At 40.9% G+C, this 69839-nt stretch overlaps 1 protein-coding gene across 1 annotated transcript; it reads left to right on the plus strand.

The window, feature by feature from the left end:
* Nucleotides 1-8777: 8777 nt before the first annotated feature.
* Nucleotides 8778-56044, plus strand: RGS5 (regulator of G protein signaling 5). The gene is made up of 5 exons (XM_025420896.3): nucleotides 8778-9090; nucleotides 34228-34338; nucleotides 40866-40927; nucleotides 48211-48377; nucleotides 50875-56044. The coding sequence occupies exons 1-5, from the start codon at nucleotides 9047-9049 to the stop codon at nucleotides 51034-51036; spliced, it is 546 nt and encodes a 181-aa protein (XP_025276681.1). The 5' UTR covers nucleotides 8778-9046; the 3' UTR covers nucleotides 51037-56044.
* Nucleotides 56045-69839: the final 13795 nt, after the last annotated feature.

Below are 69839 nucleotides of genomic sequence, written 5' to 3' on the forward strand. Positions count from 1 at the left end.
ATTCTGAACAAGAGCCCATGACCAAGAAAGGAGGCTGGGGGTGAAACTCAGCCAGAGCCACACTAAAGAAGCCATGTAGGTAGGTGTTTCTGCCACCTGGACTGGCCTCTCTTTCCTAATCCTCATGAAGGTGCCAGCCCCAGGCAATGCTACAATATTTGAAGGTATTGCCATTTATTTAATTAACTCATTTTTTATTTTCAATCATAGATATTTACTGACACAAGCAGTCCATCCTACGTGCTTTGGGGAAGCCAAAGACAAGACATGTTCATTATTTAGCCCCAAGGCGCTGACCTACTGCTATGGAACTAAGGCACAAATGGCTGTAGACTCCAGATTCAGAGCCCCAGAATGCTAGGAATGGAAGAGAGCTTAGAGGTCATCCACTGAAATCCCTTATTCAGATGCGGGAGCAGAAACTAAAACAAAACAACACTTGCAAGGAAGATGGAGATGAAAGACTGGAAGACTTATCCTTCATCCAAAAGATCCTTCTTGTTTCATGGAAAGGGAATTAAGTCCAAGATATTTTGGCTCAGAACGTTCAAGAAAGCCCTTTGTTTTTTAAAATGTCCTCCAGTGCTAAGTTGGATAATATTTGTAGTGAGAACATGGACTTACAGAATGTTCTTCCAACAGAAATTATTTGTCAGGGGAGGATGCTGTTCTCCAGGGAAAGGACAGCCGTTTTAACAGCCACTACTGACCTTGAGGATAAATACTGCATTAGGGTAATTATACCAGAAAAGCAGCTCCCACAGAATTATGTTGGCTGTCTGTGCCCTTTAAAGACAGAGCAGGACTCCTTGTTTTTAGTATCTTCTAGAGACAAAAAAGCATGGAGTCTGGATCCAACAAAGATTCATCCTTCTTCTGATTTAACATATGTAATGAGACACTTCTGGAATTTCCATGGGAATCATCTTGTTCGGCAGTTGAGTGGTGTTCAGATACAGTGAGGCCATTCCTAACGGAGAATTCCATCCATCAAAATATGTAATAATTTGGCAAAACATGGGGTTTCCAGTTGCAATTCTTCCATGAACCAAATGGAAACAGTGAATGAGTCTTTTCAAAATGTCTATGCCTTCACCTCCTTAACTGAGGAGATTAGGGCGACCAAAGACACCTGCTCATCTTCTGTTTTTTATCACCAGACATTTTCCTAGAATTATCATTCTCTCATTTTCCTTCCATTCTGTCTCAGACCTACCTCCTTTCCAAACCTCAGCCTATCTACCTTATTCCCCCTGTAGACAGGCTCATATTTCATTCATCCTTTTAAAGATAATTCTTACCCTTAGCACTGCTCAAGTTATATATCATTTCTCTTCTTCCAATCACCTCCAAACCTCTCAAAAGAATAGGCTTCACTCCTTGCTTTAACTTCTTTAACTCCCATTCATGAGCAAATTTCTTAAAATGGAGCGCTGCATGCACAACTTCTCCAGAAATTGTGATCTTCAAGGTAGTCTCTCAGGAATTAACTCGGTTAAAGCCTGAAACAAAGTATACCCTACTTACTCCTACTTCCTTCCAGCCCAGGCCAAGAATCCTAGTGTGAGTTTTCCAATATGCATGACCTAGTTTTAAACTCTTCATTCCCCATCCCATCATCCATGTTCCACCAACACAAGACAAGATCTGGTTCCAAACCAATGCATCCAGCATAGCCTCATAGACAGTAAAAACCTGTCCAACCTATAGCCTTTGAAACCATGACACTCCGTTAAAAATTCCCGCAGGAAGTAATTCCACAAAAGAATTAAATTCTACAACCAGCTCCCTTTTTTTTTTTTTTAAATAAACACAAAAATTTGTGAAGTATGCTCCCACTCTTGCTGAAAAAAACTACTAAACCAAGAAGGAAAATGTACTGACAAAGAGTGGGAGACAATAAGCCAAAAAGCAACACAGGTTAAGAAAATCAGTTTAACATGAGGATAAACTTCTAGTAATTGTAAGGAACTAGAGAAAAATAAAACCAATAACTTACTATTTCATGTTTTTTTTTCTTTATCTAGAAAATAATATAATTACAGGAGAGAAGGAGTTATACTCAAGCTAAATGGGTTTTTTTTTTTTTAAGATTTTTTATTTATTCATTTGAGAGAGCAAGGTAGCACAAGCAGGGGGAATGGCAGGCAGCAGAGGAAGAGGGAGAAGCAGGCTTCCCACTGAGCAGGGAGTCCAATATGGGGCTTGACCCTGGGACCCTAGGATCATGACCTGAGCAGAAGGCAGACGCTTAACCCACTGAGCTACCCAGGCATCCTACAAGGTAGGGTTTTCATTTGGTGAGAGCAGAGAGATACTTCATAATGTTTAGACTGTTAAAATTAATTTACTATATATATATTAAAAATCTATGGATGGCCATTAAAATAATAGAACATGTAACTACCAAATGAGCAAAGCATAATAGAAAGGAATAAATAAACTCTGTCTCAAACATAAGGTTGGAAAAAAGGAAAGTGTTAACACAAAATAGGGTTATAAAAACACATCCAAATATATTATTGATTACAGCAAATGGAAAAAAAAACTATATTCACAAATTATTAAGGGGCATAGGTTATCAGGTTTGAAACATATAGAGCTATGCTATTTAATGTTTTAAAAAGTAATAAAGACTCAGAAATGGTGAACATAGGCAAGTACTAACCAAAAAACGGTGAGGTGGAAATGTTAATATCAAACAATATAGATTTTAGAGCAAAATTAAATGAAAGAGACGATGACAGATATTATAAACAGATTTTTTTTAAATAAAAAGGTATAGTGATCAGAACTTGTCGACATTTAACAATACAGTTTCATAATATACAAAGCAAATACTGTCTTGGTTACTAAAGAAATGGAAAAATCCACATTAAATTTAGAAGTATTAAAAGATCTCCATCAGGAAGTGATAAACAAACATAATGAGTAAGCATAGAGAAGTTTTGAATAAAATGAATAATTACAATAGATGAAGATGTGTAGAACCTTGTATATACCCAACAAAAAGAACACAACATACAGTTTTCCAAGTGTGTGAAGAATATTTACCAAAAATTGGCTAACAGACAACAAATTTCAACAGAAACCCCAGGCCAAAATAGTTCTTCAAGTTTTATTTACTACATTTCTACAGAACAGATGTGGACTTCTGCTTATATTTATTTTTTGCCCCTTTTCTTGTTCTAAGAGTCGCTGACGATTTGGGTATTTCTAACAAATGGAAGAATGGCTGCTGTGTTATTTAGCATAAAATATTTCAGAATATTAGTATTTCCATTGTGAATTATGGCTTTTAAGCCTTAAAAAATATTTTCCTTTTTCATATTTAACACTTTTGGGCTTGAATTTCTTGTGTTAGATCAGAATTACTTCTTGGACTTTCTTGTTTTTGTATGTCCCTTATGCCCTGGTCCGTTTCTTTGTGTTTAATTTTTCTAAATAACTTTATTTTAGAAAGTCTTTATCTACAGAACATAGTTGGGTGTTACCTTGTACGTCTGATAACTTTCCTTTTTTTTTTTTTTAAATTTTTATTTATTTATGATAGTCACAGAGAGAGAGAGAGAGAGAGAGGCAGAGGGAGAAGCAGGCTCAATGCACCAGGAGCCCGACGTGGGATTCGATCCCGGGTCTCCAGGATCGTGCCCTGGGCCAAAGGCAGGCGCTAAACCGCTGCGCCACCCAGGGATCTCGATAACTTTCCTTTTAATAGGAGATTTACACCCACTCCCATTCACAGATACAACTTACATCATTGGTCTTAACTCTGTCATAATATTGTACAGTGACGTGTGTTTTGTAACATTTTCTAGTTTTTGTTCTCTGTGAAATGTGTATTCTCTGCTCTTTCATCTATCATTTTTAAAAAATTTTGGTACTTAGGTATTTTTGTACTAATGGTTACCTTTGTACATATACTGTTGGTGGTGCTTTCATTTCCCTGTTTCTTTATTTAACCTGTTCCTCTTTGGTTTCCCAGATTTCTTTTTTAATTTTTTAAAATTTCTTTTTATTGGAGTTCAGTTTGCCAACATATAGCATAACACCCAGTGCTCATTCCATCTAATCCTTTATCAATAGAGGGCAATCTTCATTCAGGGTGACTTCTTCTTCTTTTTATATACATATATATATATAAATTTATTTGTTATTGGTGTTCAATTTGCCAACATACAGAATAACACCCAGTGCTCATCCCGTCAAGTGCCCCCCTCAGTGCCCGTCACCCATTCACCCCCACCCCCCGCCCTCCTCCCCTTTCACCACCCCTAGTTCGTTTCCCAGAGTTAGGAGTCTTCCATGTTCTGTCTCCCTTTCTGATATTTCCTACCCATTTCTTCTCCCTTCCCCTCTATTCCCTTTCACTATTATTTATATTCCCCAAATGAACGAGACCATATAATGTTTGTCCTTCTCTGATTGACTTATTTCCCAGATTTTATGAGGATCCTTGAACACCAACCCAATGCCTATCCAACAACCAATGACCTAATTCTACTCTTCTCTTTCTTTTCCCTTCTCCCATTTTCAGTTCCATTATTTATACAAAGAATTCTTGCCTATCAATATTGAAAAGCCAATCAGCAAAGGAGTAAGTTGTTTTAAAAATGAGAATAGACAACTACAGGAGAAAAACAACTGCTATGTGGCCCAACACAAAAACTACAGAAGCTCAAATCCACTTGTCATCAGAAAGGTATATGTTAAAATGGCATGATTCTTTTGCCTGGCAGTGGCAAAACATTAAAGCCTTGCATATGTTGTATATTGAAGGAAATGAGAGGGAAATGATGCTTCTATACATTTCTGTTGGGAGTCTATATTGGTCTGACCACTTTTTAATCTTGTAGTCTTATATTCACAAATTCTACTTTGTAGGATACATTTGTGGAGCAACTCCTCCAGGAGACACACATAGGGATATTATTTGAAGTCCTTTTGCCAGAAGCAAAAAATTGGAAATGATCTAAGTCTTCAATAGTAAGTCTACAGAGAAATGCAATTATATATGCTCATGATAAATTCTCACCATCAATTAAAAGGTATAAACTGGAGGTAGAGTATAAGCTGTATACTTGCTGTGTTAGTATTAATGCTTTTTAAGCCTCAACAACTTCATCTTCACTTAAAAAGATCACAGTGTTCCTTTCTTTAAAAAATGACATTAGGGGCACCTGGGTAGTTCAGTTGGTTAAGGGTCTAACTCTTGTTTCAACTCAGGTCATGATCTCAGGGTTGTGAGATGGAGCTCCGAGTCAGCCTCCTGGCAGAGTCTGTTTGAGATTCTCTCTCCCTCTCCCTCTGCCCCCCCCCCCCCATGCTCTCTGAATAAATGAATGAACGAATGAATAAATAAATAAAATCTTTTTAAAAATGACATTAATTAGAGCACTTATCTCATGGTTTCATTGTGAGAAATAAATATGGAAATGTGTGGAAAGTGATTTTAAAATCCCTGGCACATGGAAAATGTTCTGCGCTGGTGTAATCTAGAAACAAAAAATTTGTAATTCTGAATAAAAAAGCAAGGTAGGGATTATATTACTATATATATATGTATATATATATATATATATATAAATGAAACATATATAGATTATAGTATTTATGAATCCAGTGTAAGTGAACAGATTTTTAAAAGAAAAATTTAAAAGAAGAAAACTACATACCATAATCTGAATAGGGATTGTGTATACTGAGGATGGGAGGAGAATGGAAATAGGAATGTGCATGTAAAAGGATTTTAAGTTCTATCTAAAGCCTCTTAATTTAAAGGAAAAAAGTGTGGAAGCGGATATAACAACTTGCTGGCAGTGTATACTCCGGGAGGCAGAATATAAATTGAACTAATACATAATTTTTTAAAAAAATCAGAAAGAAAGAAATCCAGCACCATGTAAGGTGAATACTTTACCTTATTTATCCTGTGCACTCTTGGCTGGCCTTAGGGAGGAACTTGGCAGCATTAAGAGAGATTAAGCAGTGAGTGGATGGATGCCTATTCACCACTGACCACATGGTCCTAGGTGTCCCCAGATCAGAGGTTCACCCCACAATGTGCCATCATTGTTTATGAAAGGCATCTCAACAAATGTGTTGTTAATGATAGTTAAATAGACACATGATTTAGTTAAGAAAATGAATTAGAGGGCTGCCTGGGTGGCTCAGTTTAAGACATTAAGCCACTGCCTCTGGCTCAGGTCATGATCCCGGAGTCCTGGAATAGATCTCCATTCTGGGCTCTCTGCTCAGTGGGGAGTCTGCTTCTCCCTTGCCCTCTGCTGCTCCCTCCTCCTGCTCATGCTCTTTCCCCCTCCTCCTCCCTCTTCCTCTTTTTCTCTCTCTCTGTCTCTTGCTCTCACTCTGCACTGTCTCTCAAATAAACATATAACATATCTTAAAAAATAAGAAAATGAATTAGTAATAAATCACAGCAATTCTGTGGGGTAGGCAGGAGACCTTTCCATCAGACAAAAAGCTCAATTATCCCCACTATTGTCGGCTCCATTGCTAATTCCTGCCTCTGTAGTATCTAGCACTTGGAGCCTGCAGCCCTGTGGCATCCTGCAAAAGGGATGGATACCTCTTTGGCTTGTTTTCTGAATTCTATTCACTGCTTTTTTAGTGACCGCTCCTAACCACCCCTTTCTATCTTTTGTAGAGATTGAAACCACTCAGAATTGATGGCCTACTTCCCTTCCTCTATGTTATAGCTTTCTACATTTTTCATACATTTTCTATCATTTTGAGGGATGTTTGGGAAGGCAAGGAAAAAAGATTAGTTCAATTTATTTTAAAAAAACTTCAAATTTATTTTATGTGAGTGTATTGGTTAATTTTATGTGTCAACTTGACAGACCACAGGGTGCCCAGGTATTTGGCGAAACATGATTCTGGGTGTGTCTGTGAGGGTGGTTTTGGATGAGATTAACATTTGAACCAGTAGACAGAGTCAACCCCTTGGCCTCCCCAAAGTGGGTGGGTCTCATCCAATCCTCTTAAGGCCCGAATAGGACAAAAAGCTACTGAAGGGAGAATTCATTCTCTTTTTGCTTATCTTCACTGGGCCATGGGTCTTCTCCTGCCTTCAGACTTGGACTCAGCTTGGAACTTACACTGTAGGTTCTGCTACTCCAAACTTATGAAGGTTTTGAAAACAAATAGATGCCAGATTCATTTTTATTTCTATTGCATCTTACATCCTTTGCCTGTTGGGCTCTAGTCTGCCTTTTAGTATGATTGAGATAGTTTTCATTCTTGAGTAGTCCACCCATTTGTCATACAAACTCTTCTGAATCAGTCAGAAACCCGCTTTGATGCTTTGACCTTCAGCCCTGGACAAGACATCACCCTGCTTTGCTCTACATTATTATTATTATTATTATTATTATTATTATTATTTTACTTTATTCTATACTTGATCCTTAAATATCAAACTGTAATTTAGGCTCTTGCCCCATGGAGTCTCCTCTGCTAGTTTTATATCTCCAGTCTAAGACTCAGTGGTCAACAATAGTGTTCATATCTCTATGAACATTAAGTGTTGCATCACTCAGATTAGTTGATCAGCTGGCGTTTATGCAGTCGGCAATCAGCAGAACTTGGACAGTTGCATTTAGCTCAAGCATTATTTGTAAATGTCAATGTGCTAATGTTGTGTTAAGTGCTGGGGTTGCAGAGGTGATTATGACGGGTTTCTTTGTTAATAAAATATATGGTAGAGAGCTGTGGTCTTCGAACTTTTTTGATTATAAATTATAGTAAGAAATATAGTTAATATAGTTAATTTAATGATGTTGTTCACAGACCCATATGGATAATTAAAGCAAAAATCTCAGAAAAGTATTTAGATTTCTACATGCAATGTGCTTACGTGTCTATTATAACCTATTCATTTAATTTAAAACATTAGATCATAATAAAGTACACAGACTTTACAAGCCAGTAACGAGCCCTAACCAACAGTGTAAAACAAATAATTTTAGACAATGGGGAACATTATGAGAACCATCTTTAATTCTATATTTAGAGCTTTTCTTACAGATGATGTAATTGCTGTTTATTTTTAGCTTAGACTCATGCCTACCCTTCAGGCATCTGTATTTACATATTAATTTATCAAGCTCTTGGGTCCTGATAGGATGAAACACAAATAAGGTAGCTTTTGGATGGGAATAATCCTGGAGTGATTGGAGACAGGCAAAGGTCAGGCAAAGGCCAGGAAAGACTGACCAAGGGAGGTGGGGGCAGGGTCCAAGGAATTACCTGATGTTGTTATCAAAGTAAAGAATAATCAGAAGGACAATTATAGAATTAGGGGAACTTGGGGGCAATATCTAGTAGATAGAATGGTGTAGCATATTTTGTCTCTTATATCACTAAGTTCAGGGCTTATTTCCTCCCCCCAGATCTTCCCTGGTGGCCCTTGAAAGCTCACACATCTTGGGCCTGCCTCCATTGCTCACTTACATTGTATTGATAGGATGTTCTGGGGTCTTGAGAGCAGGCAGTGCCTTTCTTTGAATTCCTAGCACCCAGCTAACTGCCTGGCAGCCTGGCACAAGTAGATACTCAGTCCACATCTCAGCTTTTCCAAATCTCCCCTCCTCCACTGTGGCACAGTTAGGCTAACTGATCCCTGGGGCTCTTGCAGTCCTAACAGGCTAGGATTGTGACGGATCTGGGGTAGCCCAGGGCTGCTCTGTGGCTGGCTCACACTTATCCATTAAAACATGAATGGCCTGTGCTGGGTTTGAGGGCTCTGCCCTGCCCCAGCAGAATAGTGTCCTCACTGGAGCAGTGGGAAGCCTAGAGCAGCAGAGACAGGATCCCAGCCTCCAGCTCCTACAGTTGCTGCTGCTCCCCAGCCAGCGATTTCCTCTAAGGCCTGGATTGGTCCAGGAGCGACAGAGGGCTGGCAGAGAGCCTCTATATATTCCTCAGAGGGAGAGGCAGACTCAGACAGTTGTGAAGTTTTCAAAGTCTCGCTCTGCCGTTCAGAATTTGTGCTCAAAACTGAGGAGCTAAGCCACTTGCCAAAATGTGCAAAGGACTTGCAGCTTTGCCCCATTCATGCCTGGAAAGGTGAGAACCAAATTATTTGGGTTTAAGAGATGGAGATACGCAAAATCTCTGCTCAGGGGGGAGGATATCCAGGGGCAACAGAAAGCCATTGTTGTTTGTGCTGCAACAGGTGTAGGATTGTAGACTGGGGCTTGCCTCCTCTCTGCCAACGGTACAGAGGCTTGTGTGGCCTGAGCTGTAGGACACAGATCCACCATGGGGTAGTTTATGCACCATTTCATATCCAGAGCTTCATTTCCTCCAAGGAGATGCCTATTGCGTAGGTGCTTGCTCAGAGTCAAAAGTGCATGGTTAGGAGAATGGATTCCAACATCACACTGCCTGCCTTTGAACTGTGACTCCTACTGACTCTTTTGTGGGCTTGGGCAATTTACTCTTTCTGTATTTTGATTTCCTTCTCTGTGAAACGGAGATGCCAAGAGCATCTACCTCACGGACTGGTTATTAGGACTGAATGAGCTACTGTATTTTAAACACTCAGCACACTGTCTGGCACATATTAAAACTGTCTAAATGTTAACCTTTGTTAATTGATGTGTGTGGACTGAGAGAGGGGAGCAGGTTTGTGAGGAGGAGGGGATTTCTCATTGTTCTTTGTATCTTGATCCCATTAGATGGAAGTATCTGGATTGCTTGAGGAAGAAAGACATTGGGACACAGAAGTTATTTATTAGCTAGGATTCTTTTTTTAGGTAAATAGGAAAACACCATTGAGATTCTCTGGTAATCCTTAAACTGGCCTGAATTCTGGAGGGAATCCTAAGCATCTAGGCTGACAACCCAACAACCCTACTTGACACGGGAAGCAGTAAAGATGTTTATCCTCCTCTTATTTCTTAAGAATAGATTTGATTACATTTGGGTCGAGTTTTCAGTATTTAAAAGTAATGAAGATGAATTTCTTGCAACCCAACTCTATCCATAAAGGCACCAGCAGTGTTTGCCTAAGACGATTTTGTTCAATGGGTTATTTATGATTTATCTCATCTCTTACAAGCTCAGGTCTGACTCCTATTACTACTTTATATCTGACATGTGAACATGAATATTAATATTGAATCACTTTTTGTGTCGTTGAGTGCACAGTAAAATCTTATGCTCCATGATATAACTAATGTTCATGTGGGATATTTTAGGGTGGCCAAGGAGCAAGCATTTTTTCCTAGATTGCCTAAACCTTTTAATTTACTGGCATGTGGTAGACTCTTGCAATTTCTGTTTCCTATTCATTTTTTTCACATTCTATTTCCATTGCAAATAGAATCCTATTTCCAATGACAATCCTGCCTGACAGGGGTGTTTTGGAGAAATGGAATTGTGGAACTGTCGAACTGTTAGCACACATGCATGGAAAAATCTGAGAGTATCCTGAAGCATAGGATGAATTTGGATGAATGAATGCATCCAAAACCACCATCCCTGCTCTTCTGTTTGTTTCATTTCCCTCGTCCTCAGAAGCTCCCCCTTTCCACTTCTCTCCATGCTGCAAGAGGAACGTGGATGGGCCTCAATGCTTAGATAAGATGTTTGAAGACTCCTATAAAATAAATCAGGACAACATAGATGCTTACAAAATGAATCTGGTTATAATGGAAAGCCCTACTGAAGAGTTACATTGCACCTCTGGTTGCATAGGAATAAAATTCAGTTTACAGAAACCAGATTAACATGTGATTGATCACAAGGGAAAGAGGACTTGCAAAAGAGTGAAAAGCTCACAAAACTCAGTTTTGTCATTATCTAAATTTGCACCCATGAGCAAGTTCTTTCACTCCCCCAGGATTCTATATTCTCATTTAACCAGTGAGAGTTGGAGTTACTGTCCTCTAACATCTTTTTCCATGCTGACATAGTTTAAATATTTTTAAACCACAATTTATGTCTGTGGCCAACCAGAGATGCAATTAAAGGGAAATTTATCCTAATTAATTTCTCTCTAAAAGTTTGGGAGCAGAAAAGAGTCAATTAATGAAAAATCATCCAGAACCTAACGCTGTGCTGAAATCATGGCAGCGGCAGAAGCACCTACTCAGAGATTCTAATTCTGATTTACAAGAAAGTAAGATTTACTCCATGTTCCAGGAGATTTAATCCTAGAAAATATTCCTTGTTTAATGTGTAGGGAAGCGTTATGCCAGAGTCATCTATGATATATTCGTAGAAACTATTTTTCTTTCTTTAGATCTTTAAGACTATTGCTTATTAAAACCCAAAGTTGACCTCACATATTTTTATATATTTAGAGAGACCAGTAATCCAAATATATGGGCAACAAATGGCCACCACCCCAAACTTCTGCCTTGTGGCATATTGAAACCAGTGCCGTGTGGGTAGCAATATGACAGTTGGTGGAAAAATGAAAAAGTTGAGTCAATTTAAAAAAAAAAAAAAAAGTTGAGTCAGTTCAAGTTCTTATTTTTTCACCCATGATTTTCAACTTGGGTTTTAGGCTTCTTTTGAAAATCCATTTTATTTCTAGAGTCTCTTGAATTTCTCTGAAAGAGTTTAAGTTTTAAAGTAAACACTGCTCTTTGGAAAATGACAAAAATACTGTAAAATTAAAGTGTTTTTGTGATGATTTCCAAAAAAGTTGTTAGCAAATATAAGGAAGCCAGCGTGATTATTAAGATTGTTCTCTTTCAGTACTGACCAGTCCTGTCGCCAATTTCAGTCTCTACTAACCTGAAAAGGAGAGTAGGGAAGTAATGAAAACTTAGCTTCTGACAGAGAGTTTTCCCTGGGATATTTATAAAGTGTCACAAACCTTATACCTCTGTCAGCATCTGCCGTAGCTCTGACTTTTCTGTTTATGATTATAAAGGCTGCTGGTGGTGAAATGTTTTCAATCCACAGTTCACATGGGAGCTTCTGGTCATCTCAAGTTTGTGACAATGTTGGAATTTCAGGACCTGTAGAAAGTTAATGAGGAAAGTGACTTTCTGGTTCTTTAAGTTTATTTTTATTTTTACTGAATAGATTCCATTTTTTTCTCCTCTCCTGATTTATAGATGGGTCTAAGTGTGGGAAATTTAGAGTAGAAAGTCGCCTAATAAGCAAGGCCACTAGTCAACTAATTCTTTAAGGGCAGTAAGCCACATGGAAGCACCTTGCTGAGTAGGCTAAGTCTCCTGGGTCTGAGGATTAAATAAATACTGCTTTTTCAAGGATATGAACATATCCTTGGGCAAACTATGGAGGGTAATTTGCCAATGAACTTGAACTAGTCATAGCTCAGTCAGAGTAGATAAAACACCATCAAAGAAGCCTACAGAGATAGTGAGAGTGCTTCTAGTTGACTTTAGGATCATGCTTTCTGGGAATAAGTATGAATCTGAAGCTTGCTGTAGCTCGTAGAAAGTCTTGAGATATAATCACCAGTATTTCAGTGAAACGTTATAATGTTAAGAAAGTAAAGGAACTGTTTAATAAAGATGAGATGTGGTGAGTCACTTTTGTTTTGGTTTTTATTGCTGACACAATATTGATTATTTCTCTGGATTGCTTTTCAAACTCCATACTTGCCTTAGGCATGAGGATGAACGACACAGACCCTGCTCTCAAGGAAACTGCAGTCCAGTCAGGGAGACAAATAATAAGAAATGAGTCTATGGTGTTGAGATCCTCTATGAAGGAATAAATGATGGAGTGCAAAGAAGTACAAGACTGGGAGGAGGTGGTGGGGAGCTCAGAGAGCTTTTGGGTCAGGGAAACTTGGCAAGAAGTTATAAGAAATGATACTTAACCCAGGCTCATGAATGAAGCCTTGGGAAGGAAGAGTTGGTCAGGTCTAGCTGAGAAGAGTCGAGAGAAAGAAGGCATCCCAAGGCCAAATCTCTGGTCTGCCTGAGCAGAGTCAAGGAAGGGAGAGGGCCCAAGGAGCTTGGCTGCTGTTAGGACATCTTTGGACTTTGTACTATCCCTGTATTATCTCTCTGAAGCAAGCAAGAAGGGAATTTGAATTTCTAATCAGTTAACCTCCCATGCAGCACATCCTGTGTACTGTTGCCTTGGAATTTGTCGAATTCCCTTCCACTCCTGTCTGTGAAGATCGAAGAGATTTGTTCAGGGGAAAGATATTCACCCCTTCCCCTTCGCCTAAGGAGTTTATTTACTAAATAATCAGACAAGCAGGCACATGGTAGGCACTCAATAAATATTTTGTGAAGAAAATGCACAAATACATTTATAAGTGGAGACAGGGCTGCTCCCAGTTTGGCCTGGTGCTTCATCTGCTTGCAAAGAAAGGGATGAGAAGAACAGTAGAGTAGCAGTGGTGTTAGAGACCATGATACTGGAGAGAGTGCTCCAAAATAAAGAGGAGCTGGGGGGCAGGGGAGGGTTAGGAGAGGGAGGCAGGTGGAGAGGAGCCTGCAGCATTCCTGCAACTTCCTTAGGAAAAGAGGCAGGTCTTTCTGTCTCTGGTGAGGGTAGGCCTGGGGCTGCCTGGGGAAGCTTCTGAGCCTATCACCCTGGCTCTGTCTCCTGCAGCTGCTGTCCGAGCTTTCCCAATGGATCACATCCCCGATTCTAAAGGGGCGCCTCTTCCTAGTCTTTCATTCAGTCTGGGCTAAGTTGAAACACCAAATCTCAATTCAAAACACGTTTGGGTCCCAGAACCTGAAGTTTGGGATGATCCTTGAAAGGTTATCTAATTTTTCCTTCTTGAGCAAAGACTCTCCACTGTTATGGGACAGCTGCTATCTAGGGACGGGGTTAATGCTTCATGGTCATGGCTTTTGTCTGTCCTCCTGGCCAGAAAGCAAAGGAACTGAACTTTAATTAGTTCAGTCAGGATCAATCCTTAGTAACAGGAACCAGGCTCTGGCTGGAGACCAGAAGATAGCAGGTTCCTATCTCTTTCTTCCTCTAAAGTCCCAATCAGTTCTCAGATAACACTGAGCCTGCACTGTATTTCCAAAGCTGAGTCATCCAGAGGATAAGGCAGTGAAAGCCTGTTTTTGATGGCCTGAGGAGGTAACTCCTAAGATTACACATTTTAGGAATATTGGAGAAAGCCCAGAGTAAAGAAGGAGGCAAGTTCACAGTCTACCCTCTGCCTTAACATCAGCAAGGAGGTGGAGTGGAAAGAACACGGTAGCTCGGAACTCTACCTCTATTACTTCTTAGCTGTGCCAACTGGAGAAAGTCACTAAACCTCTCTGAGCTTCATTTCCTCATCTGTAAATGAGGATATTTTTCTTATTGGGGAGAAATGCTATACCCCCTATCAAAGAATTAATTTCCTTCCATCCTTCTTTCCCTCTTTGCGGGTAGTCAGGAAATCATTTAAACCTCAATTATGTGCCAAGGCCTTTGATAGAGCTTATTTATTTCCAACCTTCCTCATCATAACTTCATCTTTTTAAATAATAAAGATGAGTGTGTCGGATAGTACAGAATTTTTACCATTTCATCCATAATTCTTTCAGCGGATATCTCCTTTAAAAATATACCAACTTTTTACAAAACATTAAAAGCCATGATCATACTTAAAATTGAACAATTCTTTAATATTAGAAAATATTCTGTAAGCATCCAAATATCCTCAATGACTTTCTTGCAGCTGGATTGTTTGAACCAGGATCAAACAAAGGTCACACTTTTTTTTATTGTTATTACTGATTTTTATTATTATTAGATAGATAAGCACCAGCCATTGATCTAGCATTGATTGTGTAGAAGTACTTCTTACAAATGCACTTAAGGACGCCTTGAGACTGAGAGGCCAGTGCTTTTATCTAGTGGGGAGACATTAGCAATCTTATTAGAAGCAATTCAACAGAGCAGGTGTGGTGAGGCAGGGAGCACTGTTCATAAACAACACTGACCTGAGAGGTTTGTCTCCAGTGCCCTTTCTCCCCCTCTTCCTGTCCTTCACTGAGTGCAAAAAGCCTCTCACAGAGCCTGCCTGGCTTCTCTACATCAAATCACATTATCTTAGTCTCCAACTGCTTACAACACACCTTGCCAGGAGCTGGAAGTCTCTTGGGGTGCAGATCCTTTTTCTGTTCTTACTTCTCTTGGTGTGGGAACTAGTCCCCTTCCCTAACTTAACTGCTGAACTAGCTCACATGCAGCCAGTCACCCTTCCAGCCAGGACTGAAGGATATCCCCAAATCTCCCCCAACGAGCAGATAACACATAAACGGGCACTGAGGGGGGCACTTGATGGGATGAGCACTGGGTGTTATTCTGTATGTTGGTAAATTGAACACCAATGAAAAATAAATTTATTATAAATAAATAAATAAATAAATAAATAAACCCCAGGATTGCTTGAGGGACCTTTAAATCTCTCTATAGTCAATAGGCTTCCTGTCTTTTATTTCTTTTTCTTGCAATTATTTGTAGAACACAGAATTTTTATTCATTTATTTATTTACCCCCCCCGCCCACAGCATGCGTGCATGCATGAGGGGGGTGGGGAGGATAGGAGCAGGGAAGGGCAGAGGGAGAGAGAGAATCTTAGGAAGTCGACACAGGGCTTGATCTTACCACCCTGCGATCATGACTTGAGCTGAAATCAAGAGTCAGATGCTTAACCTACTGAGCCACCCTGGTGCCCCCGTAGATCACAGAATATTTAGATGCAAGTGTAAAAGGTTATATAACACATGGAAAAGGTAGTGGGTGGGGAATACAGGTGTCCTGAGCTGTAACCTTGGCCTCTGCTAAGCAGCAGCAGGATGAGCCCTGAGTCAGTGCCTCTCCCAGTCTCATCACCATACTTGTAATGGTGATGAGTCAACTCTGTGATCCTCTACCCTCCTTCCAGCTTCACTGCTTTATTGTCCTTAATTTGGACATTATATATTTTGAAGAAAGATTGTACTTTTATTCTAATTTTACATCTCATCCCAATCCCACAGGAAGGCCAGGGAGCTAACTTCTGGATGTAGCTTGAAAGCAGCAATCACTTAAAAATGTGCAATTTTCTTCCAGCCACTTTGGATCTCAAAGGACTAAATTAAGAACCCCATATTTCTTGAAAATACTTGTGACACATTCAGAATAAACTTTGAGTTTGTGAAAAATATATATTTATGTGCAGTGGAATGTGACTCTTTTATTTTGGTGAATTCCAGGAAGGGAAAAGATGGTTTCAGTTTCTTGTAAAATTCGAGGATAATTTAGGTTCAGAGATCATGGATTCTAACAGTCTATGATTTGTGTACTTTGTTGACAGTTAATCTCAAGAGTGTAAGCTCCTGGAGGGCAGGGAAGGAAATGCGATATAAGGACACAGACATGCCTGGCCTTGGGGGTGTGGTTCCATTGACTGCTCTCATACCAGGTCATGTTTTTCTCCAGTCAATGGAAAGAGTGGGAGTGGCCCACCCATGCCCTTCCTAGTGCTGCCCAGAATGAGATTCACACTTTGCATTAACAGCAAAAGAGTTTCCATCTCTGAGGCTGGAATGAGAAAGTTGAATCAGGATTTCTAGGCCTTTTTTATATTTAAACAGTCTTCATCTACCAGCTGCACAGATCCTGGAGTCCCAGCAATTCTTGAAATGATGTGGGGACTGCTTTGGACTACATGAATCCATGCCAGGCGTGTAGTGCACAGTGACTGCAATTTCCACCCATAGAGCTTGCCTTTACCCCCGGCATTAGAAATTGGATCTTGGGGCACCCCCCCCCTCCCACCCCGGTGGCCCAGAGGTTTAGCGCCGCCTTCAGCCCAGGGCATGATCCTGGAGACCCGGGATGGAGTCCCACGTTGGGCTCCTTGCATGGAGCCTGCTTCTCCCTCTGTCTGTGTCTCTGCCTCTCTCTCTGTGTCTCTCATGAACAAATAAATAAAATATTAAAAAAAAAAAAAGAAATTGGATCTTTCCTGGAAAATCTGAAGATGTAGCCAATCTAATCATAGGATGCATGTGTCATTAACACAGGTAATACACACATGACTGGTTTTATTCTCTCTGACCAGCACGTTCCTGGAAAGTTCATACAGGGCATTTCTTTGCAGAGCATTCCATTTAGTTGCCATGTCAAGGTAAAATAACTTGGCTTGACATTGTTTCTCCTTTAAAAAGGAAATTTGGTAGGGTTGAAAGGACTCAACCAGACAGTCTTTGAATGCTTTGGGCAGTAGGTAGCTGATGATCACAAGGGCTCCATGAGTAGTAAACAAGGCTAAGGTCACTCGTCTCTGTTCTACATGTTCTTCTTTCTGCTATCTGACTGCTTCCCCAGACACTTGTCCAGCAATACCTAGCTCTTCTGGACAGACTCTCACTCAGATCCTCACAACTCTACATTCCAGAAAGATGTTAAAACTATCCTAATAACGTTAGAGAAGGGCATACAGTGTGAGGTAAGACACTTGAAGAACGTGAAGTGGTCTACTCTGTAAGATAGTGAAGCATGTGGAGCTGTTTTGGGTCAAGCTACTACTTTTTGACTTTTTCTTGTAGAACATCTCTTTCTGGATGAGGCACTTGTCTGTGGGGATTCAGGAAGCTTTGAAGGGGTCAAGACGTTCCGTTGACAGAGTCATTTGTTGTGTTTGGCAGCGTATTTTAAGTGATAGCTTACAAGAGATACCTGAGTTCAAGACCGTGGACCAAATGACGTGTGCTCTTTGGGACAAGGTCAACAGAGCAGGTCACACTAAAGACTCTCTCAGAGAAGCCCACTGTCTGAGGTCTGGTGCTGGTGCCTTCTGAATGACAAGCTTCCAGAATCTTAGACTCTGTTTCTGAATCCCCCAAATCTAAAAACCCCTATGTCACTTGAACATGGACACCCCTGATATTTTTATAACTTGGTGGGACAAAAGATCAATTGCTGAAATCAGATACCCGTGAAGGCAAACTGAAAGCAAAGCTGTTCACAGAGATGAATGTAGATCGACGGGGATTTTTTTTCCTTCTTGGACAAATATGTCTCCCGTGCTCATGGGGTAGCATTTACACTTTCTCTGTGAGTTGGTAACATTAGGGGAAACCCCCTCTGTAAGTTGGGATTTTTTTTTTTTTTCAAAATTCTCAGCTGAGGTATCAAAAGCCTTTAGTTTAGTTTTTATTTATTTATTTATTTTTAACTGCCCTCTAACTTTTATCTTCCAGATTTAGTAAGAATAGCTTAAACTTTGTCTCCCTTCCTGATCCACACAGAGCCCCAAGATCGGTAATTAAGCCAAGATGAGTGGCAGAGTCTGGACTGCAGCGAGGGGAGGAATATGGGACTTTCATTGGCCACTCATGGAACATTTTATTAAATGGACCCTGGCTTCCAAACAAGAAAAAGGCAAGAATAGCTAAGACAACTGTTGATCATGATAGTCTAGAAATGAGTTCCTTGCACAACCTCGGTCGCCCAGATGCAAGCAGTAAAGTCAAATGCCTGGAATTGATGGATTCTGCTTCTTGAGAGGGGGTATGATTTTTTTTTCTCTCCTCTCTCATACCACCAACTCAGAATCATAGTCTGTGAATAGTATTAGGGTCACAGACAAATGCCTTCTTTCATAGATAAGAAAATAGGCCCAGACCTAGTTTGGTGACTTGTCCAAGATCTCCTACCTGGTGAAAGTTGAAGCTAAATCAAGGTCGTCTGCAGACTGAGCTTTCACCTTTATTTTATTTTGTCTGATGGACTTTAATTTATGAATTTTGTGTCTTCACTTGTAAAATACTTATTCTTCCATAGACACTATCTTTCAGAAGGTTTGGGCTACCAAATAAACTGTAGTCTCTAAGAAAAAAAAATTTCCTCCATTTCTGTTTACCAGATGCATAGAGCTTCCAGTTAGAATAACTGAACAGCATGAGACAGGCTTATTACAGTAAGTAAGAGCCCAGGGACTGAAATGAGATTGAGTTTGACTCCTACCACTGTCATTTATCAGAAGATTTGGGGCAGGGGGATCCCTGGGTGGCTCAGTGGTTTAGCGCCTGCCTTTGGTCCAGGGTGTGATCCTGGAGTCCTGGGATTGAGTCCCGCATCGGGCTCCCTGCATGGAGCCTGCTTCTCCCTCTGCCTGTGTGTCTGCCTCTCTCTCTCTCTCTGTCTCTCATGAATAAATAAATAAAATCTAAAAAAAAAAACTTAAAAAAAAGATGATTTGGGGCAAATCCACACACTTCTTGGTAACTCAGTTTTCTCACCTGCAAGATGGGGGTAATATTTATACTTCCCTCATAGGATCGTTACATGCACTAAATAAGGTTATGCACTAGGTGTGTTGAGTAAACCATTTCATTACCTGGACATGTGCGATTTTTCTTAGTGTTTGATTTTTCTTAGTCATTTTCAATTGGGGAAACTCTGCAGCCATGTCTCAGAATGGGGCCAGAACAGGGAACTTCATAGCATCCAAAATTAAATGAGACAAGAACCCCTCCCAACTCCCCTTCTTCATGTGCCTGTTTCAATGCCTTGTAGATTGTTCCTCTGCCATCTTGAGTGAACATTTCGCCAGAGCAGGCCATATCTCAAGGATTTAACTAGATCCTTTATACCATTTAGAAGACTTTGTTCTTCCCGTCTGCGTTCTGTGGCGTATCCCTAGCACCTCTCAGGGCCTGCTTCCTTGGGCCCTTTCTCCTTTGTGCTTTATATCTGATGGTCTCCTATCAGCTATGACTTGCATTTGCAAGACATGAAATTACACATGCATTTGTCTAAGATCCTTTGTGCCTTCAGTCTAGGGGAGGGCCCTCAGCTCAGAGACTCCTGCTTTGCATCTTTCTGGTGGCAACTGGGTGACCATCTGCATGGTTCCTGGACATTGTTTCTATCCCGAGCCCAGTTCTCTAACTTAGCAACTCCCATCCTATCCCAGTAACCACACAGGGTAGGGCATCCCCATTCTTCAGGTCCCGATGTGGGAGTGCCACGATGCAGACTGCGTTGCCCCTGGGGATGAATGTGAGGGAATGCTTATGAGACAAGTGTCCAGGTTTATGACCCAGCAACACACTCCCGAACTTTGAAAACTTCTTTGGAATTTTTAGAAAATGTCTTAGGTAGGTGGGGATTTCAACATCAAACTTTGGGAAGGATCCAGGGGAAGACAGAAGAAACACACAGAAAGCAAGCACCTGTGTGGGGATGCACACCGATTCCCCGTCCTCCCCGGTCAGGACGGGGTCCAAGCCAGATCATACATTCCAAACTTCAACCCTTCAGGGAGACTTTCTCTGTTTCTCCCTTGGGGAGAAGCTAGCCCTCTATCTTCTTCACCCTCAGAGAACTTTTTCATCTTTCTTCTAGCTCATACCTCTTCTTCCCCTACTTCCCTCAGATTCAGCTTTGGTTGGATATTTGAAAGCAACTGGTTTAATTCTTACTCTAACCCTGCAAGGTAGATATCATCAGCATCATTGTTTTACCAATGAAAAAGCACAGATAATTATTTAAAGATTTCATTTATTTATTTTAGAGAGAGCTAGGGAGAGAGAGAGCACAAGCGAGGGGCGGGGCAGACGGAGAGAGAAAGAGGGAACCCTAAACAGACTCCGTGCTGAGTGTGGAGCCCGACACCAAGGCTCTATCCCAGGACCCTGAGATCATGACTTGAGCTGAAATCAAGAGTGGGATGCTTCTCTGACTGAGCCATCCAGGTGCCCCCACAGCACAGATAATTTAAATGTTAGGCCCAAGGTCAGACAGTACACTTGATGTGCATGAGTTCCAAGGAGCTGGTTTCAAATCTAAGGCTTAGTCCACCATATCACAGCTGCATTTCAATAAAATTATGTAGATGTATCTTCTTTGTAAAATGAAAGCTACTTGAGGTAAGGAACAATCTCTTCTTATTTTGTAAAACTCTCCCCTATGCTCTAGCACGGTGCCTGAAAGATGGGGGTCTTTAAGTCTATTGCATTTGTGTTGGATAAGTGAATGGAAATGAGTGTGTGAACCAATAACTAGATAGTTCTTGAAAATAGAAATCTTGAGAATAATAAGGGGTTGTTACCATATTTTGGTGGAGGGAGAGATGAAGTGGTATGAAATCAAATTCCATGCTTCAGACAAGAAATAGTTCTCTTCTTCCGCACACTTATGTCATTATTTTGCCCGACAAACCCTTTTAATAATTTGGCAAAGATAAATGTTAACCAACTGTTTGTGATTATTTGAGGTAATGAATTTGGATCTGTTACATGAATTCACAGTGAGAAGACACATTAAATTCTGGGAACCATGGTTTTATTAAGTGATGTAGCACATGTTACTGTTGAGTAAGGTCCCAGTGAATTTTATTTTGATGCTCTTCCCTCTCTGCCTTCTTCAACACTCTTTATTACCCACTTTATGTCCTTCTTTTGTAATGTATGAAACAAGTTAAGTAAGGTAGGGGCCTGTAGAACTAGAAACCTCCAGTCTGCGAAGTCCCTCTTCATAATTTAAAGCAGAATAACATGGAGATGTTCAAAGGCTATGGGTCACACCAGTGTTCAGAGAAGCTCTCGTGGGAATGACTCTGACCCCTCCACTTTGGGAACTCAAAATAAACCATAAATTTCTGTCTTCCTCAACTTGAGGACGATGTTCCCACTATTTATTATCTGCCTTCCAAGCTGAACTACCAAAAGTCCAGAAATCTTGCCAACAATATTTTGAATAAAACAGGGAATTGAAGGTCAGAGGGAAATAATCTGTTTCTATCCTGTCTTGTCCCCCCATGGCCTCTTTCATTACCCCCACTAACTTACTCTGAGTGATGAATGTGTCAGAGACAGGCCATGAAAGCATGGGAAATATCTCCATTTCCACAGGAATCCTTGGGTAGGGAGTAGCCAACGCCTGGGAAAAACAATACTCTTTTTTTCCTCCCCATTTTTTTAATAGTGGCACAAAGGGGGTAATATTACAGTGTAGCTCTGAGCCACTCCAGGTAGCAATAGACATCTCCAGATTGGCTTTTTGTGACACCCCATAGGGGTGTTCTCCAGCAATGTATTTTTTTCTATGCCCTCAGAATTAGTTGCATTATTCCAAGGTGGAGGCCTTCTGAAAGGGGCCTATCTTGCATGTTAGTCAACCAGATCCTTGTTGAACGTACTCCATTCCATTCCATTCTGTTTCATTCCATTCCATTCCATTCCGTTCCGTTCTGTTCCATTCCGTTCTGTTCTGTTCTGTTCCATTCCGTTCCATTCCGCCCCATTCCATTCCATTCCATTCCATTCCATTCCATTCATCCAATAAACATTTAGTAGTAAACACCCATGTCCAAGACATTGTGCTAGAGATAGTGGGGCAAATATAATTAAACAATAATAAGAATATATAACCTTTTTTTTTTTAAATCAACTCTATCAGCTGACTTTTTTTTTTTTTAATTTTTATTTGTTTATCATAGTCACAGAGAGAGAGAGGCAGAGACATAGGCAGAGGGAGAAGCAGGCTCCATGCACCGGGAGCCCGACATGGGACTCGATCCCGGGTCCTCAGGATCACGCCCTGGGCCAAAGGCAGGCGCCAAACCGCTGCACCACCCAGGGATCCAGATATATAACCTTTAAAGACTATTTACTACGCTCTAAGTGCCATGCTAAACATTTCAATGCATTGATTTATTTAGCCTCATAACATATATATGGCACAGAAACTAGAGGCTCAGAATCTAAGTTACTTACCCAAAGTCACCCAGCTGGTAAGTAAGAGTTGGAATATAAGCCCAAGCAGTGTGGACCTGTGATCTTAGGATTTATGGCAGCTGTAATGTACTTAATTTCAAGATGCTATGGGAGACCAAGGAAGTAAGATATGCTATTAGCCCCCAAGAATGTTGCTATCTCTTTTGGAAATGCATACATCTGGAGCTCCTAGATGTACACTCATGAAGGACTAGCATTATTTCTTGAAAATATGCTGTCCACAACTTTGCAGAAAAAAATGTGTTCTACCCCTTGCACTGTAACTTTTTAGAAATCTTAGAATAAGATCTTGTGAGATTCTGTAAAAACTTTTAAATTTCCATAAACCTCAGTTTTTCCACTTTTAAAGTAAGGAGATGGCAAATTAAAAACCCTCTAAGGTCCCTTGAAATCTGGATGGTTTGGCTCCAACATCCATGCCCTTACTCACCATACTATTCCATCTCTTGCCCTTTAATTTTGGTATTTGATTTTATGGGTAAGAGCCCAATACTCCACTTTATTGTCCCTCTAGGAACAGCCTCTTTGCTTTACAAACTCTTCCAGTTATATAACCTGGGACAGGATTTTGCCACAGTTGGGAGGTGGACATTTTCTTTGCCAAGTGCAGGGAAGAGATTGAACACGATTGAACATGTTATATGTCGCTGTAATAATGGAGTTGAGATCTGGAAAGTGTCACATGAGATCATCTGAATAGATCCAGGTGGTTGGTTATACATAACTTACATTATCCAAAACAGCTGGTTGCTTGTCTTTTCTTGATGACTTTTTTTTTAGCAATGGAAACTTTGCCATGTATAGTTCACTATTCCCATGGTTTCATCACCATATGGTTACTGAGTTCTCCTGAACACTTGCTGTTTTAATTTAAGCAATCTTGTATTTGTGTGGGGCATGCTTTTCCACACTTACAAGTGTCTGGTTTTGAATAATTTAAAATGGATGCATCATTATTTATGTTTCTCATTTGAAGCTTCACAATGCCTTGAGGCCACTCCTCAGACCTTTGCTTGGGTCTGGATATCATTTTGGGTGAAGCCAGGAGCTCTGGTGCTAGCAGTCAGGTCTCATGGGCACCTTCTATCTTTCCCCCTCTGTGCTCCTACCACCTCCCTGGAGTCCTGCAAAGGAGTATGTGGAGTGGATGAGGGTGCTGGTTTGAAGAGTTGTGGAACACTGAAACATAGTCCTCTGACCTCTGACCTTGTCTCAGGAATGCTCTCTTGTCCCTCTCTACTTTTCTGCTTCTTCTTTTACCATTCATTAAAAGCAGTCTTCCTCTTTGGGAACAGGTCAGCCTATCTTCCCAATGAGTTTAGGGTCTTGGAAAACCAAGGCCAGAAATGGAATATTACCTTCTGTTAACATCTGCTTTTGGCTTCTCCACACAACTCCCTCAGAGGTTAGAAAGCACAATGGCCTAGTTATCTCAAGCATTGTCTCAGAACAGCAATTCGGGGAATATAGATTCTTGAAAGTCAGAGGCAAAACTCTATCGAGAGGATTACATGAATTAATGCCTCGATAGACTAATACTGTATGTAAACTGTTGTTTACATAAACCTATTATTATCTTTAAGAATTGCTGCCAATCATAGGCTTTCTACCTATTTGTTGTGAGGAGGAGTGACTGATGTAGGAAAGGCATTAGGGTTCAAAGCCAATGGCCAAGAAATTCTTGAGACGTCTTTAGTGCAGAAAGGTGGTTTTATTGGAGCACAGAGACAGGATCTGTGGGCAGAAAGGGCTGCCCTCGGGTCATGAGGAGTGGCCCTTATATACTTTCAAGTTGGGAGGGGGTTAGGGAGCACAGTAAGTCTCTCAGGAATTTTGGAGCTAGGTTTCCAGGATGTTGGGGTTCTAGCTATTGTTAGGAAAAGGTCATGTATTACTGTTTAGTAAAAACTCAGTTATGGTGCTCTTCAGATATATACCCGTGGGTCATATGTTTGGGGTATGATTGCCAACATGTATTTTGGTGGGTTTAGAGAAGGAAGTTTCCAAAGGAATTTTTATATGTTGAAGTAGGCTTACAGGGTCTTGGGGGTTGGACTTAAGGTTGCCTTTTGCCCTTAACAAAGTATTAATATCAAGGCAGCTGAGTTCTTAGAGAAGTGTCCTCTTGCCTGTTTCAAGGACTTGCCAAGGGGCTGCAGGTAGTAAGGAAATTTAATAATTTTTCTCCTGCCTTCGTTTCCCACATCATGACCTCTTGACCAGATGGAGAGCTTGCACCTAGATGCAGGAACTGTGTGATTGAAATGAAAGTCCAGTGACCTCACATGGTCCTCTACACTTAGATATACCAGGGATCTGGAGAGACAGAGGGTTTCTTCTCCAGATGACTGAGGAAGAAAATGCATCATCAAATAGGACTGGGCTTTACTCACCTACCCACATCGAGTCTGTTTTTGATCAATTGGGAGTAAAGAGGGTGCCACAAAGATAGACCTTTCCACACCACTTATAGGTGAACCAGGCCCTCACTTTTGTTTTTGGTCACTGCTGAGACCATCCTGGCTTTTCCTACCTAGCTTTCCTCCTGTCTTCCCCAGGGTAGGGTCACGAGGAATTACTTCTGACATTTCCTCATTCTCTCACTTTGGTATCGTTGTCATTTCACCAAGAAAGTAATGTTGAAGGCAATGTCAACCAAGCAAAGGGGCAAAGCTAAAATAAAACAAAAGCATTTTGAGGGTCTCAGAATTGCAATGCAGAGAATACAGATCCAGGTAGCACCTCAAATGCATTGTTTCCACCCCACCTCCTCCCCTCTGTGAACGAAAGTCAGGGGTTTTTAAAGACAAAAGGGAATACTTATATATGTTGTTTACAAAGAATTTCTATTGGTGTTGGTGGCGGGAAGCAAATCTTAGCTGAACATAATTGGTTGCTAAGGCTATCACTAAGCAAAAGCTCTTACTAGAGCAAGTTGCAGGTGTTCAGGCTGAGCCCTCGCAATATTTGCAGTTTGGTCCAGTTGAAGGTTCATGATTTCATACTATGAGAACATGCATAAGGCCCAATTCTTTAATGGCCTCCCGGCTTCATTTTAAAATCCCTGGACATAAGTAACTCCGTTTCATTTCACCTTTCACAGCATTGAGTTCATTTATTCTACCCAGAGAAAATGAGCTTAATGCAATCAAATGCCAATATCCCCAAAGTTAAAGGAAACTGCTATAAACTGTAATACTAGGTGGTATAAGATGAAGTTTTGTAAGTATGTAATGAAGACTGTGGTGATGATGGTGATGATGATGATAATGATGATGGTGATGATGGAGATGGTGGTGGTCATGAGGATGGTGTTGGTGGTGGTGATCATGATGGTGATGGTGATTATGGAGATGATGTGGAGATGGTGGTGGTGGTGATGATGATGACCATCACCGTATATTGCATGCCATTTATGTTCAGGTACTGTGCTAATTTTTACATACTTTATCTCACAAATTCCTCACGGAAAGTTTTTACTGAAGGCACTAATGCTATCCCTTTTTAACAGATTATGGAACCAAGACCAAGAGATATTATATCACTTGTATAAAGTCACACAGATAGGAAGTGGCTGTTGAAAACAAACCTAAGTTAATTCATTCATATCCAACTATCAGATTCTTTTTGGTAGATAAATGTAGCTATTAATCTTTAGTCATAGATGATGGTTACTTCTTTCTTTTTTTTAATGATTTTATTTATTTATTCATAGAGACAGAGAGAGAGAGAGGCAGAGGCACAGGCAGAGGGAGAAGCAGGCTCCATGCAGGGAGCCTGATGTGGGACTCGATCCAGGGTCCCCAGGATCAAACCCCGGGCTGCAGGCGGCGCTAAACCGCTGCACCACCGGGACTGCCCTGGTTATTTCTTTCTCCACAACTTTGCTACTGGTTTAAGAAAGCAAGACCACCGTACATATAGTGAAATCCAATTGGGCCAACTTATTTAGGCAAATTTGTATCAATAAGCTGGTCAAAATGTTTATACAACTCATCCTCTAATCAGTAAAATCCTCATTCTTTGTGTTCTGACCACAACTTGTAGGAAAAATTCAGTCAGACAATAATATTCTGAGATAGGATTCTGATACCCTTGTAGGTGGTATCAGGCAATGGGGCATCTCAGAATCAAGGCGTAAATGTAGGACTATTTTAGGGATCAAGCTACAGGTGCCGTCTATATGGGTGAAGGGGTAATTACCTTTGTATAACCTTTCTATGAAACAGGTTGGGGTTTCCACAACAAGTCACCGGTCCACATGACTTAGGCCATTATCATGACAGGAGAGAGATCATTATCTAATGAACAAACCTACTTGTAAAAATTCATTTCTAACATATTCTGCTAACTGCCAAAGCATCTGATGTTGGTCCCAATCAATAAGGACAGCTGAGACCCCTACAACAATCCCCTCTGGAGCATGATCTTTCCAAAATGCTTATTGATAGGGGATCCTTGGGTGGCTCAGCGGTTTTAATGCCTGCCTTCGGCCCAGGGTGTGATCCTACAGTCCCGGGATTGAGTCCCACATCGGGCTCTCTATGTGGAGCCCGCTTCTCCCTCTGCCTGTGTCTCTGCCTCTCTCTCTCTCTCTCTCTCTGTCTGTCTTTCATGAATAAATAAATAAAATCTTTAAAAAAAATAAAATAAGATGCTCGTTGATCACCAGTGCAACGTGAATTCCTTATTAGGGCATGTAGCTGAAGCTAACTCCTACATACATAAGGTCATACTGTAGTCATACTGTCATACAACCAGCTAACATTTTTCATTGCATTGTTTTGATTCCTTGTTTTGTGTTTGTCTTATTCAACTAAAATATAAACTCCATGAGAGGACCTTTTCTCTTCGTTCCACTGGGGATTTCAAAACCTATAATAGCGTATGGCACATGACAAGCATTTAATAATTTGTTGAATAAACAAGTGAGCAAAAGGAGAACTCTACTGAGGCCAGTCTTTTCTATCTCTACTATAATCCTATGAAATAAATCAGTTTATTTAAATAAGTGCCCTGGTCGAGGGACCTAAGGATAACAAGTTAATCTGGGGTGGTCAAGGTTGAAGACTGAACATAAACAAGGAGCGGATTATCTATAGTTCATATGGAAGTAGGTTAATTCAGGAAAATGGCAGATGCCAAACTTGATGCATTCTCTCTCTACCATAATGACCCGGCACTACTTTCTCCCTACACATGAGAGTTGATCTTGATTTTAAGAGACCACATTCCAACAACCCTGGAGGGTTGAGAATTTCAGTTTCTGAACAGACCTGATCATTCACTTCTATTTCTTTATGTTCTGCTAAGGGTTTTCAAGGCCTTTTACTAACCCCTGCCTCTCATGAGCCATTGATGAGTAACAAACTCCATTCATCTTGAGCTTTAAAAGAACCGCCAACAAGAAGGCTTTTTCAGTCTTCAACCAAATGAATCTTTCCAGATGGGTCCTGCCTCGTGAACACACACCCTCTGGGCTCCCTTTTTTCTGTCAGCCTCAGCTTGGGTTCTGTCTAAGGGATTCACACCTCGACTGCAGGAACTCAGAGGAGCTAATTTTTTCCTTTGCGTCTCAGAGCAGCTGACTCTGGTGGGTGCAGTACTCTCCAGAGACCAGTGGAGACTGGTTGCTAACAAGTGTTTTAGAGACTGTTGTTTATCTTTTCTGGGTATTTATTGCACTTTCAGGAGCCAAGAAAGGGCATGTCCTTTTTACTCCTGGGGTGTCTTTTCAGAAGGTGGCCGCCTGGAACACAGAGGTCTGCTCTTTAGGTAATTCCTCACTGACATACACACTTCCCCACGACCAGCAGGGGGCATCTGCCACACAGATTTAAGCTGAATTCACTTTAAACTGGATTGTCCTTGATACCTGACCTGTTGGGACACTTCTTTTGGAAATGTAAAATCCCTGTTCTATATTTCCCAAATGTCCTCCATCTTGTCTTTCCTCTTGACTGTTCCTAATAGATGTCTGGAGTCTAGAATGAAACCTGCCCGTGATGACCCCAAGTCTTCCAACCACAGGACGGGTCTGTGCCTCTGGGCTACTTCTAATTCTTTTAAGTCCTGATAAATTTTGGTCTCACAATAGATTCTGGTCAGGCTGCTAGAGGTTGTAATTGCCTTCCCTGCCCCTTCTCCTCAGAGTAGACCTGGTCTGGGGTGAGGAACTAAATGAGCACGCTCAGTTTGAGCCTTACTTAACTTTCAACCTCTTTAATAGATGGCAATTGAATCCAGTTACCTTAGAGTCCTTGTGGTCATTTGGTGACGTTTTACATCCCCTCACCCAGTTAACCAAATTAAAAACAGCCTAGTTCTGGAGGCCTTATTCTGTGCCACACTCCAGTATTACACTCACCCCCGTTTTTCATTCAACCCAAAATGTAGTTTTGCTCTCAGCTAGAAATTGAATTCATTCATTCACTTTTTGATTCATCGGTTTATAGAGAAAATCTTTTCTGAGCACCTATTAAGTGCCAGGCCCTGAGCTGTGTGCTGAGATTAGAACCGTGAACCAAACAGATATTGTTGGAGACCTGCCATGCTAATGGGAGAGAGAGAGACAGGACCCAAATAAAAATACAGAGATATATGTGCAAATTGATAAGGACCATAAATGAAAAATACAGAAGGCTCTGTAGGGGCAGCTGTTGAAGCCATGTCTCTCTTTGCACTGCTTTTGTGTCATCACGTTAGCACACACTGGAACTCCTTGACGTTGGGGTCTATATCCTTTAATTGGCATATCCCACCCACGGTGGTCAATGACTAGAAAAAAATCTAGCATTTAGTTTGCATGTATGTGTCCTACATTCAGCTGTTCCAATTGTCTCTGAGGCAAGGAACGGTCTCTGTTACCCTTGAAGCCCCTAGCACAGGACTTTACATATAGTTGGCTACTCTATATTCTACTTGTGTTTTTAAAAATTCAGCTAGATTTGTTTTGATTGATTGCTTGTACTGTTTTTCATACTTGTATGCAGTAAGGTAATATCTTTGACTCAATTCACCCGTTAGAAGGAAGGGCCCAGGTGGCCTAGTGTCCTTTTGAAATTTGATTTCCTGGCCAGCGTACCCACAGAGGGCACAGATTTAAAACCGCAAACCCTGCAATTACTCAAACCCTTTCCAGTTTGAAATCACTAATGTGAGTCATCTACAGAAAGAATTATCTTCCTCTGAGCCTTTAATTAAAATTTCACCCAGGCATTTCCATCGATTTTATTTCAAAACAAGGTTTTCTTTGTAAAACAAAAGGATACCAAGACGGGGATGAGATGGGAGGAAGTAAAAATTGTTTCTTGTTCACCAGCATTAATGTTATGTACCCAGGAAAAATGCCTAGTGTCGGGTCGAATGGAGCCCAAGACTCCAGTTGAAATCACCAAAGTGTCAGAAAGTTTTCTTCTTTGGGCGAGGTTGTTGTTGACATTAAATTAATGTCAGATTCATTCAAGTTGATTTTTTTAAGGGGGGAAAATAAAATGATAGGTTTGAGCTTTTGTTTTGTTTGATTTTCCACTTGGTTTATTTTGTTCCCATATGTGTGTATAGGGAGGGGTGGGGAGGGGAAGGCAAGGGGGGGGGGATGCCTCCCCCTTGTTCCAGGAATTTCTGAGGAGAAAAACAAATGTAGTAACATCATTTATCCTTGCAAAAGAATAAAAGATTTCAAGTGGTTTCAACTCCAGCATCTGTCAACTCCTTACCCTGTCAACTTTTAGTGTTTTAGAAGAGGAGATGCAATCATATTATTCATTCTCCGTATTCCTGCAAACTCCTAATTAAATCAAATGGACTTCCCATTGTATATATTCTCTTTAATGTCAGATATTTGAACACGTACTAAGTCAGGAGTTGGAAGCCATCAAGAGAAGTTTTAACAGAGCCCTGCATCTCCTTTCCCTGTTTCATCCCCAAGGCAAGTATGAGGAAGAGAATAATGTGATGTACTGGTAGGTTTGCTACCCTGAAGAATGGAATATAATTTTCTATAGGCAATGTTCTAAATGGCCATTGATTTCTAGATCATCCCACAGAAAATTTATTTAAGCAGTGATACAGATGAAATCATACTAGGGTTCTGATTCATTCTGGATTCACTTTATTTTTTTTTTAAAGGATTTTATTTATTTATTCATGAGAGAGGCAGAGACACAGGCAGAGGGAGAAGCAGGCTCCCCATAGGAAGCCCAATGTGGAACTCGATCCCGGGATCCTGGGATCACGACCTGAGCCAAAGGCAGACAGACGTTCAACCCCTGAGCCACCCAGGCGTCCTTTATTCTGGTTTTAGAAGGCTTCCGTGGGATGCCTTAAACATTTAACCACCATTTATAGACAGTGTTTTTATGGGAACATACATCCTGAAAGAGTTAACAGAAGAAAAACTTGAAACAGATTGAGTTGGCAAGACCGGCTGCCACCTGTTTTGGGAGAGACAGTCTTTGAGGGCACCTTCCAGGCATTTTACCCTTTTTTGGGTTTTCTTCCAAAACTGCCCTAGGCTGAGTGCTGTACAGAGGCTCCTGTGTCATCCTTCCGTCCCCTAGGTAGGGTAGGCAGAGCAAGCCGGCTTCACCCGACATGGTTTCTGCTCTCCCTGTCACACACTTTATGCTCCAGCAACAAGGAAGCATCCCTTCAAGCAATAGGCACATTCCCCTCTTCTTGCCTGGAAGGACCGTCCTTGTCTTGTCTGCCTGGCAAACTGCTGCTCCCACTTTGCCTCCCCTGAGAAGCCCCCCTGGTTTGCCCTTGTGGGGCAGAGCTCTGCTGCCCTCTGGACGTCCTCTCCTTGAACCCCTCCTTGTGATCACTTGAAAGCCTGAGGCCCCAATGGGCCGTGAGCACCTTGACCGCCAGGACCTTACCCCATGGGTGTTCGTACATTTCCTGCGTACTGCTGACAAGTGTGATCAAGGAGTAAAAACACGGATTGGCTGGCTGTCCCAGGGCACACTCGCCAGCATGCGTGCATCCCCACCTCGTTTCTCTACACTCGTAATATTTTCTTTCTATTCCAGATAAATATTAGATTGGTGATTCTTGACTCCAGACCAGAGCTAGAATATGGCAGGCGGTGGGTGTAGTAATTCTTAGTAACTTGTGGGAATCTTTTTGGATGCTTTAATTTGGTACTTGAAGCTAGGGAACACGGGTTGAGCTTAGTTGGAAAAATGATTATGCAGTTAGAGCTAACTTTGAAGAAGCAGTATTATATGCCAACTGCTCTGCCAAGTGATTCACATGCATTAGCATATTTAATCATCACGTAAAAGAGGATGTACTATTTTATCAGTCCCGTTTTCTAGGCAAAAAAAAAAAAAAATCCAAAACATTAGTTAATTTAAGCAACCTGCAGAGCTTGGAGTCAAAATGACACTTATTCTCAAGTGTTATACAAGCTCCCCCACGGAACTTGCCCAGTTTTAACCAAAGTGCCATGCTTGGGTGAGCTTGATCTGCTGGGTTTGGGATCCAACTTGGCTTCAGCTAGAGAGAGAGTCCTAGGGAAAGAATGGAAGCAGAAAGAAATGGAAAGGAAAAGACATTGTAGAAGGGACTAGATCATAGTTTCAAAATTATATTTATGACACTAAAGGAAACTATGATATGATTCAATATTTATAGATTTTTTTGTAAGGTATACAATACATGTCCTTAACTTTTCCTCTCTGATATTCATGATTGTTTATCTCACATGTTTTGTTTACTTAAATTGTCTCATCACTGTCTCCAGTGAATGGATGGGGAAAATCTACTTAGAGCAGCAAAACCCTATCTGGCCACAAGATGAATCCCATCATAACTCTTGAAGATTTGGGTTAGGATCAGCTGTGGCTGAGAGATAAATGTTAGCAGATTCGTGAGGAACACATTCTAGATATTTCTAGTTGACTCTGGTGAATGTTTTGTTTTGTTTTTAAGATTTTTATTTTGTTTATTCATGAGAGACACAGAGAGAGAGGCAGAGACACAGGCAGAGGGAGAAGCAGGCTCCATGCAGGGAGCCTAATGTGGGACTCGATCCCTGGTCTCCAGGATCATGCCCTGGGCTGAAGGCAGGCGCTAAACCACTGAGCCACCCAGGTTGCCCTCTGGTGAATGTTTTTGAGTATTGACTACGTCATCACTGGACGCATTGTGCCATCACTGGAGTTAAAGGTATTCAGAACTCTATGCCCGTCTTCACAGGGCTTGAAAAACAGACATGAATCAACCACCATGATGCAATACAATAAATCCTATCTTAAGAGCATGTGTAAAGTGCTGAGGCAATAGTGAAAGAGCTTTGTGGATCTCTCAATCTATAACAGCTTGGCTCATGGATTAATGCTTATGATTTGCTTGGTGTTCTTTTGGGTGCAGACTCGCCATGAAATAATGGATAAGGTTAGTCTTGAAACAAAGCATGAAAATAGTTGCATCCTTTGGTAGAGGAATGCACAGAATTCTGACTACATCTGCTCACTAAAATGTTGAGGGTGGAAAGCAGTGATGTAATGTGGCTCTAGTTGGTCTATTGGCAATTCATACTCATCTCCTGAGGCTTACTGCGTGTGAGATACCAATAGCCATTATGGAGCAATGGGCAAGCGGTTGGGGAAAAAAATCAGATCCCTCGAAATAAAAAATGCTTTAAAGGGAATACATCTTCAGGAAGAATAACTTAATTTTATAGCTGGAGAGAGCTGAAGAAAACATCTAGATTAACTCTGTCACTTTATGGATGAGGGAACTGAGGTCTAGTGATAAAAAATGATTATTTTTTTCAAATATTCCATGTCTAATTAATGGCAGATCTGGGACCAGAGCCCTCAGAAGACAGGTAGGCAATGCAGTGGGTAGCTCACCTGTGAATCCTAGAGTCAGACGGTGTGGGCTCTGGTCCCATCTCCACCACAGACTGGCTGGGTTATCTTAAGTAATTTATTTAAACACTCTGACTTTCAGTGTCTGCATCTGCAAAATGAGAATAATACTATAGTCTCTGTCATACATAAAATGAAAAAAATCCATGCAAAACATTAATTAAGAATGAGATGAGGCAGGGGTGCCTGAGTGACTCAGTCAGTTAAGCATCTGCCTTCAGTTCAGGTCATGATCCCAGGGTTCTGGGATTGAGCCCCACATTGCGCTCCTGCTCAGTGGGCAGCCTGCTTCTCCCTCTCCCTCTGCCAGCTGCTCTCACCCTGCTGGTGCTCTCTCTCTCTGTCAAATAAATAAACAAAATCTTAAAGAATGAGATAATGCATATTAACCAGGGACATAATAATAGCTTGATAAATGTTAATTATTAGAACTCATGTGTCCCGATTTCTATTTTTTTTTTTTTTTTGGTGTGTGTGTGTGTGTGTGTCCCGATTTCTACATTAGTAGTCTTTCTGCCACAACAGTGAAAATGGGATTTTGTTTGTTTTTTGTTTCTATGACACAGGAAGAAATCTGTGTCTCAGATCCATATGCTCATGTGGTGTCGGTGTTCCCCTTACATCTTCTCTTTCAGGGCCAAGGAGATCAAGATCAAGTTGGGAATTCTCCTTCAGAAGCCAGATTCAGCTGTTGACCTTGTCATTCCATACAATGAGAAGCCAGAGAAACCAGCCAAGACCCAGAAGTGAGTCATGAGCATGGATTCCACTCCTTTTCCCTCCAGAGAATGGCTATTTCTCAAGTGGATAACACCATCCCTCATCTGTAGAGCCCTCTACACTATTACTCATTGAAGATCATAAGATCCCTCAGAGAGTTGGTTTATAAATAAGCATTTTTTACTCTCCTATGTCTGGAGCTTAATATTGGCTACAATCAGGTTACTTAAAAAATAACAATAAGGCCCTGCTGGGGACCTCGTTGGAGAGACAGATGGTCCCTTACAAAATGGCACCAGCCTCCTCATCAATTTTTTACCACCCAGAAGTAGGACAAAAAAAATACCTATTCACCTTTGGAGTCAGGTAATCTGCTCCTGACCCAATTACTTAAGATCACTGGATGCTCCCCTGCTAAGGAATGAGCCAAAGCTGCTTCCTCAGCAGGAACTTAGAAATGGAAACATTTCCCTCAGGAAGATGCTAAGACCAAGGCAGATAATTTAAGCCTAATAGCTTCTTCACCAAAATAGGATTCCTTCAGCGTCTGATAGAGGAACAGAAGATGGTTCCTTGACCGAGGAATGATTTCTTGCCCAGTCTATTCTATTTAAAATGTATATTAATCATTTTAACCCCAATCCATAAATTAGTATTCCTGGCTGGACTTCCTCAGTTCTCTCTCCCTTTCCACCCACCTCCCCCTACACACTTCCACTGATGCAGGCATAGAGCGAAACCATAATTCTATAGATTGAAGCTAGTGTGGCAGGGAGTGTGGCTCACCATTTGCACGGACTCTGCTGTGACTTGGTAACACTATTCCAAGCATGCACGCTGCTTCCCATTGTTCCACCAGCCATGAAGCCAATCCTTGCCTAGACACACACCCTCCATCTGTCCCTTCAACCATTCTCATGGGCATGAAAATCAAGAAAGGAAAGTGAGCAGGAGAAAAGCCAAATGTATTTGAATTCCTTCACTCTGCTATCCTAAAGCATCCAGGAGATCGCAGAAACACAGGAACCCTTTTAACCTCCATTTCTTTTCAAATTTGACATATGTATAAACTGGCCCATCTTTTCTTCATCCGAATGACCTTCAACTTAATAGAGCTGGAGTGGCTGAGAGATAAAAAGACGAGTTCTTCTTTTTAAATCTTTTTTCATCAGCCTAAGTGGATGTTTCCATTTTCCTCTTATTACTTCAAAGGGATCTCAAACCGGAAGTGAGGCGTAATTGAGTTTTTGCATTTAGAAAGGCGAAGCTAATTCAGTGTGGAGTGGCAGGTGCTAGGCACCAGTGGAGAATAAGAACCACATTTCACAGCAGCAAGAGATCAAAAAATCTATTTTGAAGAAAACAGTGTGGTGGTTATGGATCTGTAGGAATTCACTTTAAAAAATATATAAAAATGCATTTTCTGATTTTCTGCTTTAATGTTCCGCAAAGACACTGGAGCTATGTAGCTTCACAGGGACTCGGAGAATAGTTTTGGAAGGAAACCTAGGGTTGGTATTTATTGGATGATTTTCTTCTCCTGTCTTCTATCTCCTTTCTTCTTCCAGAAGTTTGAATTGTTTTGGGGAAAAAAAAAAATCCTTCCTATCCCTAGAGACTATTTGTGTGTCTCTGCTGCATTTCTCACAGTGACCATGACAAGCCTTTCCCACCATCTTCTGAGCCCTTAAACCAGTTCTACCTCCTCAGGTTTGGCAAATTTTCCATGCCTTTTAACTAACAGGAAAAGACTATGTTCTGCATGAGCTCCATCAATTTCTCTTCTCCCCACATAAGATTTCTTTGTATTTTTGTACCCATGTTCTTCTCTCAGAGAAGAAAATAAACCTTCTCCAGACTGAAGGTATTTTTAACCCCCTCAGCTTTTAAAAAAAGCTATCCCTTTTTTTAAAAGAAAGTATTTTCTGGGGCGCCTGGGTGGCTCAGTTGGTTAAGTGTCCAACTCTTATTTTTGGCTCAGGTCGTGAGATCGAGCCCTGTGTCAGGCTCCATGTCAGGCTCTGTGCTGGGTGTGGAGCCTGCTTAAGAGTCTCTCCCTCCTGCTCCCTCTGCCCTTCCAGCCTTCCCTCTCCCTCCCAAAAAAAGCATTTTCTATTTTTAAATGTTTTTATTTTTCTTATTAGAAAAAAAGAAGTAAAAAAAAAAAAAATAGAAAAGAGTAGCCTAGATCCCTACCAGCCACAGGCAGCATCTGTTACCATTTTAGTATTCTTAATTGCTCTTCTCCCTATGGGCCCATGTTCCACTCTGAAAAAAATCCCTCTCAGCCCCTCATTCCTACTCTTCTCCCTTTCTCTTACTTTCATCAGGTAATTCTAGAAATGGAACATGTCAATCAAGAAGAGACTATGAAACAATCAAAGCATTTACTTGGGGTCGTGGGGATGGCAGTCTAGGAGACTCAGGGTCAACGGAAATAAAAAATGTGCTCCCAATTGTCAGCATGAAGTACAGGCTTATAAAGGCCAGATCAAGGTTATGTAACTCATTTTGAAAGAATTGTGATCAACCTTGGCCGATTTTTAACTACCTACTGCACAACTGGCTGTTCAGCCAACAGGTGTTACACTGTCTCTATCTCAGTCCAAAGTGGAAGGGTGTGTTCTAGAAGGAGGTCCAGAAGCAAATGACAAGAGTCAGCTCAGAGATGTGCTCCCCTTGCTCAACGTCCTCTCGACTCTATTCTGAGTGACTCTTCGCAATGCTTGCTTGGTTTCAAAACTTCGTTCACAAAAGCCGCTGCTTCTGGTATCTTCTCTTCACTCTTCCTTATCCAGATTAAACCTTACTACTCACAGGAACCCTCTCTAAAGCCTCACCTTTGACCCTTTGCCAGCGTTTGCCTCTGCTCAACTCTTGGCCTCCTCAAAACTCCCTTCACTTCTAACCCAGCCTTCTCCTCTCTAAGGACTCTCACTTTCACCCACCCTCTGCATATGTGACCATTCCCCCCAGGCGGTGCGCTGGGTCCTCATAAAGAATCATAAGCATATTAGTACACCACATAAATTTAGTTTACAATAACTGTCATCATGGCTTGTCATATAATCGATTGTGAAACGCTCCGGAGCTGATCTAGATATTCCTATAAGTTTATTTTATATTCCATATGTTCCTTTTCCCCCTGCCTATGCGACTAATCTTTAGCTACATTTTGTGGTGTTTTGCCACTTTTATAAGCCTAAAATGACCTCCACATAGAAGCAGGACCTAGCTGTGTACCGATGAGAACAGTTACCAAGGGTTCCCCTCCCCAAACTCTCCCCGGGTAAAATGCTGAGCGAGCCTCACTGCCAGGATTACAGCTCTATGTACCATGTTTGACCCACAGACAGACCACAAAAAGTGGCAGATGTTTTCATCTGCATCCCCTCCTGGGCGCCCAGGTCACTTTTGGCCATGGAGCAAGGGCTTAACAAATGTCCATGAATGGACTGGAGACGAATCATGACCATATTGCCCTGCGGGGAGAGAAGGGGGGTCAGAGCCGGCACACAAGAGCCAATAAATAACTGGGATTTCATTTTCCTTGTCAAGAAGAAAAGCATGTGAGAACATTACCAGAAGGGTTTAAACATGTGCCAGGGAACATGTAGATTAAAAACACAACAAAACAAAAAACAAGGAAAGGAAACCACTGGTGTTTAGAGAGGTTAAAATACTTCCCCATGGTTACAGCTAAGAAGTGACAGTGTTGCCACCAGTTGTCATAATGGTTTGTGGGGCTAACACTTTCGAATTCTAAGTTTCAGGTTATTTATGGCTTTCATCAAGCAGACTAACTATGGGCACATTGAACCATCATTAATGTTTGCATTGGGCGCATGCTTGTGGCAAATTAATGCTGCAGGGGGTGCACCATCAGACAGGCGCAATGGGAAAAATTCTCCACGACTGACAAACTCTACCTTTAGGCAGTGGGTGCATTGTTGCCACGGAAGACATTCAACAAGTAAATAGGTAAGAGTAGAGTAAAGAGAGAGAACACTTCCAGTCGAGATGGTCACTTCCTGGACCAGTTGGCATTTACCCTGGGCATTATAAAACACACAGTTAATCATCTTTACTAATGTTTATTTTGCCTTTCATATGAACTGACTTCCTCCCCCTCCCCCTACACCCACCCACACATGGAGACTCAGTGCCCACTCTCTGTGGTCAGTGATGACCTTGCAAACCAGGGCACTTACTGGCCATTTAGATCTGCATCTATCTTGTTTCCAAAGAAGTCAGACTTAATGAGGGCTGGCAAATTCTGAGAATCAGGACAGGATGAACCTCTGTTACCTCCTAGGCTGGTAATCAGAACACTGGGCTCTATGCTGTGGGCCATGCGTCCCGCTCATCTGTGTCCTTGAATCAATTTGGACTAATTTAACCCCCAGGCGGGCTCTGCATACGTCCTTTTCAGGAATTTAATCTTGGCTGTGATGTACTGCTGCTATTAATCATTAGTCTGGTTCTAACAAGACCATTTGGGACAAATTGGATCTGGTAGCGTGCTTAAGCTTGGTGCACCTGCTTATGCCATTTCTTCTTCCTGTGGTCCTCTCCACCAACCAGAGGAAAAGAGGGGGAAGGAAGGTGATTTCCTTTTTATGAGAGTCTTTAGAAAATCAGAAAGAGATTCAGTGAGTGAGCCAGGCCTTCCCCTTTCTGTTTCTTTTGTCCAATTATTTAATGTCCTGCTATTTCTGTCAACAATCAATAGAGCCTTGGTGGGTGTCTATTATATGCAGAACATTGAAACCGGTGTAGTGAAGAAATTAAGATGTGTAAGCCTTACTACTAAGAATGTAGGTATGAAATAATGTATACATAGGAAGAATTGTCCGTATGAGGTAATAAAGGAGAGCCAAAAAGGACTTAATGACCTCTAAAAAACAGGTCCCTTTCTGGTTAGACATAAAATGAGGCAAAAAATATAGGGATGTACTTGTGATCCCTTCTTCATGTCATCTCTCTAACCAGAAGAACACAGGGGGAGGGAAGTAGTTAGTTCACTTATTAAAAATAAATTTCCAAATAAATAAATAAATAAATAAATAAATAAATAAATAAATAAATAAATAAATAAAAATAAATTTCCGAGGAATTAGTGTGGAGCTCTTGATCAACGGCACCCGTGTTTCTAGCTAGGGAAATAGAAACCACGTGAGATTATTTCACCGGGTTTGTTACCCTCACTTTTGGCATGTTTAGTCTTCAAATAGTAAAAACATAAAGCCTTATGGAAAATCAAATAATTAAGGCTCAAAATCTGTACATATTCTGCACTGAAGAACATAGAAGTGAAGGCAACATTCACAGCACTTTAGCCAAAAAATCTACTGCCACCTTGGACTCTTTACATAAATAAAGTGAAGCTGTATCCAAGCCTGGACAGCACAATGAAAAGTGGAATTAGTAATTATCTTATCAACCTCAGCTGCTAATCTGAAAGCTTAAAACTCCAAGATATATATATTTTTAAAAAAGATAGAAGCAGGAATGTTCCTGGACTGTCTGAACAGTAGAATAAAAAAAAAAAAAAGTGAAGTGCTAAGGAAATTCCAATTTAAGGAAAACACCTTCATTGGCCTTAATATTCTAATACACACCTTGTTAGCTTCTTTTCACTTGACAGGAGGAACTCACATCACAATGCCAAGAGTGAGAGCAGGTGAGCCCCAGGAGAGCACAGTCAGCCATTTTTCCCAGACAACGGCCGCCTGCCTTGACACAATTCTTCTGTGAGAGAAGAACTGGCTGTTATAACTGCAGGGTTTCTGCATATATAAATGTTAAAATAAAAACAGCCTAAGGGGGGCTTTTGTGTTGGCTATTACCTTCCTCCTCTGAGTCAGCATCTAGAGAATTTATGTGCAACCTTCTTATTCACGAAGTATAACCACTTTTCTTCTCATAAAGAGAACGTTTTAAAAATCATTATCCTATCCGAACTGGGGGAGGAAAAATGCAACCAGATTTTTTAAAATGTAGACATAGCATGATCACATTCCTACCGTGAGGCAGCATCCCACCTTCCATCGTCCACCAGCCTTAATGATGGCAATGGGATGTGGATGCAGAATCGAATGCCTTTTGCTGATTGAATTGGGTGGCTAACGTGGAGCCCCGGTGAGGCAGAGAATTTGAGTTCAATCCCTACAATGGGGCAACTGGATTTCGTTCAGTCATATTCGGGGGAAAATAGACCACAGTTGGCAATACTGTCACAGGATATACAAAAATGTCAAGACACAGCTTCATGACAAATAGATTATATTTTTAGACAGCGATAGACCTAAAAAGTTTGTAAAAAAGGAGAGGAAAATGCATAGTATTGACGTGTGAAAGCAAACCCAGCCCACCGAATCTGATTGCAGGAAAGAAAGTAACTCAAACCCCCTCATCCTGAGGATGGGTCATTGGTTGTAGTGTTTCTAAGAAAAGCAGGTCTGAGACATTGTCAGTGCATGTGGCTAATTCCCTTCTCATGGCTGTTGCCCTTTTTTTTTTTTTTTTTTTTTTTTTTTAATTCTTGATGTAGACCCTCACTGGATGAGGCCCTGCAGTGGCGTGACTCCCTGGACAAGCTCCTGCAGAACAACTGTAAGTTGGAATTATCTTCTGGAAAAGGTCAGGGAAGGGACAGAGGCCAAAACTCGCCCTTGTATTGCCTTTGTCCTTCTCCAGTTTTGACATGGCTTCAATTTTTCAAAGTGGCCTTAACAAGGGGAGGATGCAGGATGCCTGGGTGGCTCAGCGGTTGAGTGCCTGCCTTCCCCTCAGGTTGTGATCCCGGGGTCCTGGGATCGAGTCCCATATCAGGTTCCCTGCAGGGAGCCTGCTTCTCCCTCTGCCTGTGTCTCTGCCTTTCTCTCTGTGTCTCTCATGAATAAATAAATATAACCTAAAAAACAAACAAACAAACAAACAAAAAAACAAAGGAAGGATGACAAGGGAGTGTGGTTATCCAGCTCACAAGAGGAAGGTCTACTGCACAGTAAGAGATTGTGGAAATAAAACGTCCTGAGGACTGGTGACTGCAGGTTAATTTCCCATCTGCCCTGCTTCCTCGTGTGAGCAGAGCAAGCAGCCTGACCTGTGTGATTCTTCAGGTTTTCATCAGTGTGAGAGAGAGATACTCCCTTTTCCAGCTTAGCCTCACGGTGGCGTGGCAAGGATTGGCTAGAGCGGCGTGTGGGTCACTGGGTGAAGAATCACAGGTTGGGCACTATGTCCCTGTTCAAGCTGCTCGTAACTGCTTTTGTGGCCCAATGTGGGGTGTTCTCTCCATCAGCCTTGTTTCCTCCTTGGTGTTTGCCTTTTATGTCTTCACTCAAGACACCACCAAAATGCCAGCAAGAATCGTTTCCAAGCTAACTCCTGCCCACCTGGGGACTCCTTGCTTTTCCCCTAATGCAAATTCTTGCTGATTCCCAAGGTCTATGATATCAAGTTCAAGTTTCCAAGGTTTACCAGTCTCCACAATAAGCAGACGGGTGGTCTGTAGTCCAACTGAAGTGCTCTCCCCTCCCGATGCAACTTCTACATGCAATCCCTTTGGTTGGAATACTTTGTATTCATGTCTCTACCTATTGAAATTTTTCCTCTCTTCTAAAAGTGAATCCAAATACTAAATGCTTAGTCTTCCTTAGCCATCCAGAATGATCTCCCTCTGAGCTTTCACAGCAACTTGTCTGAAATTCTTTTCTCCTGCTTAATACTTATTCCATGTACTTTTTCATTGGCGGCTCCCTCCTGTGATAGATTATAAACTCAGTGACAGTCAGGATCTGAATAATTTCCCAATAAGAAGTATACAATTATGGGGAGGATAAATGGTTGAATAGTTCATCTTAAAAATATGATTCCATTTCAGACACCCTACCCATATTTCTCCACCTTTACTGCAAGAATGGCAAATGAAATGTTAGATGCTTTGCAAAATTGAAGATTTAAAACATATTTCTCACAGGAGCATCATGATCAATAGGCACAGAGTAAATAACAAAGAATATACATTTAATTGTATATGAATTTTTTTTTATGTCTTGTTTTTGGTAGGGAAACTTCTGTTTACCTGAGATAAAATCATTATCTTGTATTTGGACAGTCAAACATCGACTCTGTAACTTTCTTAATCATATCCAATTTTGATTCTCTTTTTATTTCTTGTGCTAAACAGAATACCCTGCCCTGACACATATAAAGTGTTGACTTAATGGGTAAATGAATTAACTCAATTTGCCTCCTGGACCCAGAAATCGCATGAAGTCGACCAAGAGAAAATTTTTTATGTTTCTATGTTTATCAATTGACTTTATTTCTTACCTTACACAATAGTTTTGGGGCCAGTTGCAACCTGACAGATGATATATTGATATATTGTGAGGGCTAAGTATCCTGGGTGCAGGTATTTATTGCTGTGGTCAAGAACCCTGAGAATTAGCAGAACTATTTTCATGTTTGCAAAACCATTAAGGAGAAGGATATATATTTATGTGCCCATATGCAACCCTTTTCAGTCATGCTAATCCGTTGGGCCACACATTTATAAGTTTCAGGCGTTTAGGGGACAGGGAGCTATTGGTATAAGAAAGATAAGGGTAGAAGTTAAGCCAGAGGCAGTTATTACCACTTTAGGATTTGTTGAGGAACTGGAGTCTTCCAGGTTGCAAACAGATGATGCCCATGTTGTGAGCTTGATGCCTGAGATTCTCACAGTAATGTTTTCTACTTCTCAGTGCAGAAAATATATATTCATGTGTGTGTGTGTGTGTATATATATATCTATATATAGCATTCACATTTCTCTGAATTATATATATTTAAAATTACATATGCATATATATGTGTTACATAGTGTGTATCTGTGTACACATGTGTATGTCCATATATTCATTTTTAAAGATTCATTTATTTATTTTAGAGAGAGAGAGAGAGTGTGTGTCCATATAATCTTCAATTCTACATAATTATCCTCCTAGGTAACTAACATTTTTAAGACTTGGGCGATTGATATCTCCAAATGATATGTGGGAAAGCATTTGATAATCACTCAGGTCAAAATTCTTCCTTTGAAAGGGTATCTCTCTATACTCAAACTAGCTTAAGTGAAAAAGAGGGGTTCTGGTATGAAAAGACAGACCTCCTGAAACAAAGGAGAGCCACGTCCTAGGGCAGGGCCTGCCATTAGTAAATAAGACAGACTCTCTCTAAGTCTAGTCCTAAACTCTTAGTATCCTTCTGTCTCTCTCTTCCTCTTTATTTCCCATCTCCCCTTCTGCCCCTGCTTCACTCTTGACTCCCCTTCGTGCTCTGTGCCTCTCTCTTGCCATGTTGTCTTCGCTCTCTGCTTCCCTCTCTGGCTAGCTATCCCCGGAGAAGGACTAATGGAATGACTGGCACACTCAATAATTCTACCCTGGCACCACTGACCTGAAGAAACAATATTTGACCCATTCTTCCAGATGCCAACTATTATGCCTCATGAATAAATGTAAGCCAAACTTGAGCAACTCAGTTCTCATGAGATGTTTTTATTTGAATCTGTTAAAACTAATGATCCAAGACCAGAAATATCTCGCATTACCTGTGATTGATGCAAAATAGGTAACGAAGAAAGGTACATTTGAGAAATCTATGCATTTGAAACTCCACAATCTCCTCTTGCATGATTGATTGGATAAACTAAACCATTTAACCTTGAGGAGTATAGCACCTTTGTTGACTTACAAAGAGTATTTGTCATTCTGTTCCACTAATGTAAGGTATTGACTCACAATTGATATAGTTCCCAAGCATTCCTGAATTTAACCACGTTTTTCTTGAGTGGAAATTAAATCAATTGGTACTTAACCTCTTAAAAATAAGACAATTAAGGCGCTATTCAATCTTTTCCAGCTAACAAGGTTTCTCTTACCTTTCCTCATTTAAAAAATAAGTTTTAATCCTCCAATGTATTTGACTGTGTTTTGAAAGTATGCCAATTTCTTACACATTTTGTGTTCAACTCTGTAGGTGACACCATCTGTATTTATCAGGTCCATGGGACAAATAACCAGTGTATTGTTCATTAAACACAAAAATAGATTGCATATGGGAGCTTAAATATGAAATTTCTCCCCGTGACTGTCTTTAAGAGCAGAGGAGGAATGAAACACTATCTAATAGCAGCAAAGTTTTTATGTGAATTATTTTTTTCCCCAGGAGCTTCAGAAAGTCAGAACATTTCCTGAGACACCCTTGAGATTTGGACTCTTCCATGAGGAATAGAGTAGCCTGGATCTAGCTCTCTCTCCTCTCTCTCTCTCTCTCTCTCTCTCCTGTCTTTGTATTCACCTTCTGTTTCTCACTCTTTGGTTTCCAATATTATCTCCTTTTTTTCTAGCTGTTCTATGTCTTCATCTTACTCACTGGCAGCCACAAATTTCTTTAAAGCAATAATGATAATGATATCAAGAATAATAAACAAGAGCTTCCATGTATTATTCACCACATACTAGGCACTGTCCAAAGAACTTTGTATATATTGGTTTATTTAATGTGTGTAATACATTGAGGACTTGGGTACCATAACATTCTCTATTTTTCAGAAAAGCAAATTGAGGTTAGGTAACTTGATTATGAAATAAAACATTAGAGTAGTAGCAGAAAATTTATTTTTCTTCTAAGTTTGTGTTCTTCAGTTCTGTGACTTGGGAGCAAATGCTTCCCTTAATGGGTCTTATATAGTTCAGCACAAATCTATGAAATGTTAAGTACAGGGGCATCTGCGTGGCTCAGATGGTTAAGTGGACGACTCTTGCTTTCAGCTCAGGTCACGATCTCAGGGTCATATGATTGAGTCCTGTGTTGGGCTCTGTGCTCAGTGCAGAGCCTGGTTGAGATTCTCTCTCTCCCCTGCCCTTTACCCCATCCTCCCACTCTCACTCGCTCTCTCTTTCTAAAAAAAAAAAAAAAGTATTGGGCACAGATTTAGATAGGAAGTGGATGTGAAAGAGAGGCAAAAACCAATGAAACTCAAACCTTGAACTCAACGAATTGACAGTCTCCTGGAGAAGACAATTATGTAAGCGACAGTCACAACAAAAGAACAAAGAGAGCTCTTCCCTCATCATAATAAAAATTTTCAAGAGCAAGTGGATGGTGGTATACCTCCCATATGAGGCAACACTTGAGTTGGGTTTTAGATAGTGATAAAGATCAATTTTAAATTGGGCATGAATAATAATGATAAAAGCCAATACTTACTGAGTGAGCTATCCTGTTCAACACCTGGTAGGAGCTTTCCATGGATTACTGAATCCTTACAACAACCTTATCGAGTGGGTTTTATGATTATATCCATTCAGCAGATGAGGCAGCAGAGGCTCACAGAGGGTGGGTAACTTGCCCTAGCCACTGTAGTAATGTGGTGTGCTAGCATCCACCCACGCAGCCTGGACTCCAGAGCCCATGCTCTGAACCAGTAAGCTATGCAGTGGCACCTATCAGGTATCTGTTCATTAAATTTCACTATTTTTCCTCTAGGACAAGAAATTTATTCTAATCTTGTTTTCAAAATTTTTATTACACCAAACTGACTTGGCTTTATCTGACATTCTTTTTATTTTCCAGGGAAAATATAAGTGGCTTCATTTTCTTCTTTGGGAGGGCTGCTTCGCTATTTTGCTCGGATGTCAAAAGTGACACCATTCATTAGGGCCAGCTCTGGGACTATAATGTGGCTCACAAGCCAGACTGCTGCCACAAGACCAGAGATCAAGCGGGCTTCCTCTGCTTCGTAGGTAGTGGACACCTGAAGAGGTATATTGAGAAGTACTCTGAGGCTCTGTGCAGGCTCAGCTGGGAAGAATGTGGCGATTTACAGGGATGCACACTGGAAGCTCCACTGGGGTGTAGAGTGGGATGGCAGTGGTGTGGGCCATAGAAGACATGTGTATTCTTTGCAGAATAGAGACATTCCTCCTGGAGTCTATTTGGCTCTAACCCAAGAGGACTTCCTCAGGGATTATGGGAATTGAACAGAGAGTGTTGAGGAATAGACACTCAGAGGCTAAAGAGAGAAGGTATCTGGAGACTGTCTTGAGGATCCTACTAAGGGACCATCCAGAGAATTCTCAAAAGCCAGTTGAGAGAAAGAGATGCTTGAAGCATCTCCTAGACTAATAGAGTATAAAGCCATTTTATGAGTCTCCGTTCAAAGTGTATGCATTTTTAAAAAGCCTTGAAATCATACTGTAGAATTCAATGAGAATGATAAAGCCAGTACCCAGGAAATGGACTTACTTCACTGGAAAGTTATTTTCCAATCTCACCCTCAAGATGCCTGGTAAATGTTAACACTGTTCTGGAGTCCAAGTGTGTGTCCTCAGGTCATAAAAAACAATGCTTGGGAGGACTGGGGTTTTATCTCTACCTTTAGATGTGGAATGGGTGATTCAGAGTGCCTGATAGGTTGTGGGGAGATGGGCCAGATGAGAGTAAATTTGCCACAAGCTTATTCTGTGAAGTTATAGCTTCCTCTACAGTCTTGCGTGGGCGCTCATAAGACTTCATTTTTGCTATCATTTCCCAGCAGCTAGAAAATGCCTGGGAATCTTTCCATTTCAACAGAGACTATCTGACACCTCTTGTTTAAGAAACAATGAAAACTTGACCCATGACAGAGAGATCTAGGCCTTCTTTCATCATATATGCTGACTCCTGTGTCACTAAATTATAACAAATGGTGCTAGAAATATAGAAAAAAGAAAAAATATATATATGAGCAGGGATAGAGGGAAAACAAGCTGGGGGAGAGGCAGAGGAAGAGGCAGAAGCAGACTCCTCACTGAGCAGGGAGCCCAACGTGGGGCTTGACCCCAGGACCCCAGGATCATGACCTGAGCTGAAGGCAGATGCTTAACCAATTGAGCCACCCAGGCACCCCATGTAAACATATTTTAAAATAATCTAAAGTCTATTCTACATGAGCAACAGCACACTGAAAACACAATCACAATCATTGTAATTATATTAAATTGAATATGTTTTAAAAACCAATTTATGATTGATAGGCATAGGGATGACTCAGCATGTGGTAACTTCATTGGATCCCTTCTCACCCATCCTCAGGTCTCAAACTGAATGTCCCTTTCTCATGGAGCCTCCTCTACACTTCAAACGAAGTTAAGACCCTTCTGTTACCCTGTGGCCATCTTTCATATGGTTTTTCCTTTGTCTTGTCAATGGTATTTGTGTCTCTTCATTTTCTTTCTACTTCACCCAGAATCTACAAACTCCATTAGGGCAGGAACCATGATGACTTTACTTACCATAGGGACTTATCATAATGCCTGGAACAGAACACCTGCTCACAAATCATCTGTAGGAAAATAAAAAAAAAAAAAGGATCATAAGTAGTTTGCACATGATGATCAACAGTGGTATTACATGACCAAACCAAGTTGCAAATATTTTTTTTTCCTTTTTGGTAATTGATAAGTATCTAAAATGGTATTAGTGTTTGTAGTATTCCCTGATGCTGTATACAGATAACCCTTATCACCAAATATAGGCTGTCTGGATTTGAATCTCGGCTCTGTCACTCAGCAGCTGGTTCATTAAGAGCAAGTTACTGACTTCTAACTCTTCGTAAAAGAGGACATTAATAGCACCCACCTCAGGTCCATAATGTGAGTAAATGAGTTAACGCTTGTAAGGTTCTTACGTGACAGAAATACCCAGTAAATGAACCTAGGCTATAAAGTAGGATATAGTGTTAGTAAACTAGCAAGCACGTTTATGATAAATATGTAATATATTTTTGATGAATTTATAATGCATGTATGTATACAGGTAGTGCATATGTATTTATCCATCCAACCGACCTTCTCCCTCACTAGATGGACTTGCCAGCTTCAAAAGTTTCCTGAAGTCTGAGTTCAGTGAGGAAAACCTTGAGTTTTGGCTTGCCTGTGAGGACTACAAGAAGATCAAGTCCCCTACCAAGATGGTTGAGAAGGCAAAGAAAATTTATGAAGAATTCATCCAAACAGAGGCTCCCAAAGAGGTAGGTCTTGATGGGAAGGTGGGTTAAGTTTGGCCACTGTTTTCTGAGCTGGGCATCGGAGAGAATGGGAACCTTGCTCCTGGCGCATAGTAAGCAGTCAGCAAATGTCTGTGAGGTGAATGGATGTGGACATCCTAATCCTGGGCCTTCCTCCATGTGTGACCTCAGATGGGTCCCTGATTAAAGTTCTCCCATCCTCAGTCCCCTTCGCCGTAAACATCTCACGTGCATATATGTGTGTGTACCTAGAGCATGTTTAAAACTGCAGCTGTTATGACTCTAAAAATTCTCCAGGTCTTGTATGTTGACCTAAAATTTACCAGTTTACATTGATGCGCAGCGGATTGAGCCATATAACACACTTGTGCAGGCAAGTAGCAATCTAAAGTTTCTTTCTCCGAATAGTCACCTCAGCCTTTCTCAGCAGGAACTGGTGGAGAAAATACAGTAGTAAGAATTGGAGCTAAAATTTTGAAAAGAGAAATGGCCACGCATTGTTCAAAAGTGCAGATAATTCGTACGCTGCAAATTGTCATTTAACCATATCTAAAATTCATCAATAATGCTTTCCTGGCTAAGTCAACAGATGAATATTTATCAGAATGATTCATTAGAGGAGGCCTATGCATATAAAAGTAATAGACAAATAGCAGTTATTAGTTGCTGGATACAATGTGTTAGAGAGTGGTAAAGACATTCCTTCTTTTATTTTTTTTAAAGACTTGTTTGAGAGAGAGAGAAAGAGAGAGCAAGGGGAGGGGCAGAGGGAGAGGGAGAGAGAACTGCAACCAGGCTCCCCACTGAGTGTGGGGCCCGACGCAGGACTCTTTCTCATGACCCTGAGATCACGACCTGAGCCGAAACCAAGAGTCGGACGCTCAACCAACTGAGCCACCCTGGTGCCCCCAAGACATCCCTTATTTTAAACATGAAGGTTAGGAAAGAGCCTCATACTTCTTTGATACTCAACCGTTCTGAGTAGAATTGCCTTCCTAGCTCAGCATATACTCAGTGTTAGAGAAGGACAAAGCATTGATTTAGTGTAGCAAGAAGAGTAGCAGATTGGGAACAGAGAAATACACAGTATGGCCTGTCCCTCCGGAGCGTTAGTGGGCATGTAAGTTGACCTCACTGGGCTCAGAGTCTCCACATGCAGAGGCCAGTCCTGGACATTGGCTCTGAGGCTGCTCTGTATCCTCTTCCACCACACCTGCGGAAAGCACTCCAGCCCTTCTCACCACCATCTCAACTCCTCCATCCTGGACCTTGGAGCACAGCTCATGCCCCCTGTCCAGACCATTCTGGCCTGGGACTCCCCAGTCAAGCTTTAGTCCTTGATTCTGCCTCCAGCCACACCAACGTCCTCTGAGCTCAGATAGCTTTTCTCCATACCAAGGATGTCTAGCAGCTCAGGAGAGACCGGAGACATTTTCCAGTGTTCCAATTCAGAACCACAGGCTGATTTGGATTCTGTTCCCTTCTCTTTTATGGACAGAGAACTTAAGAGTCCTTAAAGCATATATGAGATGATAAAACGGGGATCTCTCTCAAATCAAACTCAGGCACGCCTGTGCAGGCTGTAGAGTGCACAACTCCAGGGGGGACCATTCACATGGACTCTAATATGAATGACGTTTCCGAGACGCGTGCCATGTGTCAGCACTGCACTCAGGGCATAAAAGTCACAGTGCCTTCCAACACTGCGGCCTGCTGGTTAAAAGCTACATTGCCAGGTTTCTGAAACTTCTCTCTACCACTTATGACCTTGAGCAAATCACTTAACATTCTGCTCCTTGGTTGCAAGATGTAGAGGTCAGTATCTGCCTCAGAGCTGTGAGGTTAGATGCGTTCACCAGCACAGAGCCTGTAAAAGTAACGTCCCCAGCAAGGAGCCTGCACAGATGAAGCACTCAATAAACATGAGCTGCTATTCTTATTGGTCTTCTGTCAAAAGCACTGTTTCATGGTTTGTTTCAGGAAAGACCAAGTTTCCTACCTCTTCTAGAACCATGCACGAGGTCTTGAGTCCCAGGCAGGACTCCTTTCCCCCTCTTCACTCTCTCCCTCAGGCAGGAAACCAAACGCTGGGGAAGGAAGGATGAGGGACTAGGCATTGGGACACCAGGATCCAAATTCTGAGCCTTTGATGCAAATACACATCTTAGGTCTGTGGCCTTGAGAAAGCCACTGAAGCTTGATATATATATATTCATAGGGCCGTCGTGAGGATTAGGTGCCATATGCACGTATTAGCTGCCAGGAGAGGGTCTGACACCTGGCAGGTGTCTAACACTGATTGGATCCTAATGTGACTCGTGCATGTATTGGAACTTCACTTGCCTTACCCCATTGCCCATGAAACAGAAATGATGTTTCTTACTTTTTATGACCCTCTGCCCCTCAAGTGTTTTATTGGTGACAAATTCCACTCCCCTCCCCACCCCTCATCAAATCCTGCAACCTGAGCTGACTCAAGACCCTATTTCCTGGCCCACAGGTGAATATCGATCACTTCACAAAGGACATCACCATGAAGAGCCTGGTGGAACCTTCCCTGAGCAGCTTTGATGTGGCCCAGAAGAGAATCTATGCCCTGATGGAAAAGGATTCACTGCCTCGCTTTGTGCGCTCTGAGTTTTATCAGGAATTAATCAAGTAGTAATTCAGTTGAGCTATGAGAATCACCCTGTGAGTTTTTCCTCCTTAATAACCCTGCATTTTCTAGCAACCTGCGTATCTTCCCATAACAGCTTCTTTCAAAGATCCCCAAACAAGGAAAATCCCAGGGAGTGTTGCTTACTCTTTTTGTGCACTTTGTTTTGGATGTTTATTGTCTGAATGTCTTCCTTTCCCAGTTTCTTCTTCCTGTCTGATCCTTAATTAAGTTCTCCTCAGTGTGTTCTTTTCAAAGCTAATCAGAATCACAGAAAAACTGTGCTGAAGGCAAGGAAGTATAAGACAAGAATATGGTATCATTGAAAGTGGGTCCATATGGTTTAGGTAATGAATCTCCACCTAAACTGATCTGAAAAGAATGTAGATGTAGAAAGACCAATTTCACGTGAGATTAACTGATCTCATTTGCTGTTGTAATTCTGACCCAGAGGCAATGACCCCTCCATTTCTGACCTTGGTTAGTAAAAGGTGAAATGAATTTTATGAGGCAGCCACTATTTGATTTGTTTAAAGCACATACATTATTTAAAACATCAGTCTTCCATTTAGAGCATCTTTGTGTTGGCTGGAGATCACTAACAAGAGGTATAACCATGAATACGTTGTGTTTATACAACATCAATCTGAACACAATCCGTATTGATTCTTTCCTTTTACCTCTCTCATACCCCCCCACCCAGTTTACCAAATTCTGTATTAAATCAATGACCCGACAGTGGAGTATTTCATAAATGTATATATGCCTCTAGCATGTAGTCCCAATGTTTCCATTTCCAAATTATTTTAAGTCCATGTGAGTATGAAATTCCAGAATTTTCAACTCCAATCATGTAAAATAAAACAGATGCTGTCCACCACAGTGTCTCTTACCTCAATATCAGGAGAGCTATACACTAAAATGGAAAAATTTTGTCAAGCCTAAAATGGTTAATTACCCTATGATGCCATCTGTCCTTTGTTTAGGAAATGATGATTACCTTTAAAATACCAAATTATCTTTAGAAAAGTTAATTTGACTACATGTAGAGGTTTTCTAAGTGAGACAGAGTTTCAAAGGACCCTGCATTTTGCAAAATGATATGATTTTTTTTTTTTAGCAACCCCATCTTGCCTCCCTATTTTGCTCCCTGTATTAGTGGATTATACTTACCCTCAAGGTGCACATTTATATCCTAACGTGACTCGCACGCAGCTGACTGATAAGCCGTGGTATTTTTTTTTTAGTAGTTTTTAACTTTTAATTCTATCTTTCATTATCATAAGTCTTGCTAGATTTTTTTTTCTTATCTTTAGGAGACTTGATTATGTAGTGATTTACACAATTTAGTTGTAAGGCGATCAAGCTAAACGCATACGAGGCTAAACAAGATGAGGTTATTGAGTTAATTTGGAAAGAATTTATGAAAGGATTAATAAAATTATGAAACATTTAAGGAGAAGATTGCATTGTTTAGTCTTGTATTTCCTCCTTGTATATTCCTTTTTCCTCCACACACTCCTCGTTTTCCATGTTCATGGCTCATGTATTCAGTGGTTTCCTAACAATATTGAAAGCGAAGCAACCATGTTACTGTATTCTTCAGGCAAAAACTGGTTGTGTTGGTTGGCTCATCTCCAGGTTTGCTATTTTGAAAGATAGGCTGCCCTTCTGAATACTCGCTATTTCACATTTGGAGAGTGGGTTGGAGTGAGTGAGTCCACTGCCAACAGTTGCCAGTGTGGTAAGAGTCCATTCATAGTTGTAAATATTGCTCACTTCAGAGAAATTTGTCATTAAGCAGTTGACAGCTAGGCCAGGTCAACACTGAGAGCACTGAGAAGTCCTCACCACGTGCATTTGTGTAGGAGTGACACGCAACTCAGAGCAAAACTTCCTGACACCATCTTGCCCAGCATCTGTTTCCATGGCCTAAATCAGTATAAAATCTCCAGCCCTTTACTTTCTCATGAAGCTAGAAACGCTAAGAACCCAAGCATCTAGGTGAGTTATTGTTCTTGAACGTGAAAACATTTTCAAGCAAAATGTTAATTTAATTGAAAATTCAAAATCTTTCATTCACATTGTCTGAAAGAGTCAAATGTTTGAAAATGCTCAGAGAATTTGTTAGATGTTACAGAGCTCACCCAGATGGTTGACGTCACACAGACCCAGATCAACTGTATTCATGAACTGATTGCACACCCTATGGCAGTGGGTAGGACTTGTCAGTGGAGGCTAAGGAGGGCCTTCCCCTTTTCATAGGCTGAACTCAGGAGGCAAAAGGCAGAAAAGCACCACGACAAGGGCAGTGCAGTGAAGGAAAAAAAAAAAAAAGAATGAATGCTTTCCAGCCAAACGATGGCGTATAATATATATTTATGTATCTGTATATGTGATTTTAAATTTAAAGTAATATGCACACACATCAGAAACTATTCAAACGCATGAATTGATAAAATTAAAAGGAATACAAGTATCACAACCCAAAATGAGAAAGCAAACATATGAAAACTGCCCTTAAAAAGTTTTTTCAAATCTTTTTAAAGTGTTCTTAAACTTAGGAAAAGGAAAACACACACACACACACACACACACACACACACACACACACCAGTGTTACTAGAAGTTTCCATGGTAACAAAAAGAAAGTAACATTCTTTTAATTCTGGGAAATTAGAAAAACTGGGATCATCTTTCCAGGAAATAAAGAAATGTGTAACATCTCTTTACCACTCCCTCTCCCTTCCCACCTCCCTCCCCACTTTCTCTAGAGTAAATTGCTGGGAAAGCAAGAAACTTAATGCAAGAGTCCTGTGGTGCTTTCATTTTCCTCCCTTGTGGAGGACGACGACGAACTACAGTTGCAAGTGATCTGGGATGTAGAGAGGTAGCAGAGCCAGACTGTGGTCAATGGAAAGAGAAGTAAAGGCTTCTCACTCTTGAAAGAAACCTAGATTAGGCCAGGGAATGGCCCACGACCTAAAATTTTCTGCCTGGGTTTGATACAGTTTGGGGTTGGCGTCAGATTAGGATCCAAATTGGACCAGAGTAAAGAGGTAGATTGTTGATTCTAGAGGAAATTAAGGAGCTCTGTTTATCTACTAAAGCAGTGCTTGCTCACATGAACAACACACTCTCTCTCTCTCTCTCTCTCTCTCTCTCTATCCTTCTCCCAGACAGACCTTCTGAGATGGAAAACTGAGGCATTTCAGTCCCTTTGATTTCACATCAGTAGCATCCAATGTATAGAAACATTTTGCTCCCTGTGCCCCGTGAACTCCAATTCTCTATTGTATAAATTATACTATCAGTAGATTTCAGTTTTTAGTGCATAATGAGAAAAACTTGGTGAAAGAAATTGCTTTTATTTCTACCCTCTACAAATCCATGGATTTGCCTGATTGGTGGGTTCTCTCTCCAGACTTCATTCTAGTGGGATGGGGTTATTAACTGCCTCCCAAAGAATAAGAGCTGTTCAGAAGTTTCAGTAAAAACTGACTATCAGCAAATCAGTGGATACACTCGTAAGCATCCCCTGCCAAGGCTTTGTCAAATTATCTATCTCGATCACAGATTTGATCATGAACATTATTTAAAAGGCTATCTGTGTCATAGCAGCCCATTCTCCCTATTTCCTGGGACTTTAGCAAGTTTGGGAGATAAAGGCTCAGGAGGTAAAAGGGAAGAGAGGAGGGAAGGGTAGTGGTGAAGAAGGGAGTGCCCAGACCTCTGAAGTTAATCCATTTATTAGGAAACATTTAAGAACAGCTCCCTTTAGCTGAAAATCAAACCGCTTCTCGCTGTCATCACTATGGTTTGCAAACAAGACACGCCTTGATCACAACGCAGCTAGATGAGAAACTTCATTTCAAATCCTAGAGAGTCTTGATTAGAAGAAAGAATAGATGTAGAGATCTGCTTTCCCCCACTTGGCTCACTTGTGCGGGCAAGAAGAGAATGGAGAACTGAGTTTCTAACACCCAAACGTCTAAACCCAAGAGCCAGGGAACTCTATGTAGGTTCTGGACGTGAGGTCTTCACGCATCTCGGTCTATCCTGACTGACTTGTCATTAGACCTCTGAGGTTTTCTGGTCTCCATTCTACTGGATGAGTATGTAGGTAACACTTGTTTGGGAGGAGGCTCTTCAGTTAACAATTTAGCAACTGCCACCTGTGTTAAACATACTTTCACCCAAATAGGGCATGTGGCGACCAGAGCAATGGATAGTCAAGGAAAGGCTTTCCCCAGTATCAGTGAACCCTCATGGAACTGAAAAGATCAACTCTTCCAACTGAGGAGACATTTGCAGCTTTGAATGGAAACTCAGAGGAGAGAGTGAAGGGGGAGAAAGTCTTGGGAATGTTATCCTCACCTCACAGTTTAATAATAATCTTCTTATCTTATTTTTCTAGTAGAGAAGCTACACATCAAACTTATTCAAATCCAGTTTAAGAAGCCTCTTGCAAGTTACTTGTTTTCTCACCTGAGGTACTTTCCCTCCCAACCTCACACCTCTACCCCCTTCCTTTCTTCCCCCCTGCAAGAGGAAACATTTAAGATAACTGAGTCTAATCACAATTATGTAACAATGGATACATTAAGAGCATTTAACTTCCTAAGAAAATGTGTAAGCTAAGTTGTAGGCAAAACAGGGGGAAATGCTGAGAAGTTTTCCAATGGAGGGAAATAATCCGGATCATTTCTTCTAAAAGTTCCTTATAAGTCGTACAGTAGCAGGATTTGGGAAGACCAAAAATTTTTTTTAAATGCCAGAACTCGCATCTTTGGGAGACACGTCCCAGAGACAGGAGAAGAAATGAAAGGCTGAAAATCCATCTGTCAGCATTTATCCCATAAGTTTTTCATTTAGAAACAATTGTTTATCTTCTGATTTTGTAGTCAGTATGTTGTGTACTATGTGACTTATACTTCTTGATAAATAATGCACCAAACATGTATCATGTAACCACGATCACCTATATTGTATTAAATATATATCTGTATAACAACCTCTGTGAATCCTTCTTGACTCTCGAACATGCTTGATATGAAACTATTCCTTAAGACAGGCTTTTGGGGGGAGGGGCACCTGGGTGGTTCAGTGGTTGAGCATCTGCCTTCTGCCCAGGGTGTGGCCCCAGGGTCCTGAGATGGAGTCCTGCATTGGGCTCCCGCAGGGAGCCTGCTTCTCCCTCTGCCTGTGACTCTTCCTCTCTCTGTGTGTCTCTCATGAATAAATAAATAAACTCTTAAAAAAAAAGATAGGCTTTTTTGTTCACTAGGTGAGCTCTTGATCAATTAGGATGATCCTTATCCTAATAAACATCAATATAGCCTGACAGCAAAACTCATAAAGGGAGCAACAAGGTACCCTAGACTCCTACGCTCTGTTGACTACTTTCCTTTGATTGGAACAGCAACTTATTGATGTGGCTGTTCACTGTTAGAACCAAACACATTATATCATTTGGATCCTGCAATAATCAGTGAGTATAGCCATTCCTTTACCCCTTGCAGTGGTGAAAGAGCTGAAATCCTGATGCCATCGTAAGCAGCTCAATTCTATGACCTTAGATTTGGTGCTCAGATAGTTTAGGTAACGGGCTGAAATTATCCAACTAGTGGGGTTGGGACTAGGAGATAGGGGAAAGTTTGGGTATAGAAAGAAACATAAATGGAAGCAGATTTGCAGGGAGAAATAATAATGAAAAATGTCGGGGAGGGGGAGAGAGAAGGATCAGGAGAGAAATTTGAAGAGAATATCTGTCCAGGTCTGCGACAGTTTCTTAGATCTCATTCCAAGTTCCTGTGGAGCCTAACTATATTTAACGTAGATGCAATGGCCCCAAATCATTTCAATGCCACTTACTCTCCTCTTTAATTATCTTGGATGAGGAGTGCCTGAGTGGCTTAGTTGGTTGAGCATCCGACCCCTGATCTCAGCTAAGGTCTTGATCTCAGAGTTGAGAGTTCAAACCCCACATTGGGCTATATGCTGAGCCTGAAGACTGCTCAAAAAAAATCTATATATCTATGTATATAGATATGTATGTGTGTGTGTATATATATATATATATATATATATATATATATATATATATCTGGGATGAGTTTCTGAGGGTTTCCATTCAAGAAGTATTACAATCTTATTTTCTGAAATCTGGTCATCCCTCTATGGTCAACATGGCCCTATTCCTGATGCATCAGGTAACAAGTAAAGATTTACAGACACAGAACAGTCTTTCACCCTACATAAGATTCTCGCAACTACTGTGCATTGTTTTACTCTTTAGTGGGATTTCAAGAACCAGCAAAGCAGTCGTGATCAATTTTTCAACTACCGTTTTCAGTTTATTCCATGTTGTTAAGCATTGCCCATCATTTAAGTGTTCTCCCTTTTAATTTTAAGTCCCTCCCATTTAAATGCAAATTCTCCTGAGGGGAATCACACAGAAAAGCTTTAATGACAAGGAAGAACAGAGCTTCTCTGATCATGTCACTCCTCCTATGATTTATCTCATCACGCTATTCCTCTGTTTAAAACCTGTTAACACCTTGCATTTCCAGGTATTATTCAAATGTTCGAGTTTTAAAAAGCAAAATGCAAACTATACTTAAGAAAATTCCTGAATTTCTATTGTCATTTCAAATATTTTAAATTAGAAGTTTAGGATACCGCTACTCTTATATGGATGCCCTAAAAATTACTCTTAGTCTTAGAAGGTTGTTTTAACTCTAAGATTCTGATTGCCATGATCCTAAAGAATAGCATCTTAGATCCTCAGCCCAATACAGAAAGGTCTTAAGCCAGTCAGCCTTCCATGACATGTTACAGAACTCCAAATGCACCCTGCTGTCTCACGCTCTAGGCCTCAGTGAGGTAGTTCCTTTTACTATCTTCTCTTTCTCACCGAGCTAACACCAATGCATTTTTAAAGAATTAGAGCACAGATACCATCTTCCCCAGGGAGACTTTCTTCATTCCCATCAGATCCCACATTCCTCTAGTCTGGCATGCTTCACTAAAGACATGTCCCTACCAATTGGATAGGGTAATTGTGTGGCATCGCTAGGGAATTCTTTTCTTTAAACAGTGTCAGAAAAGCAAAAAAGATCTGGTATTTTCATTTCTGAAAAAGTCTTGACATGAAAACTTCCAGACACCCCTCTCCTCCCAAGCTCCTAGAATAGTCCCAGGTTTAAGGAGGTTTAAATTCTTGTGGCTTATAACTGCGTCCTCAGGAAATAATATTCATTGAACTTCTTGGCTCTGTGGCTTTGCTCCTTTTCTGTACAGGTAGGTCAGAACTCTCATGTTCTTTAATCCCTGCACACCCCCAGCTTGCTAAACATTAAAAATAGTGAAGAGATGTGAGCTATTCTTATTTTATGACAGGTAGCTCTTGTGACTTTTCATCATACTATCATTTAATTTTAATATCATTTCTGCTTCGCTCTAGGAGGTAGGCAGGTATTGGGGTCTAATCTTATCCCTTTGAAGCTGCACTTTATTCCTATAAAAAGGTTTAATGACATTTGGGGATTGTATGTCTCTCATCTTGACAAATTCTTCCCAACCAACTCCTTCCAAAATTACTAAGAACAGATAAAAGAAGAAAAAGAGGATATATTTTTAGCTTGTGTGAGGGACCTTCTATTTTATTTATCAGCTGTCTATAAAGTGTCTGCATCATGAAGATAAAGGCATTTGAAATCCAAATGAAAGCATTTATTCAGATCTTAGCTCCTCAATAGGCAACAGGGTTATAAGAGATTTCAAAGATACAGATGGCATATTTTGGTAAAAACTAAATCAATGCCTCTTTGAACTGTAAGTGCAGACTTCAGAAAATCATGTGTAGATAATATTAGGCTTTAGAGCTGGAAAAAAAATGGCTTTTCTAGTTATAATCATCATTTCTCTCTAGTTGGCTCAGCATATGTGGCTTAGAGTCATAAAATTTGAGCTGTCGGCTAGATTCTTCCTCTATTCCATCTTGAGCATATAAGTAATTCCCTGAGCCTCTGTTTGCTCATCTGCAAAAATGGGGCTGCCTAGATTTTCCATCACGGAAATGTGATGAGGAGCGAATGAAATCATATGCATGAAATAAGCTGGTAACCTGTAAAATAAAGTCTCAGATCCCCATTTGGGTCAATTTGCTTCCTGTTATACCTTGCAGATGTGAGTCATAAGAAGCTTGATCAGAGAAAGTAGGCACTTCTTGAGGTATGACCAAGAGAGACAGCAATATGCCCTTTATTCTACCCCATTGCCCCTTCCCCCAGCCAATTCCTAACTGTGATATGGAAAAAAACTGGGGCCATTTTTTTGTTCCTTGATGTCCTTATGTCCTGAGAGTCTAGAATGTAATTTAACCAACTGTCAGAATGAGGATTGGCTAGCTGGTCTACCAGTTATCTACTTGAGCTATTTTGGTTCCTTCAGTACCACCATCTTCTCGATGACCTAATAATAACTAATGTTTGCTTAGCTTTTTCTTACCTTATTTCACTTGATTGTCATCATAACTCCATGAGGTGGTTAGAGCAGGTAGGGTTAAAATGTTCACTTCACATATGATTTAGTCTGAGCCTCGTGGAATCTAAAGGACATGGCATGGTCACACAGTTAACACCAGCAGAGCTGAACCTAGACCATAGGTCTTCTGGCTCTGGTTCTGGTTCTGGAACTCCTTTTTTTTTTTTTTTTTTTTTTAATACCAGACTGAGTATGCTGCTAGCTCAGCACTGAAGCATCTTTTTAGGGTTGGGTAAAAGAGTGAGTGACCTTGCATAATGTCTGTGTGCTCTTTATTGAAGATTCATGGATGAATGTGTAGGTATATGCAGAAAATGTGATCTTTCCTTTTAAATCCTTTTCTTTATGAATACTAATAAAGTCACAGTTTACCTAAGTGGGTAAGAAAAAGAGAAGGATGCAGGAGTGCATACATGAAGATTTTCCTTTAGTCTTCTGGCTTATTTACAAAGTCTCTGCCTGGTTCCTTTGTTTAAAACGGTGTTTGATCTCCGATTACAGCCAGCTGGGCCATCTGGTACCTTTCCCCAAACCTAGAATTCTTGACTGACATCCGAGGTGATACTTTCATGTCCCCTGTGAAAGCCTGATAGTGGCTCATTCTGCTCACAGTTCTGTTGCTTTCGTGTTTAGTGACTTCTCACATCTGCAAGTTTCCTTTAAACTTTCAAATCATTTGCACATATGTGATTGCATTAGCTTTTCACTTCTAGTTTCTTTTCCCTCAGAGTCTTTGTAGCTACTCTGTCTCTGGTGTTGCACTATGCTATTTTGGGATTCAATTTTATCATTCATTCTTGGATTTATTCCTTCCTGTCTTATTTTTTTCTGAAATTCTTCCTTTTCTCTCTCCTTTGATTCTTCTACTACTTCTTTCTAATTTTTATAATACAGCTTCCTTCTTACCCTAGATTTAATTTGCTTCCGTTCTTGGTGGATAAACACATGATTTTATGATACAACAATTTTTAATCCATTTTGTTGTTATGAAGAACTAACATTCAAAGAGAATCAGTGATGAGCTGAAGGTCATGCAGCTAGAAAGGATATGGGTAGCTATGGATACTGAACCATGTGTTTTCCTTTTCCTTTCCTCCCTTAATTTTCTTTCTTCTGCTTTTAACTTCAGTCTGGGCTGTTTTATCCTAAATAAGACCTGTTTTTTTTGTTTTTGTTTTTGTTTTTTTTTTACTTCTTCGAAGGCATGTATTGCATGTGCAGAGTGTATCTTCCATGTCCCTTCCCCCAGCGCATTCAGTCTATGCCAATATTCCAGACCTCTGTGGAATCCCACTGAATCCTACCCAAACCCAAATTCTTACCAGCCACAGTCCATCACCTTGGGGTCCCTGAAGAATTCATATTTGTCTAAGCACAAGGAAGTAAGGGGCTATACTAATAGCAACCAGAGGTTACAGAGATTTTCTAAGACAGCTGCCACTCCAAATACCCTATTTCATCTTTCCCCAAAACTACACTTGTCAGGTCATGTGTTCTGGTTTGGGGTTTAGAAAATATATGTACTCCAGCTAAGCTGTAATTCAGCCCAGACAGACCAGGTATGTATAGCCCTAATAATGTTAATACATCAGGAGCTGTAGAAACATTCATTCCTAAGGGTCAAAGGACAAACAGCTGACTTTTCTAGATCCTGAAGGATCACTGGAACAAGTCACATAGCGCCTAAGACGCTTTCTCTTAGAAAGTGGTGGTCTATGGGTTGCCTGGGTGGCTCAGTGGTTAAGCATCTGCCTTCAGCCCAGGGTGATCCCGGAGACCCATGATCGAGTCCCGCATCAGGCTTCCCACATGGAGCCTGCTTCTCCCTCTGCTTGTGTCTCTGCCCCTCTTTCTCTCTGTGCGTCTCTCACGAATTAATAAATAAAATCTTAAAAAAAAAAGTGCTGGTCTAAAGGGATTAACACAAAGATCCTAACTTGATCTGGACAAACATTACTACTTATGAAGTCTTTGCATTTCCAGCAAAGTCAGGGGGTCCCTGCTCCCCTGCCCATAACACTTTGTTCTGAACTTGATTCTAGCACTTGTCACAGCCGTTCAAGATACATATATTCACTGTGTTCTGTGTGTGACTATGCTGGTTAGGGATGTGAATGTGAATTAAACCGAGTCCCTGTTCTCCAAAGGACTTGCGATCTAGTTGGGGGGATTTGTTACATAAACGGGTTTCCAAAAGAAGGTGGTAAGTGGCATGCTAGCGACTGTGAATGTGGAATCTGTGAAGGAGCCCCGCTCTGTGTGGCTCAGCTCAGTGGGAACATCTGATCATGTACTCATACCACTCTACCCTTTATCTTCTACCTGAATGAGTACACCAAGCCGAAGGTGCACTGCAGACCCCCACATCCATCCTCCTCACTGCCAAGTGCTCCCACTTCTTATCTGCAGAATCTTGTCTCATTCTTACCCAAGTGAGCCTTTCTTTAAGGCTTAGCTAGAGGCTTAAGCATTTGTCTTCAGCTCAGGTCATGATCCTGGAGTCCTGGGACCAGCACCTCATCTGGCTCTCTGCTCAGCGGGGAGTCTGCTTCTCCTTCTCCCTCTGCCACTTGCCCTGCTTGTTCTTTCAAATAATTAGTTAAAAAATGACTTAGCTGGAGGGTCACTTATTAATGGAGATAATCTGACCATACTCCCTCCAGAGTAAGATCGATTCTTTTGCTTTGTACTTTCTCTCTAAAATAATAATGACATAAGAATAATACAATAATCATTTGTACTACATCCTATACATTTGTCACATAATTTCTATCCATTTTCATAGTAACCCAAGAAACAAACACGAGGTACTTGTTAGCAGTCTTATTTGGAAAATGAGAAATGAGGCTTAGTAACTTGCCGAGGGTTGCAGTGTGTGTTGTATCCATCTAGAGTATCAATCCGCGTTTTATTTAGTTGTGTAACCCAAGGATGTGGGACAGGATAGTGCCTGTGATAACTGTATTCTTAAAAGACATTTGTGAAATGAATGAATGAATGAATGAATGAATGAATGACAAAGATGAAACTCACTTGATTTTCATTGCAACTTGGTGAGGCAGGAAAAGCAGATATACTTATCCCCATTTCACAGGGGTCTCACAAGAAAGGGACAGATATACATGTCATGATTCCAAGATGTGGACACTTCCATGTCCCCTCCTCAAAGCGCCACCTCTTCAGATGCCTTTTCTGACCCTCCCACATGTCCAGATGCAGAGTGGACTTATGCTTAGTCATGTCATGTCAATGCCAAAAATCAAGCTGAGTTCCAGGATTTCATTATTTGCAATCTCCTCCCTCTAGAACATTGAATTTTGTGTTCATTAATCACAAACATTCAGCAGCCACACACCTGCTCCCAATTCTAGGTTGTCAAGAAATAGCCCTTGAGGAGAAGGATTTCCCTGGTACAGACCACCTGGAAACTGATCCAAACACTCTGAGGCCTCCCAGTTCTAGCTACAAGGTCACACCTAAAGGAAGGTTTAAAAACATTTTTTACTACTTTTTAGGTACTTTGAAAAGGTAATAATCAGCAACTTGCCACTCCTAGACAATTGGCTCCAGGGTTTCTGTGACTGTCTGCTAATTTTATGGCAAAAATGTTCCCTAAGTTGTGCTTGAAATTCAAAGCACTTTCATTGGGTATGGGGAATCCTATTATACAAAAATTCCTGTTGGGAATTAAAATGCTCCTGTAATTCAGGAATAAGGTTATATCAGCCATTTCCTGAAATTAGCACCTCAGGTGACAGATTCCATTAGGATTTTTTTTGTTTTTAATTATAATGGGATAAGATATATGGTTCAGAACAGAGTTTTGGGGATGCCTGGGTGGCTCAGTGGTTGAGTGTCTGCCTTTAGCTTAGGATATGATACTGGGGTGCTGGGATCAAGTCCCACATCGGGTTCCCTGTGAGGAGCCTTCTTCTCCCTCTGCCTATGTCTCTAAAGAATAAATAAATAAATAAATAAATAAATAAATAAATAAAATCTTAAAAAAAGAGAAAAGAATAGAGTTTTGGATTTGATTGTTGTTGTACAGGAAATAGACGTGGATGTTAGATGGGGGAGAGCACAATCAAGCTGTTCACAGTGCTTGAGCAGAAGTCCACAGTGAAAGACTGAAGTCAGTGCTTCTGATCCTGCGGGTGCGGGTGTCCTGCAGAAGCCAGGACCTGACTTACCAGATGGAAGGAGGGAGAGGGAGGACCCAGGGCCCACCCAGCAGAGAGGGAGAACTTAAATAAAAGCATTTATTTGAGAGTCTCAGAATTACGATTTGGGAAGCACAGATTTGGGCAGCAACCCAGATCATGCCCCCTAGGGAACAAAAGCCAGTTTTTTTGTGTGTTTTGTCTTGTTTTGTTTTAAGACAAAGGAGAACGCTTGTGTATGTTGTTTACAAAGAATTTTGATTGGTATTGGTGGTAGAAAACTAATCGTGGCTAAACATAACTGATCGCTAGGGCTCCCATCAAGCAAAAGATGGTTACTGTAGTAACCTGCAGTTGTTCCAGCAGCATCCTTGGAATAGTTGCAGGTTGGCCCAGTTCAAAAGTTCATCGTTCCATCAGGTAAGGACATATCCCTCCTTAATGGCCTCTCAACTCCTTTTTAAAACCCCTTGGCATAAGTGACTCCATTTTATTTCATCTGTCATGAGGGGATGGCATAGCAATTGCAAGCTCAGCTGCTGCTTCAGCCAAAGGAAGCAGCCGGCAGATACACAGCCGTGTAGGTGAGCTAGAGTGCTAGAGCCCCTGCGCTCTATCTACCTGGCACCGCACCTCCCTTGCAGCCTGTCCTCACTAGAAGCACACAGGGAAGGGAATTCTGAGAAACACAGTTCACCCTGACCAAGGTGGCACAGTGCAAAACCACCACATATCACCCCCTTGTCAGTGTGGCCCCCGTACACATTTCCTTAAACCATATTTATTCTCCTAACACAGACAATAACACAGTCATGCTTCTGCCTAAAATTACAGGAGAATCCCTCAATGGCCACCCTTTTGCTGTAAGAGGACACCAAGTTCCTTTTGGTCTTTGAGTGATATCCATTCCTATCCTAGCTGATTGATGTATCCCCTTTAATATCCCACGACTTAAATAATGAGACACAAGTTAATCACCATTAGCACGTCTTACTAAATGATGAGACGGTGAGAGGGGGGAGAAAATTAAAAAGTTGCATTGCGGGGCACCTGGGTGGTTCAGCAGTTGAACGTGATTTTTTCTTTATTCTGTTAGCATCATGAATTATGTTAAGTTGGAAATCCTCAACCAATCTTGTATTTCTGGCAAAAGCTCCACCTAGTCCAAATGTAGTACCCATTTAATATATCACTATTTGGGGGACACCTGGATGGCTCAGATGGTTGAGAAATTGACTCTTGGTTTTGGCTTAGGTCCTATCTCAGGGTCATAACATGGAGTCCTGTGTGGGCTCCACGCTCAGCAGGGAGTCCGCTTGGGATTCTCTCTCCCTCTGCCCCTCCCTGACCACATGCTCCCTTCCTCTCTCTTTCAAATAAATAAATGAATCTTAAAAAAACATACATGTCACTATTTCTGAATTGCTACTATTTTATTAAGGATTTTCATAACCATTTTCATGAGCATATTCTATAATTTTCTTTTTTCACAGTATCCTTATCTGGTGTGGGGATTAGGGTTATTCTGGTCTCATACATCAGGTGGAAGGTTTATCGTCCTCTATTATCTAAATGAGTTTTCATGAGATTAGTATTATCTCTTCCCAAATGTTGATGGAACTCAATAGTAAGATCATCTGGGGCTGAAGTCTTTTTTGACATATGTAAGGCTATTGACGTTTTCTTTTTTTCTTTGCCTTTTTTCTTTCCTTTTTCCTTTTTCTCTTTTTTTCTCTTTATTTCCTTCCTTCTTGTTTGTTTTTGTTGTTTTGATGGTTGAGCTTATTTATTTGTTACTCTTGAACATCCCCTTTTTTTTTGACCTCAGACTCAGAGGTGGAAGCCCTCAGAGAGGACAGGCTCCGTCTCTTGGCAATCTGTTGCTGGCATTTTTCTTTGGCCCGTTCATTCTCTTGGTCAAAAGTTTAGCATAATCTTTATTTTTCTTTTATTTACCCTTTTATTTTATTTTTTTATTTAGCCTTTTATCTTTTTATTTAGCCTTTTATTTTTCTTAGTACACTGTTTGGAGCAATACACCCACGTTTGTGTGGCAGGAAGAGCCGAGTAACAAGACGCAGAACCTGGGCTGATTGGTCCTAGGTGTCCTATCTTCCTTGCTTTGGAGCTTTCTCACAACATACTGGGGGACAGCATCTTCTTTAGAGAGACTGGTCTGTGCATTCTGCAAGCATTTCTGGGTCCCAGATAACGAGGTGCAGTCCTATCAGTGAGTCCAGGAATATCCTTCCCCTCCTTGTTTTTACAAGGACCAAATTGAGAACCCTCAGATGGGCATCCACAGATGTGTGTGTTCATTCTCCAGTCCTCCTTGGTCTGTAACAGGAATGCCCATCATTCAGTAGCAGATGGACATAGCCGTGGGTGGAGACACCCTGCTTCATGGGGAAACCTTGCTTGTCATTCCCACCAGGAATTCACACCACATAACCCTTCCATTCTTCACCCAGAGTATCAGCAGCCACTTTTGCTCCTCATAAAAGATAAGAAGTTTGCAAACATCATCCACTTCAGTGAGTTCCTGACTGCCCATGGCTGGGAAACATGCTCAGCTTCATCCCAAAGCAGCCCACCATTTTGAGGAGCCGTGAAAAAGAGTGTTCTTTACCTTTTCTATTTTCTCTTATAGCAGTTTTATTAAGTTTTGATTTATTTTTTATTTTTTAAATAAGATTTTTATTCTTTTTTATTGGAGTTAAATTTGCCAACATACAGCATAACACCCAGTGCTCATCCCATCAGCGCCCTTATCAGTGCCCGTCACCCAGTCACCCCCACCCCCCCGCCCACCTCCCTTTCCAACACCCCTTGTTCGTTTCCCAGAGTTAGGAGTCTCTCGTGTTCTGTCTCCCTTTCTGATATTTCCCACTCATTTTTTTCTCCTTACCCTTCTATTCCCATTCACCATTCTTTATATTCCCCAAAAGAATGAGACCATATAATGTTTGTCCTTCTCTGATTGACTTATTTCACTCAGCATAATCCCCTCCAGTTCCATCCACGTCGAAGCAAATGGTGGGTATTTGTCATTTCTATTCCATTGTCAATGGAATATTGTATACATAGGCCACATCTTCTTTATTCATCATCTTTCGATGGACACCGAGGCTCCTTCCACAGTTTGGCTATTGTGGACATTGCTGCTATAAACATTGGGGTGAGGGGTCCCGGCATTTCACTGCATCTGTATCTTTGGGGTAAATCCCCAGCAGGGCAATTGCTGGGTCATAGCGCAGATCTATTTTTAACTCCTTGAGGAACCTCCACACAGTTTTCCAGAGTGGCTGCACCAGTTCACATTCCCACCAACAGTGCAAGAGGGTTCCCTTTTCTCTGCATCCTCTCCAACATTTGTGGTTTCCTGCCATGTTAATTTTGCCCATTCTCACTGGTGTGAGGTGGTACCTCATTATGGTTTTGGTATGTATTTCCTTGATGACCAGTCATATGAAGCATCTTCTCATGTGCGTGTTGGCCGTGTCTATGTCTTCCTCTGTGAGATTTCTGTTCATGTCTTTTGCCCATTTCATGATTGGATTGTTTATTTGCAGATGAGTTTCATAAGTTCTTTTTTAATATATTTTTAATAATAAATTTATTTTTTATTGGTGTTTAATTTGCCAACATACAGAATAACACCCAGTGCTCATCCCGTCAAGTGCCCCCCTCAGTGCCCGCCACCCAGTCACCCCCACCCCCTACCCTCCTCCCCTTCCACCACCCCTAGTTCATTTCCCAGAGTTAGGAGACTTCCATATTCTGTCTCCCTTTCTGATATTTCCTACCCATTTCTTCTCCCTTCCCCTCTATTCCCTTTCATTATTATTTATATTCCCCAAATGAATGAGACCATATAATGTTTGTCCTTCTCCGATTGACTTATTTCACTCAGTATAATACCCTCCAGTTCCATCCACGTTGAAGCAAATGGTGGGTATTTGTCATTTCTAATGGCTGAGGAATATTCCATTGTATACATAAACCACAGCTTCTTTATTCATCATCTTTCGATGGACACCGAGGCTCCTTCCACAGTTTGGCTATTGTGGACATTGCTGCTATGAACAACAGGGTGCAGGTGTCCCGGGGTTTCATTGTATCTGTATCTTTGGGGTAAATCCCCAGGAGTGCAATTGCTGGGTGATGGAGGAGGCACAAAAACAGACACATAGATCAATGGAACAGAATAGAGAATCCAGAAGTGGACCCTCAACTTTATGGTCAACAAATATTCGACAAAGGAGGAAAGACTATCCACTGGAAGAAAGACAGCCTCTTCAATAAATGGTACTGGGAAAATTGGACATCCACATGCAGAAGAATGAAACTAGACCACTCTCTTTCACCAGACACAAAGATAAACTCAAAATGGATGAAAGATCTAAATGTGAGGCAAGATTCCATCAAAATCCTAGAGAAGAACACAGGCAACACCCTTTTTGAACTCGGCTACAGTAACTTCTTGCAAGATACATCCACGAATGCAAAAGAAACAAAAGCAAAAATGAACTATTGGGACTTCATCAAGATAAGAAGCTTTTCACAGCAAAGGATACAGTCAACAAAACTAAAAGACAACCTACAGAATGGGAGAAGATATTTGCAAATGACGTATCAGATGAAGGGCTAGTTTCCAAGATCTATAAAGAACTTCTTAAACTCAACAGCAAAGAAACAAACAATCCAATCATGAAATGGGCAAAAGACATGAAGAGAAATCTCACAGAGGAAGACATAGACATGGCCAACACGCACATGAGAAAATGCTCTGCATCACTTGCCATCAGGGAAATACAAATCAAAACCACAATGAGATACCACCTCACACCAGTGAGAATGGGGAAAATTAACAAGGCAGGAAACCACAAATGTTGGAGAGGATGCAGAGAAAAGGGAACCCTCCTACACTGTTGGTGGGAATGTGAACTGGTGCAGCCACTCTGGAAAACTGTGTGGAGGTTCCTGAAAGAGTTAAGTTTTGATTTAAAAGGGCTTTGCCCACTTCATCTAAGTTCTTGACCTTATTGGCATAAAGTTGTTTCTAATATTTATTTGGTATTATGAGTATCTAATGGTTTCTCTTTCATTTCCAATATTGATTACTATGGTTCCCTAATCTTTTTCTGGATTTGCAGAGTGAGATGTGTCCCCCTTTTCAAAAACTCTTTTCAAAGAGCTAGCTTTAGGTTTCCTTGATTTTCTCGAGTGTTTGTTTTCTATTCCATTGATTTATACTTTTCATTCTATTCCTTCCTCCTCCTTCAGGTTAAATTCGTTCTTCTGTTTCTAGTTGTTTAGGGTAGAAAGGTAGATCATTGAGTATATCTTTCTTTTTTTCCTAAATAAATATTTTAAGTTATAGCTTTCTTTCTAAGCAGTGCTTTCATGGAATCACATTTTGATACATTCAGAGCAAAGCATTTTCTAATTTCCCTTCTGTTTTCTTCTTTGATCCAGGTCTCATTTAGAGGTTTATTGCTTAATTTCCAAATGTTTAGAGGTTTCATAAAGATCTTATTGTTACCTATTTCTAAATTAATCCCTTTGTGGTTAGTGAACATACTTTATACTTATCAATCGTTTGAAATTTATTAAAAATTTTGTTTCAACCCAGCACATGATTTATCCAGCGGATATTCTCTGTGCACTTGAAAAGAACGGCTTTCAGGTTTTCTGTTCCACAAATGGTAAGTGCGTTAGGTTGCTTGATGACGTGGTCTGTAGCTTCCATACTTTTACAGTTTTTTCTGCTTATTCTAATTACTCAGTGATGAACTATAAAACCTCAAATGCTATTTGTCTACTTTTTGTTCTGTATCTTCTGCTTTACTTATTTGAGTCTTTATTATTAGATATACATACTTTTAGGTTTGTTATGTCTTCTTGAAAAGTTGAACATTTATTATTATAAAATGTCCCTCTTTATTTCCAGTGATACTCTTTTGTCTTGAAATATGCTTTATTTTACATCCACTCCAGCTTCCTTATAATTAGGGTTGGTATGCTTTCTCCTCCATTCATGTTTATATTTGCTCATATATTTATCATTTCCGGTGCTCTTCATGCCTTTATTTAGATGAG

Source organism: Canis lupus, chromosome 38 (assembly GCF_003254725.2).
Source record: "Canis lupus dingo isolate Sandy chromosome 38, ASM325472v2, whole genome shotgun sequence".
Classification (NCBI taxonomy): Eukaryota; Metazoa; Chordata; class Mammalia; order Carnivora; family Canidae; genus Canis; species Canis lupus.

Bases quoted from the DNA above. Each gene is read 5' to 3' on its own strand.
- RGS5 (XM_025420896.3), top strand. From the start codon at position 9,047: ATGTGCAAAGGACTTGCAGCTTTGCCCCATTCATGCCTGGAAAG. The intron at 9,091-34,227 runs GTGAGAACCAAA...CTTCTCTTTCAG, and splicing joins CCCCATTCATGCCTGGAAAG to GGCCAAGGAGATCAAGATCA. The intron at 40,928-48,210 runs GTAAGTTGGAAT...CTCCCTCACTAG, and splicing joins CAAGCTCCTGCAGAACAACT to ATGGACTTGCCAGCTTCAAA.